Below are 71,472 nucleotides of genomic sequence, written 5' to 3' on the forward strand. Positions count from 1 at the left end.
CGTTGGGTTAACGGCTAGTGCACAGGTTTGACGCTATAAGTACCCCTCCACTCAGTCATTCGAAGGGGTGGCATGCTGCTGGAGTCTAGAGGAAGCTCATACACACTTGAGAAGACATCCAAGCTACCAAAGTTCTTAAAGTGATTATCCAAGGTGATTAAGCACAAGATTAGAGTGTTGAGTGCTTATAGTCCTAGAGAGAATGTTGCTAGGTGATTGCTCCCTAAAGAGTGGATCAATGACTGATTCAACCATGTACCAAGTGGTATATCGGCACCTTGGAGTATTGGTGACTCACCGGCAAACTTGTTGACCATCTGACTTGGTGTGGAGCGGCGACGAGAAGTGTATACGAGGACACGGAGACCCTTTCCTTGGTGGCTCAAGCTCCGAAGTGATCACGGTGTAAGAAACCAGAAGAGAGGCTAGCGGTGAGATCGCGCCTTGGTGGCTTGGTGGCTCATCCGGGTGAAAGACTTCTCTTTGTGACTTGGGGCTCAAGAGCCGTAACCAGGTGCCGACCGGGAGCATATCCTTTGTGGAGCTCCAACGTGAACTAGGGGTGAAATTCATGCCATCGATACCATGGGATAAAAATCTCTTGTACCAAGTTTGCTCTCTCTACCTTATTTACGTTTCCGGATTTACATTCTTGCAATTTCCCTTCTTAGATAAGTTGTAAGTGTTTTGATCGGTAGAATAAACTTAGAGCACATTTAGATAGAAAGTAATATAGGTTTATCTTGTGTAGTTTTTAGAGCTGAATGGATTCTAAGTGTCCTAATTCATCCCCTCTTAGGACGTCAATGATCCCTTCAATTGGTACCAGAGCTAGGGCTCACATCTAGCTCTTCAATTTGTGTTAGAGCTTCACACCTTTCACAAGATTTTATCAATTCAAGTGACATTGAGTCTTAGTCTCATTGTGATCGGTTAGGCTTCATCACCTAGTGAGTTGTGACATTCGGGGTTTAGATGGATTCTCATTGTGCTCTACTTTTCGATGGCACAAACTTTCCTCAGTGGAAAATTCTAATATCTTATTATTTGCAAGTCGAAGGGTTGGATGTTTAGAGAGTCACTAAGGAATGAATAAAATCTCGCATCACCAACAAGGAGAGACAATTAGATGCATTGGTAAATAGTATCCTTTTATCATCTATATGTGTTGATGCATTTAATCGTGTTTATTCTCTCATCAATGCACATGATATTTGGAATAGTCTCATTTAAATACATGAAGGCACAAAAGATCTAGGCAATGGGAAATATCATATGCTTGTTACTAAGCTCAATGGCATCAAGCAATTACCCCAAAAAAAGTGCTAATGATATGTACTCACATTTGAATACTCTTGTTAATGTGATCAATGGGTTAGGTTTGACGCTTATTGAAGATGATCAAGCGGTGAGAAGAATAGTTCAAGTTCTTCTTCCAAAGTACAAGTTGATAGTCTCCATCATCTACGATAACAATGACATCAAAAGATGACTCCAAGTCAAGTGCTCGGTAAGATCACCGACCATGAGATGACAATGAACATAGGGTGGAAGCTTCTTACTCATCTGACACCAAGAATCTTGCTCTCACAAGCAATCAATCTCAATACCAACACATGAAAGCAAAGATGAGGAGATAAGAGCAAGAGTCAAACTCAAGCAAAGATGATGGTGATCAAGATAAAGAAAGCTATGAAGAGGATGATCAAAGCACATCAAGTGATGAAAAAATGATCCTAAGATGGCCAAGCTCTTCACAAAGTTAGAGAAGAACGAAGAACATAAAGAGGATCAATGCCAAGGTTGATCATCCTATCTCCATTAAAGACTTGGTCAACACAATTGATCACATCAAGAAGGAGAAGAAGACCAAGATCAAAAAGAGAGAGATAAGGGGAAGAGTCAAAGCACTTGCTAGCATAGGGAGATGAGTGAGCAACGATGAAGAGTCAAGCTCAAGTGATAAAAGCTTCACCATCCTCCCCTCCAAGAAAAACTCTTCCTCGCGATCGTCATCACACAAGTCATCACATGCAAGTCATCTCACAAGTATTTTATAGCCAAAGGTATGGATAGCGATGTAAGTGATGATAAATCCGATGAGAATTCTCCTTCCTATGATGAACTCCTTCATTTGATCAATGAGCAACAAAGGACCCTTAAGAAACAATCAAAAGAGCTCAATAAATTCAATGCACTTAATGACATTCATGCTAACTTTGATTTTAATTATGAACAATTATTGAGCAAATTCAATTTGCTAAACAATGAGCATGATGAGCTTAAGGCTAAATTTGAGTGTATTGAATCTCAAACTAAGGTTTATTTGAAGCAATATATCTTTCTATTTAATTTTAATCCTAAGGTAAATACTTCTTTCTTGTGATGATTTAATTGCTTTATCCAGCACATCTTTTTGCAATGAGATTTGTGTTGAGAATGTTGTTGTAGAATTATCTAACAACCTCATTACACAAGATAATGATGAGCTTAAGAAAGAAGTGGAGAAGCTCAAGAAGAACTTGGCGAGTTTAAAGGGCAAAGGATATATCCAATCTCCTCAAGATAACCATGTTTTCATAGTGAAGAAGGTTACGGAGGGGTCCACCATGACATGCTTCAAATACCATCAGGAAGGTCATAAATACTTCCAATACAAACAAGTGAAAAATAAGACTAAAGAGAAGAAGATGGCGAACCTCTGCAGCAAGACCTCCAACATCTACACCAAGCCTAAATACACGATTGAGACCAAGAGCAACCACTACAAGCTCAAAAAGAAGGACAATGGTAAGGTGGTTGCACACATAGTTAGGAGAAATGATTGGAGGTGGAACTAACCCATTTGGGTGCCTAAGGAAGTCATCACCAATATGAAGGAGCCCCAATCGGTTTGGATTTAAAAAAAGACTTAAAGCCCAATACGGCTATAGGGATTTAGAGACTTAGCTCACATGATGAAGTGAAGGTTCAAGTAAATAAACCAAGTGTACAAGATGGGTGCATTGATGAAAATCATGATCATCATATACCAAAATCCCCTTCCAAAGGTAAAAAAAAGTAAATGGTAGCTAGACTTATGTTCATGTATTTTTTTTTTCTTCTAGCTTATTTGCCTTGTCTAGGATTGTATATGCTTATTTCAATTTATTACAATGCTTAGTGTAGGTTTTTATATGGTAGGTTGCTTATGTTTATCTCTAACCCATGAGTAACTTACATAGTTTATTAGTTGTAGGTTCATTTTATAGCACTAGTTTTTACAATTGGTATCTTTCATGTGCTATGATCTAATCTATAGGATAAATCGCTATTGTTATAAATAACAAGTGCATATATCTCACAAGTATTCAACACTTGTATGTATACTTTTAGGAGAGTATATTCTATAGGTTGTGATTTTGAGACTAACATGTGTTCTAAGTTGTATCTCTTGTAGTCTCATGGAGTAATTAATATGTCCTCAGAGGTATGCAATGCTTAAATATTTTGATTGGTATCATTCATTTATAGTGATATCCATATAATTGGTATCCTTTTAATTGTATCATAATTTGTGAAGCTCTCTCACATGTGCTCTAATTTTTTTCCCTTTGAGTTCAACATGTGCATATAACCTTTTTAGGAGATTATTGATAAAGGAGGAGAATTTTGATGACTAAAGCAAGATGCAAGTTGCAAGATGAACATTATGGAGGTGAGAAGAAGAAAGCTCTTGCAAGGTCGATCAAGGGAGATAGTGGCGATAGAGAATAGCTATTTTATACCTTAGGTCATAGATGTGTGTGTATATATATATATCAGAAATTAATATATATTTCACTTATAAAGAAATATATACATCTTAAAAAATAGTATATAATTATTTATAAGATATACAACTTTCTGAGATGTATGTATAACTTAACCTCCACTCTCCGCCCTTGACTCGTTATATAAACTAACCGCCAAGAGTATCATCTCCATTCAAACAAATTCAATTCCAATTCTAGCTTCAACCTCCAGCGACGAATTCTAGCTTCAAACAAAGGCACCTCACCTACGATGAATTCTAGCTTCAAGCAGGGGCTACTCACAACTTCATCCAGCTTGTACGACAAGCGGTGAGCGACCAAGATGAAAAAGCAAGTTCAACGGCATCCCTTCCGATTGCTCCTACTCTGAGATAATGCTGTGGAACATTGGCATGCCAAGTTTCACTCCAAAAATTCAACAGGAGACTCAACAGCACGAAAGACGAAGATGATCCGACGACATAAGACTGTTACTAATGGAAGAAGCATGTTGCAATGTAACCATCAAATAGAATTGGCAAACGGCACCTTCACCATGTATTGAAATCAGTTACTACATACAAGGGGCACAATTGAGACTTGATTATTATTAAATAGTGAATAACCTACTCCAAAAAGGCCCAATATTCTTTGTCCAGAATTTTTCACAACACACCAAGATTTCTATCTTCTAATGCCTGAGTCTGGAGGTACAAAATTTATCCTTTCAGTGAGAGCACAATTCTCCAATCAAAAGGCTGACCCAGCTCCTTTTGTTTTCCCCGTCATTACATCCTTTGCCTCATTAATCTTTGAAGCTAGGTAATGACTTCCACCCGCATCCGGATGATTGGCGACCATGACCCTTTTGTGCGCCTCTTTGACCTTCTCTGCATTGGCAGTTTCCCTGGAAGCATCAACGAAAATAGAGGGGTGCTTAATTTAGGCAGAGAACACCACATGTCATAAATTATAATGTAAAAATGAAATGTTGTTCAATTATCATTGTTCGCGCAGACGGTTGTCTAGCGCATCTAGACAACGACTAGACGCTAGTCGAGGGCCGTCTATCTAGCGTCTAGACGACGATTAGTCACGATTAGACGCTAGTCACGGGGTGACCGTCTGTCTAGCGTCTAGCGTCTAGGTGAACATTGTGAATTATATAGGTAAGAATGAAAATTTGTTGAATCACAAAGCAGTGACACTACTAGCAAAGCAAGAATAACTGATCAGACATGTACATATGTAAACTCTGTTTAATTTGGAAGAGCTAACGTGATATCTAATTCAGTATGTTGGCATGCAGTACAGCTGATGGAACATTTAAAACCTTTCGTATATTTGATTAAAAACACAGTATCTTTCTTTTGGTAAAGTGGAAAACAAACAAAACAATTGTTGCGAGGACAGACTGAATTTGCCAGGTAATATTTTAACTGGTACCTACATTTAATTAGCTAGGAATGAGAAATCATGAAAAGACAGATATAGTTACTCGGAAGCTATGTATCCCCAATTCCCTAACACCGCATGCTTGTAGTTGTTTACATTATGACCGACGACAAAGGGAGCAGCTCCACCACTCGATACTCAGACAATTACCTGATAGGTTGCAATTGTGGGTGTTTAAACTTTATATGCAAAAGGCCACTAGTGACAATCTAACCCACGTTTCACTGTGGCGATGGCGGTAAGAGAGAGACGCTATGTATACTGTACTCTGTCCCAGCATGCCACGTGGGGTCCTCATGAGATATCCGTATGCATAATATATTATGTGATTAGATCTCTAGAAATGTGGGGGGCGCACCTTTTTCATACAAATGGGGTAGGATTATGATTTAAGAATAAGACCTAATTAACGTATTACATGGATGAACCCTAAGCAAGAGAGATGGCAGATAGCACGTAGCCAGACGGGATCTGCATAAGATCCTTCTGTTTGTAATGTTTCTTTCACTCAACCCTTGCCATTCATAAACCCAAACGATGAGCAGCAGCCAGCTTAACATAATTTAAAGGGCACTAGAGAAATCACTATTTATATGCAAGAGAAACATAAAAAATGATAACTGTGGCATTGATATTATGTATGTTTTATGTAATGTGCACCTGACACCAAGGATTAAAGCAGCTTCTCTTCGGGTCATCGTAGATTGAAAACCACCTTCATAGAATCTGCGCATCCTTGGAACTATAGGCCTTGCCTTATAAGCTTGCCAAGCTTGGATGCTATATCTACCGGCAAGCGCAGCTGCTGCAACTGCAAGTCCTGCTATAAGTGGCGTAGCCTGCAGAAATTGAATATAAATAAATAGCAATAACTATAACTTTGTCGTCTTGCATACCCAGCTTTTTAGTTTTTTTTTTGGGGGGGGGGGGGTGGGGGTGGAGGGGGGCACTCCCTATATTCATGCATCAAAAATGAAAATAGAACCATCGAATTGTCAAATAACCAGAAGCTATAGGAATAATTAAATAAGCATATATCGATAATATGCATGAAACGACAACAGGAAATAAATTATATATTACACAGTAACCAAGTATCACGGTTATCAGATGAATATTATAGCGTTCTTAAGTAATGTTAAAGATGGCATGCATTATTTTCAATGTGGACTCATTCTAACATTACTCTAGCTACAATTACACAGCCAATGTACTAAAGCATCATTTCATCCTAAAAAGTAAAAACTTGCTTTAGCCTTTATAAGATGATAGAATCGCACAATTGTCCAACAAACATAGTGGGGGTTACCAAACACTTGCGCCCAAAACACTGTGTACAAACTATTTTTTCCATCTCCAGTTCTATTTTAATTGGATCAAGATCAACAAACCTGCATGCAGTACATTACTACATTCGTGATCGAAAGTAAAAAATTGCCAGAGCATCCAAAATCAAGCACAGAACAATGCTAAAATCACAAGAGCTTATCATCGCAGTTCCAGTTTCAGTTCCCCTAGTATACACATAACACGTCAAACACTATTTCATCCCCTTACTTCATATAAGGTGTATTTTGAGTCTAGTACGCCGTGAACGACCAGAGATGTCTTCCTCCTTGCTCCTCTCAAGGACAGAGCTAAACATAAGTCCAACAAAATTTCACCAAATCTTAGCATATGCCATAAACGACCCTATAAATAGAGCTTGAGTATTCGAGTAGAGGAACCGGCTACTTCCAGAAGAGTCTGATCCCGCTGCAAGGCTCTCGACACTAGTTCCAGTTTTTTGGGCGCAAGTATTCGGTAATCCCCACTACGCTGTTTGGTGGACAATTGCGCGATTCTGACTGCTGTAGTAAGAGCGCCATCAGCATGTTCCCTCTGCGCTCCGACGAGCAACGTGAGCCGCGAGTCAAACGAAAGAAGGCATAGATCCGAGAGAAACGAAAATTACCATGTGGAAAGGCCGTGCTCCCCTCCGCGCCGCCGACCCTAGCGCCCCCTGGGCAACGATCCCCGGAACGGCCGGGCGTAAAGAGATTGAACCTACCAGAGGAGGAAACGGCCGCCGCCTCGCTCTCCGTCAAACTTGTAGGGTTTGGAACATGGAAGGGGGCGGGGCCTGAGAGAGGAGTCCAGCAGCCCGGCTTTCTTCCATTTGGCCCAAATTGGCCCAATTTTTCAAGACTCGGTTGAACATTTTGAGGAAACTGGATTCAACATTTTGAGGTAACTGATGGCGGTTGCCTACCCAAATTTCTGTCTACTCCCCGGGCGGTGCCTGCTGCCGGACTTCACAATTAACTAATTTTGTTTTCCAAGTGGTACTATTCTCTAAAATTATAACTCTCCAGTGGCAAACTACTATATTGTTCTTTGTTTCTTTTGTACTAATAATTTATCATATTTGAAGTCAAAAAAAAACATTTTCACAATTAACTAATTTTGTTTTGAGAAATTTGTATATAGTGCACTAAAAGAGTGTTGTTTGATCTCCAACACATCACACTCGTTGATTTTTTTTGCCATACACTACAAAAACGTGGTTTGGTATAAGACACTACAACGAATAAAATATTCATAAGGTGAGTAAAAAATCATTGTTGCACTTCTCCTCATTGTCATCCGAGTCGTCCTGCTCGGCCACGCTGCTCATGCGCGTCGACCCACCCGGCGCCGAGTCAAACCCGCCATGGCGCTAGGCTGCCGCTCGCACGCGCCATTCCCGCGCGCAGCTGCCACCGTACCGCTGCTTCGCCTGCACTGCCGCTCGCGTGCGCGCTGCCACCGAGTGTGCCGCAGGCGTCACGCCGCTGGCCCATGCCACCACGCCCTCCGCCCGCCTGTGCGCACATCGTCCCAGTCGCGCCTGCATGTCCTTCTGCCCGTCGCTCGCGCATCAAGCCATCGCCAGAGATCCCTCCGCCCCGACCGGCTTTCCCCGCCCTCTCTTCGTGCATGCCGGTTGCGAGGTCTTTATGGTGCAAGCTCGCTGGGGCAGGCACACGAGAAGAGGGTGACGGCGTCGACATCAATGGGTCACCGTGGAGCTCGGGAAGGTGGCGAATCTGATGGAGCGGCGTCGAGGCGGCTGGGCGGCGGTGGACCCGAGCGGCTGTTTGCAAAGGGAAATCAGCTGGAGACACCGCGGATCGACCGTACGATGGAGAGGGCCGGCGGCGTTGCATGCGCATTGGCGCTGAACAAGATGCCTGGTGTCCTACTGTAATCGAGTGGGGCAAAAGGCGGGTGAGGTAATGGAGATGCTCATGGCAAAAAGAGAGGAGAAATAACTTCACCGGATGCAAGAACGACCAATTGCCGCGGTGGCGTTTTCCACTGGGGCTGAGAATGACGGTAATGGCGCGGCGAGGACCGGCGGTGACTTGTGATGAACGTGTCGGGCAGTGCAGGGCCACCGCCCGACCCTCTCTCCACCGCGCCGTCTGACTCTGAGCCGCCGCCAAGAGCTTCCCCTCCGGTTTCGCCCATGCTACGATATCAACGAACTGAGGAGAGAGAGGTGAGATGCTAATGAGAGAGACAAGGGCATTTGTGTCATTTTCAAAGTATTCTCTCTCCTCATTAGCTAAAAATGAATATTTTATTCGCTGCAGTGTTCTGTAGACCAAGCCACATTTTTGTAGTGTTTGACATACAAAATCGATGAGTGTGGTGTGTTGGAGACCAAACAACACTCTTTTAGTGCTATGTAGACAAATTTCCCTTTTGTTTTCCATTGGTAGCTTCTGTTGCTTTCCATTGGTAGCTTCTGTTGCTTTCCTGTGATGCAATTATTAATGAAAAAACTACCAAGATTAGGCTAACATCCAACATCCCCGTATCATCATGGAAGGACACATAGGAAATCTCGCCTATCACTTCCAGCTGCATTCGGTGTTAAGAGAGCTTCGGACTTACTCAGAGGGAAGGACACAGCTGAAGGCCTTCGGAGAGCACACACATAGCGCAACGGCATGAAGGATCCTATCTTGCAGCTCCTCGACTTAGTAAGATCGATGAATTTAAATCAGGTTATATATGTAAGCTACGGTTTTGATCATGCCCACCAAGGAAGACCCTTACACTACTGCATTGTATTCTACATACAGACTTTCAACTATGCAGGAAATCTATCTTTTCTCAACATTTTCCCATTTTGTTGTTAGCTGTTCTAAGAGCTTTTTTTTTTTTCTTTTTAGAGATGAGTTGTTCTAAGGAAGTTTAATGAGTTCTCCAAGCGTACAAGATGGAAGAAGCAATATTGCCCATCAACCATCCATGTATGTGTACCAAAGTCGAACCAGTAGAAGTAGGGGAAACTATATATTCGCATGAATCAGTTGTCCGAAATAGCCAATATTACTGGTACAATGTTGCTGGACTTATTATATTCGAACGTTTCGTACCGTACACAATTATACCTAGATTAATATGTCAATGAAATCAACTGCACCCGTATTGACAAGAAATTGCTGTTTGCTTCTGATGCTGCCGCCGAGCGCTACGCTAGCTCGTCACCTCGTATAACTTTAGTCACTCATATTGACAAGATATTCTTTATATTCTGAACAAAAAATTTCATGAGTATCATAGTTTGAAAGATAAGACGGCGTCGCAGTGTACGTAACGAGTCCATACAAGATTTGAATCCCTGGAAGTTTATTTACCTTCAGTGAGTTGCCTGCGGTGCTCAGCAGTTCTAGGCCTTCATCATCTATAAACAAGCAGCCAACCATTGCGAGGTCCTCTAGCTTCTCAAGAGTGGAGAGTGATTTAAGGGATTCATTGCTCACCTGCGAAACAAGGAGAAAGTAAATCTTAGCATTCTTGGATTTTCAGAAGCATCAGAATTCCCGAATCCCATTATGTATATATTGCAAACCAGATAGCAGGAACAAATGGGCAAGTGAACCGTAAGCTAGTTAAGTGATTTAGTCTATGGTGCATCAAATTTCCAGATAGAATCTAAGTCAACCTGAGTAATTACCACTGAATTTTAATTTTTTAACAACTCAAGCCTAAATGCATAATTACCATAGTAAATCCCAAACAGGGAATATGATTCACTGCATCATGTAAGCATTTCTTTCTTGCTCAAATCCAAAAGGATCTTCCGAAGAAGAAAACACTGAGCCAAGCAATGTCAATGTGCTTAGCATTTACAGATTAGAGAAATGTTAACCGCATTGTGTCAAGCTGAAATTTCCATAAAAATTGTGTGTGTTTCCTTAACATACAATTTTTAACGAAACACTGCATCAACAAGGAAATACACAAAGGCTTGGCCTTTCCAGCTCATTCCATTTACAGAGGCAAAATGCATCGAATGCTCGCAAATGAACTAACCCAAACCATAAGAAGATTCATAATTTCTAAAGGAAACAGCATAGTACAAACAATGCAACCTTTCCCAATCATTCTAGTCAAATCACACATGATAGAACAACACAAAATCACGAAAGCTCGTTGCTCTGCCCTTCGATTACTTGAGCCATTTCTTGGGTTTTTTGCTGCTCCTCCGCAACATGTTTGTTTCAATTGAATCAATCCAAGCAGCCTCAATATCATTCCTACACCTCCTGTTGCCAACCAAATAGACCAAACCACAATTGAGATTGTGGTGGTACCTTCAGCTAGGAGATGTGACACTCCGCAGCTCGTGGCACTTCTTGGCAAGCAGCTCAACACCAATGTCGGAGATCTCGCAACACCACTTGATGCTGAGCCTCTCCAGCCCTGGGCACCCCACAGCCACCTTCGCCAGCCCAACATTCATCACGGCCAAGCATTTGTCTAGCACCAGCTCCCTGAGCATCGCCGCCGCAGCCAGGGCGACCATCTCTCTGTCCTTGGTGACCACGTAGGGGGACAGGTTGATTGCCTGTAGCGATGGGCACACTGCCACCAGCGCCTCTAGCCCACGCCACCTGACCTTGCTCGCCCGTGCGAGCCGCACCCGTCTCGGCCAGAGCGGTGGCGAGGGATGCGTCGTCTATGCTGACACACGCGGATAGGTCAAGAGCCTCGAGCACTGAGAACGTGTGCATGACCCGCGGTAGCGCCTCGTGGCGGAGGGTCACGCGGAGTGCCAAGACGTGGCCTCGGCAGCTGGATTGAGCATCATCAAGGGGCTCGGCGGTGGTGGTGGCGTGGAGGGGATCGGCGGTGGCTTGAAGGGGCTCGGTGGTAGTAGCGGTACGGAGGAGCTTGACAGCGGCTTGGAGGGGCTCGGCGGTGGCTTGAAGGGGCTCGGTGGCGGCGAAGGCATGGAGGGGATGGGGACGAAGGAAGTCGAGGCATGCATGACCTGTTGGGTATCGACGTCGGTCTGATTTCTATACAGTTAGGGTTTGGTGGTGTTGGGCCTGTTGGGCCCAAAAGTAAAAGGTGGGCTGCAACACATCAGTGACGAGGTGTAATTACAACCGTCACTAATAATTTTATCATTAGTAACAATCTATAAAGTGCCTGTCACTGTTATCATTAGTGATGGGTCAGAGACGGCATACTACCTTTGGCATTACGACTGCGGGGGGATGTTAGTCCGTTGGCATACTATCTTCGGCTTCTTCTCCAGTCTGACCGTCTGCGATTCTCCCACTATGACTGCGGGGGGATGTTAGAGTATATTTGGTAGTTAGAATTTGTAACCTCGTACTGCCATATGTATCGGGGAGATATCTTGCCCTTCAAGTCTCTGTACTCTATTTATACCGTCCGAGAGGCTCAATGCAATATACATAATTCCACCAATTCTATTCCTCTCACACAGAGGAGTCGAAGATGACATCACAGAGGCGACAGAGCTTGGCAGCCTTGTGGTTGACAGAGCAGGACCAGAAGAGGCCAAGGCGCGCGGCGATCATTGACATGTCTATGGCCGCTGGCAGGCCTCGCTGGCAGTGTGGTCGGCCTCGACATGAGCCACCTCCTTGCTCTTTTTTTTTTTACCTCCAACAACTGCATCTCGTAGGAATATTGCCTCTAGCGCGTGTGCCCCTCGTGTAGCAGCACTGGCCTAGCCGCTCCTACCTCCCGGGAGTAACTTGCCAAATCTTTCTTGCGAAGATAAGACTCTATCTTCAAATCAATGCACCCCACCCCAAGGGTAGGCGCACAATTGGTGTCGCGCTGAGCAAGGACACCGCCTTCAGGTGTTGGCACGAGGAGCACAAGTGGTTGCTGGAGGAAGTCAAAGGTGATAGTGGTCCCCTCCAGGGCCGCGTTGAGGAGATCTACCATAGTAGCGGCCGGTAGATCCAGAGTGCAGCGGCAAGGAGAGCTGATGGGGACAGAGAGAGAGGCAGTTGGAGAAGGACCCTGAAGACAGCCGTGAGGAGGACAATGCCTTTGCTAGCCGCGGCGGCAAAAGCCACGGCCTCTTGGAGCGTGTAGGCGCGCCAAGGGGATGCGGGGGTGCACACGGGGGGCCCAAGGGGATGAAGAGGGTGGCGAAGAGGAGGGCTACAAAGAAGCAGAGGAGGTAGGGGAGCGTGAAGAGGGGAAGCGGGCGGGATTGGGCGACAGCTGTGGAGGAGGTGGTGGTAGGAGAGGAGATTGACGAGGGAGCAGCGCCGGTGGGATGGGGCAGCACTAGCGGGATGGGATGGCGCTGGAGCACTGAGATGTGGTGATTGACGAGGGGCTAAGGTTGGGGATTTGGTTGAGGACGCCGATGCGACGCGTGGGGAGGAAGAACGTAATACCATGCCCAACGAATTCCCTTCGCAACCTAGAATCCCTTCGTAACGGGATTTTCGTTCCCTTCAGCGCTCTAGCGGTTTTCTTTCACAGTTCCCTTCATGAAGAGATTCTCAAAGTCATTCCCTCCAGACGAGATTATCTCTCCTTTCCCTTTACGAATCCCTTCGAAGAGAAGATGTTAGAGATAAAGAAAAATAAAAAAATGGGAACGAAAAAAGGAATCAGGAAAGAAACAAAATGAAGGGGAAATGGTTAGGGATGGTCTAAGGATGCGGCGGCAGATAGGCGAGCGATGCGAACGTTCAAGCGCTAGAACGCGGGACGTGGAACGATATGGACCAGCGGGTTGAGGAAGACACGAGACACGGAACAATGTGGGCAATCGGGCGGACGAAGGAGCAGGCGATGGGCAGAGGAATCGGCAGAGTACTGGCAGACGAACATGCCTTATGGCTTTTTTAAGTAGGAAGAAATATGCAACTGTTTCATTTATACGTCCTACTTATGCTTACTTTGAAAACAATGTGATATGCTAGCTACTATGTAATATATATTACATGATCCCAAACAAGAATCTCGATCGATCGCACACAAGTTGAACCATATCCCGGCGCACACAAGAAAAGACATGTCTATTGCCAGATCGAGGGGCCAACAGATCAAAGAAGGACGCTGGTTGCCTTGCCATGTCGTCTGCTCGTAACTTAAGTATTCTTTACAAGAAGTGCTCCAGATCACAAGAGGGATTGGAGACGAGATGGCAACGTTCCGGCGCCGTTCATCTCTCCTGCCGATACTTCCCTTCCTAGTACTGTTGCTCGCCAGCCCGGCGGTCGCCGGCAAGACAGAGCAGCTCACCGTCTTCTGGGGCCGCAACAAGGACGAGGGCTCACTTAGGGAGGCCTGTGACGCCGACACCTACACCACGGTGCTCATTTCCTTCTTCAATGTCTTTGGACACGGCAGGTACTGGATCGACCTCTCCGGCCACAACGTGTCCGCCGTCGGCGGCGACGTCAAGCACTGCCAACAGGCCAAGAACGTCACCGTGCTCCTCTCCGTCGGCGGCGACGGCGACCGGTACTCCCTCCCGACCGCCAGGTCGGCCAGGGACGTTGCTGACCACCTGTGGCACGCCTACCTCGGCGGAGGACGTCACGGCGTGTTCCGTCCATTCGGCGACGCCGTGCTCGACGGCGTCGATTTCTACATCGACCACGGCGGGTCGGAGCACTACGACGAGCTGGCCCGGCGCCTCGCGGGGTACAGACACCGTGGCAAGAAGGCGGTGCTCCTGACGGCGACGCCGCGGTGCATGGACGGCGGGCAGGGCACGAGCGGCGTCGACGCGGCGCTGGCGACGGGGCTGTTCAGGCGCATCCACGTGCGGTTCTACAACGACACCATGTGCTCCTTCAACGCGGCGGAGAAGCGGCCGTTCTACGGGTCGTGGCTCGGGTGGACGGAGCGGTACCCTCAGGCGAAGGTGTACGTCGGGCTGCCGGCGGCGCGGGACGCGGCGAGCGACGGTTGGGTGGACCCGAGGACGCTCTTCTTCGACGCGCTGCCGCTGGTGCAGGACACGGCCAACTACGGCGGCGTCATGCTGTGGAACCGCTACTACGACAAGAGGGATCGCTATGGCCTGCGCATCAAGCTCATGGTCTGATCGATCCAGTTTGACGACCCACATCCATGATCCATGTGGCTACGGAGTGGTCTGCTGCATACGAGTCACTTGCCACTGTCTGCATGTGTGAATGTCTGTTCAAAGCTGTTTGTGTCATCCCTCAAAAAGAAATTGTTTGTGCCAATCACATACAGCTAGCTAATAAGCTTGGTGTGGTCGAATAATTAAAAAATTGTTGAATTTGCTCTGTGTTGACTCTGATCTTATTTGACTTGACTCGTTCGCTCTTGGATCCCCTGTTTTGTGCTTAAACTACGAGCAATTCTGCTTTTGAAGCACAGTGGAGGGGGTAGCCCTAAGCATAGTGGATCTGGTCATGTTCACACTTGTTTTCGGTCAAGGACACCAACTGGACCGATCCGGTCAACGCCGATGAGTAGACTTTTGTGCGGTCAACGATCTGTATAAATTGCCTTGTTTGCTCTTGGTATCTTGTCTGAACACAAGGGCACATATAACTGCTGGCCAGATTGATCCGTACGTGTTTTAGTGGCTGCAGCAACATATACACAATATCGGTTCCACGGCGAAAGATGAACAAAATTTCACCTACCATGCACCAAAACATCTAAAAAGAATCACGAAGACTACAGGAAATAGATCTCGGCAGCATCCTACAAAATTCGCAAAAAAAAAAAAAAACTGCAGAGAGAGAAATTAAAAAAGCAGGTTGATGCTACGGGAGGAAGATGCTCTCGTTCACTTTTTTCTTGCACTGCAGATTTGCCAAAACATGTTGTACGGGGGCAAGACCTAGCTCTATAGGAGCCCCCACTTAGTTTTATTGATTTAGTAGATTATAGATGTTTTTTATTGTAGCTCTAGTATTACTACTATAGTTAGCAGACCCTCGCTCGATTTTTAGGCTGAGTCTGCCCCTATATGCACCACAATTGGTTTGCAAATACCCCCATCATCTCCATCCTCTAGCTACTCAGCAGTGCCTTTCTTCATCGAAATAATCTTCTTCATGTGTCGGAGCATTTGACGGTGAGAAATGGCTGGAATTTTAATCAAGCAGTCCAATGGAGACCCTGCAGATCAAGGTTTATCCACTTATTCGTCATGATTATCCACAGAGCAAAAGCTGGATACTTCCCCGAAATCAAATAATGGCTAGAGTCTATTTCTTAATTTCGCCAGTTTTTTTGTTCTTTCTTCTGTTGTAGACAATTTACTCAGTGAGGACTTGCCCTATGGTCCAAAAAAAGAGAGAAATTAAAAGTGAAATCAGGCATGCATGTATTCACGAATTTATTTGACTACGAATTAATAAACATGCAACTGGAAATCTCAGTATGGATCTCCTTTTATTGGTACACACATATGATGAAGTAGCATTCTTGCACAAGCACACATACAAGCACACGTAGCTAATACTGAATTACTGATACATATGATAACTACCGGTCCTCAATTGAGCTAGGAAGCTCAAGCGATCATATATGTTAAGCCCAGTATTTGACGGCGGCGCCGTATCTGGTCTGCTTGTCGTAGAACCTGTCCCAGAGCATGATGCCGCCGTAGTTGCCCGCTTTCTGCACGTTGGGCAGCAGGTCATAGTAGAGCGCCTCCAGGGACACCTTGTCGCCGTACTTCCCGGGCACGTTCGCCGCCGCCAAGCCGAGGTACACCTGGCTCCTCGGGTACCTCGCCGTCCACTTGCTCCACTCCTCTATCACCCCGCGCAGGCCGGCGCGGTTGTACGAGCATCTCGCGTCGTCGTAGAACCGAACGTGCAGGCGCTCGAACAGCCCCGTTGCCAGCGCCCTCTCCACGTGCCAATCCGGGAACGCGCATCGTGGCGTCGCCGTGAGGTGCACCTTCTTGCCACGGCCGCTGTACCTGTTGAGGTTCCGGGCCAGCTCGTCGTAGTGGTCCGGCGCTCCGCGGTCGATAAAGAAGTCGATGCCGTCGACCACGGCGTCGCCGAACGGTCGGAACACGCCGTTACGTCTTCCACCGAGGTAGACGTTCCACAGGTGGTCGGCGACGTCCGCTGCGGACCTGGAGGATGGGAGGGAGTAGCCGTCGCCGCCTCCACCAATGGAGAGGAGCACAGTGATGTGCCTGGACTGGCAGTGCTTGATGTCGTTACCGACGCCGGGCACCGGGTGGCCGGAGAGGTCGGTCCAGTACCTGCCGTGGCCGAACACGTTGAAGAAGGACATGATGACGGTGGTGTAGAGGCCGGTGTCGCAGGCCTCACGGAGGGAACCCTCGTACTTGTTCCGGCCCCAGAAGACGGTGAGCTGGCCGGTCTTCCTGGCCGTGGCTGGACCGGCGAGGAAGGAGAGGACGAGGGCCAAGAAGAGAAGAGCGATGGCAGATGAACGGCGTCGGAACGCCATGTCCATCTGACCCTTACTACACTGAATGATCAGTCAGAACTCAGGACTACACTTGCCTGTGTGTGATGCAGATGCAAACCAGTAGTAGTGTTTGCAATTGCAGTGATGGATCGATGATGTTGCGAAGGATGGCAAGGCCAGGGCAACTCTATATATAGACGAGAGGACTTACGTGCATGCAGCGAGAAGTTGTTGATGGATCGAGAGGTAAAGGCATAAACTAATCTAGCTTCTAGACCTAGCAACAGTCTTTTCTTGTGTGCCGCGCGCAGCTGCATGGATGCAGAGAACGAAACGCCATGAAGGATATATCAAGCCTCATGAACAAGCATCAAGAAAATACCGTCCCGTGACACAGTCCACACGTATGGTGGCGTAACCATGCAGCCATGCATACGAAGATCAGATCCAAAACAGGTGAACACTGAAGCCACACGAATTAGCAATGAACCCACCATTGAAGTTTCGCTACGATCCCGTCAATCTTACTTTGTCCTCTCACAGGCACAATGTAGCAGTGCTGCAGATAACATATATATGATAGTAAACTAGTTTAAAATAAAATATTTTCTTGCTCGCAAAAAAAACACATTTGCAACCGTTTCATCTTAAAAAAACAAAACAAAAACAAAACAAAATCAAAGCCGCTTTTCATGCCCACGGTATTTGTGTGGAGATTTTTTTTTTTTAAACACCCGTACGACTCGTAGATGCACGCACATACTCGTACAACACCTACTGAAGACTAGAGATGCATAGCTTGAAGATTGATAAAGTCACCACACGTCGATGGATACGTCGTCTACCACTAAAACAAAATTCCACTTTGATGAGACACACAAAAGGTAAACATAGAGTTTGATCGATCCTTGGTGTGTAGGAGTAAAACCACCTTTACTAACCATCCAAACCAAGGCTTGGTTCTCTTGTGTGGACATGATTGAGTTTTCATAAGAAATACATGGTATAAAATTACAAAGGAAAGGGTAACTGCCACTGATGAAACTCAAGGTGGTGTCGGTGCTTTCCACTACTACGTAATATTGCCGGTTTTAGAACCGATAATGAATTAGTGGTAGTAATAATCCACGATTATCATTGTTGGCTCCAAAACTGGCAATGATGACACAACTATTACTGCCGGTTCATGCATTGAATCGGTAGTGATAATTTATCCACATGTGTAAAAATACTCTACTAGGAACTCTTCAACACGGGGATTTGTTTAAAGTTTGATCTCATGTTAAAATATTCGTGGTAGAGTATTTTATATCTAAATAAATGACAAAATATTCCAGTAGAGTACTTTAAATCTAAAATCGTGGCAAAAACTCAATCAGCATTAGATCAATGTGCTCTATGGTGCAAAATTGCTCAGAGCTCCTAGCTCCTGGTAGAGCAATTTTGCACCATAAGGCACACTGATCCCCATACTAAAGCTTGATCCTAATTTGAAAACACAATCATCTTGAAGTGATTGTATTTTTTTCCACTCGTTTAGATCATATTATTGCCACATTCTTGAACACTCAACTTGCCACTCGTTTAGTTGGGGAGATAGAGATGGGGAGATAGGATGGCGTGGCCATGGTCGGCGATGGCTCGAGAGATGGGGAGACAGGACGACTAGCTCAGGAGATGGGGAGATGGGGCGACGGGCTCGGAAGATGGAGCATTTGGCTGTAGATATGGGGTGACCGGCTCGGGAGATGGGGCGATGGGCTCGGGAGACAGAGAGACAGGGCGGGGTGGCCACAACGTCGACGACGGCTCGGGCAATGGGGAGATAGGGCGGTGCGGCCATAAGGTTGGCAATAGCTTGGGAAATAGGGAGACAAGGCGATGGGCTCAGGAGACGGGGAGACAAGGTGGCATGACCACGAGGTTGGTGATGGCTCGGGAGATGGAGAGACGGGGAAGATGGGCCCGAGAGGTAGTGATGATCGAAGTAGCGACAGTGACTATCACCCCACTTCGACCGTCACTACCCATCGGGATCGATTTTCTAGAGAGTGAAGTGAGATGTGGAGTGGAGTGAGGGGGACAGGCTTGGGATTTATAGAATGATTATCACTGCCAATTTGAAATACAAATCGGCTGTAGGTTCGTATTAGCTCAATTATTGATTTGTCGGTGAGCTTATGAATCCGCAGTGATAACTCTTAGCATTGTAATCTAGAGTGAAAGAGGGACAAAGATGATTCTTTCTGTAATAGTGTCACTTCCTCTCCCATTTGGTATGGTGGGATTCATTTTGTGTGTGTGTGTGTGTGTGAAGTTCATGTGCCAGATCTGATGAGCCTGATAAAATTTGGATATGAAGTTTTATTCAATTTCTATTACATTTTTTCATCAATAAAATGAGAAGGAATTCACGGACTAATTTTCTCTCTCTGTTTTCCACTCTTAAATTATTGATTCTCTACGTTCTTGTTCAGCTCATTATAGCTTTTACAACATAGTGGAAACAGAGAGACAAATTTTGTGCCATAGAGCTGCAGAGGGTGAAAAGGCAAATAAAGAACCTCTTTTTCTGCACAAACCAATCGTAAAGTATCTTTTTCCTTTGTCTAATTTCCCAGCATCTACCTGTGGATGAATCGCAGGAGAGCAGCGGATGGCCTGCTTTGCTGCATGGATAGATGATGGAACGGCATCTGCGTGGATTAATTATATATCTAGGTGCTTCCATGTTTGACAATTCTTAGTCCATCATCTTAATTCCGCAGCGAGTCGCATCGCCCACTGTCGTCATCAGGTCAACTGGATTCACCTCGAGTCCCACGGCCTTCACCTTCGTTTGACACTTGCACGCGCCCGCATAGTTGATATTGTTAACAATGATTAGGGTTAACAAATCAATGGTCGGATGTTTTGCTTTTCCCTTAGAGGGGTTTCCTTTTTTCTTTACATTTTCTTGATTTTAGGATTTTTGTGGTGCCTTTGACACCGGCTGTTGTTCTTATATATAAGATAGGATATAGGATTATTTTTTTAGAAAGACGGCAGGAGATCTGCTGTTTTATTAGACTAGTTGTAAACTTGAGCAAAAAAACTAAAAGAAAGAGAGAGTATAGTCCAGAGAACAAAAAGAGAAAAAAAAAAGGCCATGAACCGGTGCTAACATCTACCAGGAAACGAAAACGGGGTGGCCAAAACAATAACTAAAAACTCCCCCAAATAAAGACATGCGACAACAAAACAACAGGGATGGGGGAAACTCTGGGAAAGACAACAGGAAAAAATTAAGAGATGGAGGAGAATGCTAAGTAAAAATCGTCGATGTGCTCTTTGATGATGTGGGCCACTTTGAGTGCTTCCTCTTTTTATGTTGAAATATTCGTCGATTCCTCTTTTTCCAAATATTCCATCAAAAGATAATCATAATTCCATTGAAATCACACCGAAGTTCTTTGTCAATCACTTTTGTTGCGGCTTTCCACCATCATGTTAGCGTCCGGTAATGATTGAAAAGTGGCAAATTTTGAAAATGTATCCAAGACAAAATGTGCATCCAACCTTCCTTTGTGTAAACACAAACTTTGCACAAATGCACGGCAGTCTCATCCTCTTGATCACATAATTGGAAGATTTGGTTGTGCGGCCAATTTCGATTCACCAAATTGTCAGCGGTGAGGATTTTGTTTTGCAAGATAATCCAAGAAAACATTTTGCTTTTTTGCTCTTTTATATCTCTTCAAATCTTCTGCATGCTATATTTCTTAATGCATCCTACAAAATGGATGTCATATGCACTTTTAGTGGTATATTGCTCATTTGCCATCCATTTCCAGGAGATAGAGTCCCGAGTGTCGGCCTGCAGGGCAATGTCTTGCACTAGACGCGATAAGACAATTAGCTGTTGAAGCTCGTCATCTTTTTCCAAGAATTGAATATGATGCAGCCATCTCTCATGGGTAAGGCCAACTTTGACAGTGAAGTTCTTTCTCAAGGATTTGTCAAAAATGAGGGGTGGAATGTTACGAGGGGCTTTTCCATTCAACCAACTAGAATGTCAGAAAGCGGCCTTCTTTCCATTCCCAATTGACACTATGGTCGATGCGTAGAAGAGTGCCTTGTCTTTTTCATTACAAGGCACCGGCATTCCTTTCCAAGGTCGTTCTTGTTCTTGCCAATCAAGCCAAAGCCATCGGAGTCTCAGTTCCTATGCAAACTTTTCCAACTTTAAAGTACCCAAACCGCCTAGGCTTTTTGGTTTGGCAACTGTCGTTCAAGTTACGAGACAGTGCCCCTTTCACGTTTTCGGGGGTTTCTCCTCTTCATAGAAAACTCCTTCGTATTCTGTAGATCTTCTTTAGAAGCCACTTTTGTAAAGGCAAAATGGTTAGGTGATATATTGGTTGAGATGAAAGAACGGACTTGATGAGTGTGTCTCAGCCTGCAAGAGAGAAGAACCTTCCCAGCCATCCTAGAAGCTTGTTGCTAATCTTGTCAATGAGTGGTTGCACATCGACCTTACACAGTCTTCTTATATGGAGTGGTAAGCCTAAATAATAGCATGGAAAAGCTCCAATCTTACTAGGAAAATTTTGAAGAATTGACTGCAACGGCAGATCTTGACACTTGATAGGGTACACTTTAGTTTTTGAAAGATTGGTAACCAACCCCGTGCACTGCCCAAATGTATGGAGTGTGTGCTAAAGCACTTTCAACTCTTGTCTATCCAGATTTGCAAAAATGGCTACGACGTCTGCATACAAGGAGTATCTTAACTTCGCTGATCTTGACAACAGGGGCTTTAAGATGTTATGGTGTGTGTCATGGGAGATGATATTTTGAAGTGGGTCTATGGCAAGGATGAAAAGCATTGGAGAGAGCGGGTCGCCCTGCCTTAATCCCCTAGCATGATTGAACAGTTTTCCCGGGGTTTCGTTTAACAAAACCTGTGAGGAGGAGGTGGCCAGGAGGAAAGAGATCCAATCTCTCCATTTTTGCCCAAAACTGAGATGTTGGAGCATATCAAGTAAATAAGGCCAACTTAACGAATCGAAGGCTTTAGAAATGTCTAGCTTGATAAACAATGTCGAATGCTTGTGCTTGTGCAGATCTCTGATCACATTTTGCACATAGAGGAAATTATTATGAATAGACCTTTTCTTTATGAAAGCACTTTGTCCCCTCTGCACAAGATCGTCAAGATGAGATGCCAGCCTATTTGCAAGGGTCTTAGTGATGATTTTGACAAGACTGCTAATAAGACTTATTGGACGAAAGTCAGCGACTGTCATGGCATCAAGTTTTTTGGGAATAAGAACTATGTTAGCAGTGTTTATCAAATGTAGTTTATCCAATCCTATCCAATAGAAAGTCTGAATTGCTTGCATTAGGTCTTCCTTTATGATCTCCCAACATTTTCTATAGAACAAGCCAATGGAACCGTTAGGGCCCGGGGCCTTTTCTAGATGCAAGGAGTTGATTGTGTCCCACAATTCTTGCTCATCAAAAGGAGCTTCGAGGCTTGAAAGGTCTCTCTGTTGATACCCTAGATTATTCCGTTTATGGCGAGTTGGCGCGGATCATTTTTGCCTAGATGCTCGACAAAGTACTTATGCACCACAACTTCCTTGTTTTGATGTGAAGAGATAGTACCTTCGGCGGTTTGGAGCGTTTGGATGTATGTTTTGCGTTTCCCACCATTTGCTTTGATGTGAAAAGACTTTGTGCTAGCATCTGTCTTTTTGATGTGAACACATCGTGAGTGATGCCTAGCTCGCATCCGCTCCAGCACCGCAAGCACCTTCACTCTGTTTTTCAAGTGTTTCCTAAGGTCAATTTCCTCAGAGGACAACGGTCTTACTTCTTGAGCCGCATCAAGCAAGAGGATCACCTCACGAGCTATTGCCAAACGGCGCTTGATGTCTCCTATATTTTGCCTTTTCCAGATTTTAATAGCCTTTGCCGTTCTAATTAGCTTGACATAAAATCGCAAAATGGCATCTGAAACTAGTACTGGCTGCGACCATGCATTTTGAATGGTGTCCCTGAAACCGGGCATGGATGTCCAGAAAGACTCGAAACGGAAGGGAGTACTGGTAGGCTTCATAGCTTCTCCAGTTAGGAATAACGGTGCATGATCAGACTCATCCAATGATAAGGCATGCAGGTTAGATGCCGGATTTTATTGATGAACGTGATTTTCTGCGGACCATAGACTGAAGTCAGCAATCAAGGATATAGGATTATTTGAATCACGAATTAACAACCAATTTGAGATCTCATTATGGATCTCATTTTATTCTCAGACACACCTACACAACTTCTTATTTTTAGATCACTTGCGTGTTAGGGCATGCATGCAGACACGACACTATTACAAACACATGTGAATTACGCCCAGTATTTGACGGTGGCGCCGTATCCGGTCTGCTTGTCGTAGAACCTGTCCCAGAGCATGATGCCGCCGTAGTTGCCCGCTTTCTGCACGTTGGGCAGCAGGTCGTAGTAGAGCGCCTTCACGAACACGTTGTCGTCCTTCCCGGGCACGTTCGCCGCCGCCAAGCCGAGGTACACCTGGCTCCTCGGGTACCTCGCCGTCCACTTGCTCCACTCCTTCATCACTCCGCTCAGGCCAGCGTGGTTGTACGAGCACCTGGCGTCGTCGTAGAATCGGACGTGCAGGCGCTCGAACAGCCCCGTCGCCAGCGCCTTCTCCACGTGCTGGTCCGGGTACACGCACCTTGGCGTCGCCGTCAGCCGCACGGCCTTCTTGCCGCCATGGCGGCTGTACCACGCGAGGCGCCAGGCGAGCTCATCGTAGTGGTCCGGCGCGCCGCGGTCGATGAAGAAGTCGATGCCGTCGACCACGGCGTCGCCGAACGGGCGGAACACGCCCCTGCTGAACCCGCCGAGGTGGGCGTTCCACAGGTTGTCGGCGACGTCGTCCGCCGACTGGAAGGACGGGAGCGAGTAGTCGGAGCCGCCGCCGCCTATGGAGAGGAGCACGAGGATTTTCTTGGACTGGCAGTGCTTGATGTCGTCGCCGACGCCGTAGAGCGGGTGGCCGGAGAGGTCGCCCCAGTATCGGCCGTGGCCGAAGACGCTGTAGAAGGAGATGATGACCGTGGTGTAGAGGTCGGTGTCACAGGCCTCACGGAGGGAGCCCTCGTTCTTGTTCCGGCCCCAGAAGACGGTCAGCTGGCCAGTCTTTTTGGCCATGGCCGGGCCAGCGAGGAAGGATAGGACAACGGCGAGGCAGAGAAGAGATAGGGCACATGAACGGCCTCTAAACGCCATGTCTATCACACACTCTTAGTACACCGATTGAAGTGATGGATGATGATCGATGTGTACTGTGAATTTGTGATGTTTTAGGCCGACCGGGGCAAGTCTATATATAGAGGAGATGACGATGTACGTGCGTGCTGTACTAACTAGGTGATGGATCAAACTGATCAAGGTAAATGAAGGCGTAAAGCAAGTCTTTTCTCGTGTGCCGCGCGCATGCAGCAAACCAAGAGCAGGACAACAACAGATTCCTAAAGGAGTATAGAGTCCACACGGTTTTACGTATAACCATGAGGGTAAGGACAATGGAGCCGTCTGGCCGCCTTATGCATTGCCACGCAATCTTTACAAGTCTTAACGAATAATTCCTACAATAGATTGTGTTTTATCAGTTGTCTCGTAGTAATCCACAAGCCCATAATTTATAAAGGGACCAAATGCATGTTATGAGTTACATATAATCTAAGACGACTTATACAATGGTACGGGAGTGATATAGTAGTCCTATAAGACAACATTATTGTATACTTGCCGGGAACCGAGCTGAATTTGAACTCTGGTTACATGCCTAAACTTGACTTTGCCCATCTCCTGCGCAGCAATGTCATATATGGTTGCTGTAGCCTGTAGAACATAATGGTTTGGGCCAACAGGATGTTTTCGCACGTGTTTTGCGAATAGGATCGGCGTTGGTAAAGATGGAGCTAGCTGTGGCCAGTGATTCTCCATTACTTGTAGCTAGCTTTGGCCAATAGAATGTTAAGCATATATTTTGGTTATAGCTAGAGGTAGAGAGTAGGTAGGGTACCAGCGTGCCTTACTCTGGAGATCCAGGACCATGCATGCATGCACAGATGCACTGCACGAACTCACCGATCGAGACCACGTACCCAACGACCCATGAAGATTATTAAATCGCCGCATGCATGCTGCAGCACACCCCTCTCGCACGTTCAGACAAGCGCTAATCAGGAAAGTCCGATGGCTGTCCCTCTCCCTCCTGTATACATCAGGAAAGAAACTTTCGGACACGTACGGCACTTCCCGCACAACGTTGACTGGACATAGGGGCTGATCAATTCCTCCTTCCATCTTCTAATTAGAAAAAACTGAACACAATAATTTCAGATGAAAATATTGTAATCAATGTTTCACAAAAGAAAAACGCAAGTCTGAAGGCTTCTTTTAAACACAAAAAATTCAACTCAAATTTCAGTTAAAATTTTCAGCAAAACTTTTTTTGCAAAAAGAATCAGATGAAGTTTGTTCTTAAAGTTTTCCAGAAAAAAATAACAAATCTGGAATCCTTTAAACAGAAAAGCTCAAACTCAAAATCTTCAACTCACCATGGACCGACCAGTCCGTGGTTTGTTGATGAATAAGACGGGCGTAAAGAGAGACAGAGCCACTGAATCCAACATGGATTATTTGGACCATCCATCCATCGACCTTCCGAGTCAAAAGCGATGAAGGTCGCCTTATTCGATATCAATCAATTATTGTGTGCTACCCCTTTGCTTATCCGCAGCTAGCACACAAGATCGATCAAGTTGGTAAACAAATTATCTCCATGATTTGACTTGGATCGACCTGGTCATGTTGATCAAGTTGGTCAACAAATTATCTCCATGATTTGACTGGGTGCTGCATGTTGCACTCAATACGTACAGTACTAGCTACCCAACATACTCCCTCTATTAAAAACAGATGGCTCGGTCTTCAAAGTTATATTTTAATTATTATTTTCTTATAAAATATATAGTTTATAACTACATTGTGAAAGAGTTTTGAAATATAAATCTAGTTGTATATTTGTATACACTAAATATACATATAATTTAACTAATTATGGTTAAAATATAAAAAATTGATTTTTTAAATAAAATACGTCTTGTATTGTCTTGTATTCTTGAAACGGGGAGTATATACTTGCATGCTCACTCTCTAAGTCTCTATATAAGGTACCTCAGCTCGCCCCACGCCACGGCACATCTCGTACGTCCAGCTAGCGCTTCACTTGGACTTGGCATGCAAACCATGGCGCATCGGTCATCTGCACGTCTCCTTCCAGCTCTTGCTGCAGCCCTCTTCTTCCTGGGCCTCTCCTTCCTCGCCACGGCCAAGCCGACCGGCCAGTTGGCCGTCTTCTGGGGCCGCAACAGGGCTGAGGGCTCCCTCAGGCAGGCATGCGACACGGGCTACTACACCACCGTCATCATCTCCTTCTTCAGCGTCTTCGGTCACGGCAGGTACTGGACCGACCTCTCCGGCCACTCGCTGCCGGAGAGGTCGGAGATAGAGTACTGAAATGTTCAAAATAACATGAAATTGATTTGTTCTTGTGTTGTGTTTTTGAGTTGATTTGTTCTTATGGATAAGATGAGAAAATTTGAGTCTGAGATGAGTCGATTTGATTGTGAGATGTGTTTGTATGGATAAGATGAGTCGATTTGAGCATGCGACGGCAACGGCGGTGGCAAGAGCACAACGACAATGGCAGCGGCAAGAGCAACAGCTGAGCCGACTATTTTGAGCCAGCTTGTTTATTTTTTTAGCTCGAGAACCTTTTCAGTGCCAGTTGGGACCATGAACCGGCACTGATACTAGCCGAGTATCAGTGTTGAGTAAAGAGTACTGGTTGAAAAACGATTTCAATATTAGTTTTTTAACCGATACTCTTATATCTTTTTTAATAGTGATATTTTACACCAGCTCCCAAAAGTCCACCACGTTGACTCTTCCAAAAACAACAAGAAGAAAATAAAAAATCCAGCCATCCATCTGGACCATGATCCATTTTGAAGCCCAGCTCATCAAGAAACTGGATCACAAATATGATGTGCGACATAGCCCAAATCACCTGGAAATTGGCTATGGATATGTTCGTCGTGAGGATATGTTTAGCAAAGCCCATGGGCTTGCGCTCTCTAACAGAAAGAAAAGGGTCTGCAAATGGAAAAAAAGTCGTTTAACACTTTGACCACTAATTTAAAAAAAACTTAAGTTCGTAACATGAAAACGATGTATATAAAAGGTTTTTGTGTACTTACTTTAAATACATTTCTATAAATACTTGAACGGAAAAAAGTAATGGTCATACTAGCGCTCGTGTTACTGTTCAGTAAGTCATATATAAGGAGTAATTAGTTAAGTGCTCATGCGTTATAATAAAAATATAAATATTGGATGCGATAATATTCACAAATTCACTATAAAGATATGAATGTGATATAGGAGCGATGTCGAATGAATACGTTAGGAGCGATGTCGTAGTTTGATTTCAGATGGGATCCGAAAAAGGATGAGAAAATTACCCACTAATTTTTCTTCTAATTTTCTTTATTTTATTTTTACTAGTAAAACATGTCCTGTATCTGTAGCCTGTAAAGAGTCGGGGAGACTGGAGGATGATTGTAGATGGTAAAAGTGGATAAATTATTTGAATTTTAGGAGTTTTTATTATATGAGAGGAGTAGGGAAGAAGGGATATGTAACCGACTCGTATTTTATATAAGTAAAGATAAGTATAGGAAAATAACAAAAAAAATAATTGTACTTCCAGGAAATAAGAAACCTTCTGTGCGACATTGCTACTAGTACCAAAATCCGTCTACGACGATGACCCATTATTTTTGGAACCAGGAAAGCCATGTCTCCTTTATAAGAAAGGATCCACAAAATGTTTGGATCAGTCAGTTTAATTACAAGCATCTAAATATATAACGCAGTTGAGAACATGCCTTGCGCTTTAGCTAGTTCACTCTTTGTTATATTTTTGTTTCTCAAAGATGCCATTTTACTACTCTGGGACGACAATACCGAAGCATCCCATTTGTCAAATCAACTATAACACTATTGAGCTAGAATCATTTAACCAAAAAAATTGATACAAGTTTGATGGCAATACAAGATATATGTACGAAAATACTAGTCAAAGCAGTGTGTCGTGGTTTTGGCCAACCGGCCGAAATGGAAACAGTGTTGTGATAGATAACGTTTTGCTTTTAGTTTCGTCGTCCCAACGAGCCTCTGCTTGTTTGTGGTATTGCAGTTTTTTTTTCTTTTCTTCTTGTTGTTTCAGCACTTTGGTATCTTACTCTTCTTCTGATATAATCATCCACTTGGTGGCTTTAAAAAAAAATTCTAGTCACCTATTAGAAAGTTTGACCAGTCAAAAACATTAATTCCATGTATCGATAGTGGGTGCATTCATTATCATTGACCAACTATATGATTGTGGATATAACCCAAACATTATATGTTTAATATTGCATTATAAAGCCAGAATAGTCATTTTCTTTACCAAAGAAATTAAAGGACAAAAGGTCTGCAAGAAGTAGTTTTACTCCAAACAAATGGCCAAGCATTAGGAAGCATTCATAAGCTGGAAGTTGACCAGCTATTAGTCTGAGCAAGACAGAAGGAGCTAGCTGTAAGAAGAAGCACGGGTCAATTATTAGTAAATAAGACCTTTTTGTTTTCTTCTAAGATACTGTAACTGCGAGCATTTCGTTAAGCAGGATGAGATATTTGTGTAGTACTGGTGACTGATATACATACATGTGCATTTGGAAAAAAAGAAGAAGAAGCAAAAATGGATAATTGAGCGACACCACATTCCGGCGGCCATTGTCGGTTGCTTCATCTTCCTCCGCCACCATGTCGGTTGCGTCGTCAACATTGGGTGACCCAGGCCATGTATACGGTTACCAATTTTCCATTCTCTCTCTCTCTCATGTCTCTTTCATCATAACACACATTCCTTCTCTCTCATGTCTCTTTCATCATGACACATTTAGATTTCCTGGCTGTCCTCCGTGTTATCTTGCTCTGCAGCGGCTCGAGTCAGCTCGATCCGTTGAATTAAAACATGCTTCGCTTGCATCTTCTCGTGTTCACTGCTGCATAAAAAACACAGCATCTCTCACATCGAAGGCTAGCTGAATTTTTTTGCTTATACCAGTCAACTATGGCTGCTGCGATTTGTTCCACATCAGCAACTCTCTGGCCAGTTCTCTCTCTATATATACACATTACTCTAGCACATACAAGGCAGCTTCCCTGCTCACAAGCAGCAAGATCAAAACTCAGCTGCAATGGCGTTCACACGCCGGAAACCGTCGTTGCTCCTGGCCGCGCTTCTCTCCGTGGCGATCAGCTTCCTCGCCAGTCCGGCCTCCGCCCAGGGGAAGACCGGGCAGGTGACCGTGTTCTGGGGCCGGCACAAGGACGAGGGCTCCCTCCGCGAGGCCTGCGACTCCGGCAGGTACACCATGGTCATCATGTCCTTCCTCGACGTCTACGGCAGCGGCAGCTACCACCTAGACCTCTCCGGCCACTCGCTCGCCGGCATGGGCAACGCCATCAAGCGCTGCCAGTTCCTCGGCGTGCCCGTCTCCATCTCCATCGGCGGCTTCGGCAGCGCCTACTCGCTCCCGACCAACCAGTCGGCCCTCGACCTCTTCGACCACCTCTGGAATACCTACTTCGGCGGCAACCTTAACGACACCCATCGCCCCTTCGGCGACGCTTGGCTCGACGGCGTCGACATGTTCCTCGAGCACGGGACACCGGCGGAGCACTACAACACGCTGGCCCTGGAGCTCGCCAAGCACAACATCCGCGCCGGGCCAGGGAAGCTGCTGCACCTGACGGCGACGCCGCACTGCAAATTCCCGGACACCCGCGTCAAGGAGGCGCTCGACACGCGCATCTTCGAGCGCATCCACGTCCGCTTCTACGACGACCCGGACTGCATCGGGTACAGCCAGAAGGAGTGGAACAAGTGGACGGCGGCGTACCCGTTCACCAAGATCTACGTCGGCCTGCCGGCGTCGCCGCAGGCGGCCAAGAGCGGCTACACAGACCCCAACACCCTCCGCAACGTCGTGCTCCCGGTGGCGCAGAAGGCGTCCAACTACGGCGGCGTCATGCTCTGGGACAGGTACTACGACAAGCGCAGCAACTACAGCGGTAACATCAAGAACTGGGCTTGAGACTTGGCGTCACTCTAAATTTGTTGTATGCTCTGCATGCATTTATCTTGAATAAATAAAGGTGCAAGAATAAAATGAGATCTGCGACAGTTTTCTACTCTAGCAATTTCCTTGCTAGTTCAATCCGGCAGTCATGACCCTTCCCCATGGGCCATGTCCAGTCATGTTCTCAGTTTGAGGGGTTCAAGAAACACAGCACAGGACAGAACACCCTCTTTGTTGACCATAAGTAACAAAAACTACAAACAAAAAATGGTGTCAAAGTGTTGCTCAAAGTTCTCATATTTCGATATTTCTCTGAAAAATAAAGATATCCAAAGTGCTAGCTGATGACTTGATCAGGGAACTTGTCCATGGTTGGTCCCCGGCTGGAACATTTTATATTTCATTTCATCACATTGTAAGAACAACAGATCAGGTGCAACTTTATATGTAATGCTTCAGGCACGTCACCGGGGTAGAGTTTCTCCGATCTGTTCTGCCTCAAGCACGCCAATGGATTCGGTTTCAGCAACCGCTGAACCGCACCTCATGGAGCATGACGAGGTCTCCAGTTGCAAGTTCTCCCTCAGTCCCTCCACAACCTCTGTCATTGTGGGGCGGTCCCGTCCTGAATTCTCTGTGCAATGCAGTGCCAATTCTGCCACCTTCCATAGAGAGTTCACATCGCAATCTCTTCCTACCCTCGGGTCAGTAACACTCTCAATATCACCTTCAGAGAGCCTCTCGCGCACCCAACGGGAGATGTTGGTTCTCTCGGTGTTGTTGACAGCGATGATAGCTGGACGGCCAGTGATGAGCACCAAGAGAACGACTCCAAAGCTGTAGACATCGCTCTTCTCACTTAGCCGAGAGGTGTTGTAGTATCTACGCATGGTAAACAATTACATTAGAATCTTCAACATAATTGATGCGCACAATCATTTCCGCAATGGAATACAATAATACTAGGGTCAAGAGCATGCATACTCAGGGTCTAGGTATCCAAGAGTGCCAGCAGGTCTGGTGGTGGTGTGTGTTTTTGTTTCACTGCTAAAAGCCCTTGTCAGCCCGAAATCAGCTATCTTTGCCTCGAGGTTTGAGGTTAGAAGAATGTTTTGGCCCTTCACATCTCTATGGATCAAGGGTGGGCTACAGGACTTGTGTAGGTACTCCAGTCCTACAAGCATGTATAATTTAAACATGAATGAAAACCATACAAAGCTAGATGATCAGAATGCTGAATACTCTGAACCCATATGGGCACCTGCCCACATTTGCAAATATCAAAACTTGCTATGTACCATAGGCAGAGTCCAATGCAATCTTAAGGCGTTGCAGCCAAGTAAGGGGGGGTTCAGCACAAGAAGCTTCCTCGCCTGCGAACGAAAACAAGGGAATCCAGTAAGATGGCTGGGCTGCTAGCCTGGTTCAGCTCAAGTTCAAGACATGTTTTCAGTATAAATAGAGGGTCGGTGTCATGTTTTTGGCAAGAATAGAAGAATTAGTCTATTCCCTCCCTAATATTCTTTATGTTCTAACTCTCCCAACACTCAACACTCTTATCCTTCAAGCCATGCCGTCTAGCCTTCTTATTCACAGCAGTTATGTCATTGTGAACTACTAACATTTACTGGAGATGAATTTAGTTTTGCACTCATGTAGCATGGGGTTGTGGGCAAAAATTTACAAACCTTTCAGCCGGTCCTCTAGGTTTCCTCCATCCATGTATTCATAAACAAGGCCTAAATGTTTCCGATCCTTGCAATAGCCAATTAATGACACCAGATTTTTGTGATGAACCCTGGCTAAATGACGAGCCTGCAATACATATATAATATTTCAGAGAAACTTTATGAAGACTGAGATATATATCCTGCTAATTGAACTCAGTGTACACAACTGTAATAATGATACATAACAATAAGCAGTCTACTGAATCAGCAGGTTAATGCATATGTGCACCTCAGCCAAAAACTCTGTATTCCCTTGTGAGGATGTTTGTGATCTCATCTTGACAGCGACAAGAGTTCCATTCTCCAGCTTGCCAACAAAGACAAGACCGAATCCACCCTTCCCAATTATGTTTTTAAAGTTATCGGTGATGACTTTGAGTTCCTTGTACCTAAATCTCCGGCTCTCAAATGGATTAGTAGCATGAGCCAAACCTGACCACATAATCACTTATCATTGTTTAGCTTATGCAAGATGAGATCGAAGGTTAACCATCCAATGATCCAAAACAAAAGGTTGAATCCAAAAGCAACCATATACCAAATTCCCCCAGTGCAGCTAAAAATTTCCCTCATTAATTACAGCTAGCTTATTTACCTTGTCTCTTCCTTATTATGTGCCAAATGGCGAGTAGAACAATAAGAATAGCTCCAGCAACTGGAGCAACAATCTCAGCTATAAGTATAGCCTTGCGCTTCTTAAGATTTGGAATTGGGTCACAAGTACGATTCATACAAAGGTTTGGATTGTTGTCGACCCTAGCAAACAGAATATTCATTTGTGAAATATTGTATGATACATGGAAATAGACTGGAATGAAGTGATAAAAATGTGTTTAACAAATGATGCAAAGATCCCGTTACAGAGTTCAGACATCAGTATATGGTGGCCTGGCTTATGAAAAAGAGCATATATAATCTACAAATATTCAGCTACTGACCAACATTTGAATAAATGAACACAAACCCCCTCTTCCATAATAGAATTATATATGCAACTGAGGCGAGGGCTAACATGGTTCCGAGAGACTTGAGCAATTACATTATAGAGGGACCTCACATTACTAAATGCTCTCTTCCGATAAAATAGCCTTTCCCCTCTTATTTTGTCCACATAACGTGGCATGGCACTAAACATTATTCAGGACAGTACGATGATAATAATAAGTTAATATTCACAGATACCACTTCAAGGATCACCTCAAATATATTAAACTTTATCAGGGGCTAATGGAATAGTCTAAGAAATATATGAATCAAAATGATATACATCATGGAATTTGGAAACCAACGTATGAACCCTTTTTTTAAGCTAGTACTGAATTAACTGCTATTAATTGACTCAATAAAGTAATGCACTGCAAAAGATATACTGCAAACAGGTGCAACCGTGTGAACCTTAGTGTCAGCAATCCGTCCTGAGATTTTTGTAGCAGACTAGTAGGAATTGATCCACTGAGATTGTTGCTCGACAAATCCCTACGAAAGATGAGAAAATAAACATAAAAGGACTTCTGAGCTTTATAGTTTGTAGTATGCAGGTCTATCAGCAGGAAGGCTTACAGAAATGTAAGTGATGGCACTTGTCCCAGAAAATCAGGTATTGGTCCAGACAGATTGTTGTGAGACAAATCCCTGGAAATGGCAAGCAAAAGGAAGCACTCACAAACAAGTGCTGAAGTATAAGTGGAACTAAATGTTTTCAACAGCTTAAACTTTTGGAGGTGAGATGGTTAATACTTGAAACTCAAGTGCAGTACAAGAAGCACTAAACACAAGACATACATTACCAATTTGGACAGGTAAAAGCTTATATTATATATAGTATCTGGCATTCATAAAACAGATAGATGGCTTAAAACACGACAGAAAGTAGGACACACTGAGGCAGCGCTTTCCTGTGAGCTTAGCCTCCTCGGCTTTGAACTGTGATTCGTTACTAAAGTTACCAGGAAAAGACATGAGTAGCATGTGGGCATATATGTTGAAGTCGACTGTCAACAAGCACTATTTATAATTCAATATATCTTGATATAGAGCGACAAATTTTGAAACTATAATATGCAGGACGTACAAGTGCTGGAGCAATATTAGTTGACCGAAAGAAGGATCAATTTCACCAATTAATCCGCTGGATGACAAATATCTGCAGGGAACGTTAAACCATTAACCATCATCACACAAATTGAACTCTAGGCTTATTTTCTTCATCTATTTAGTTTTTAGTGCAACACTACATAATGTATTAAAGCCTATGAATGGAGTTAACTTGTTTGTTTAGAACTTACAAGGCGGTTATTCTTGGTGGAGCACTGGGAGTGTAACTACAGTTCAAGCCATCCCATGCAAAAGCTATGGGGGAACATGGATCTCCTTCCCAGTTTCTCTTAACAGAAAACTTTGTCTGGATGGTCATCATTGCAGTGGCTGAGAAAAGCAAATACAAATTTGAAAAGATCAATAAAAGCAAAAGTTTGGTCAAACAACTTATAAATGAAGGAAAAAAAATTCCATGCATGCTGAAACCAGTTCTGTTGAACATTTATGCCAACTACTAAATGGTAATATTCATAAGATATTGGTTTATTGGACTTAAGATCCATTTGATTGACTTGTATAAGCTTATGCACTAGAAAACCAATATACATAATGTTTACATATAAATCAGACAACAAGAGTATTGCCAGTTAACTGCATACCAAAAATAAGAAAGTTTGCTTTCATTTTGATATGGTCCTTGTCAGAACTATCATCAGATATATAATTGATCTTAGTAATCTATCTGACAAACAAATGGCAATCTGGTGGCGAATGCCTAAAATATTACTCCCATCAAAATTACATTTAAACGTAAATTCAATTGTACAAAGTGGAGAAAAGAATGGAAGTTAACAAATCATAATCGATGGATCAAGAAGTTCATGAAAGAATTGAATCTAGAATTAGAGATCAGGACGAGGTCCAACTTTCTGCAAAAGGATCCGCTGCCACGTCGAGGTGGGGGAGGTGGAGGGGGGGGGGGGCGGTTTAGGTGACAGGAGTTAAGTTACTTGTAGGTGCTTTTCTGAAATATCTTATATATCCAATTGTTGTTCTGATAGGATATAAACAAACAACAACAAAGCCTTTTAACAAGGGGCTCAAATTTAAGAGTTAAGCTCCAAATACTAAGTATTTACTCCTAGAGTAAGTTCTTGGCATCTTGATAACTAATTACGATAACATGCGGACAGAAGGAAAAAAAAAATCCGAAAGTTCTAGTATATACCATCTCCAAAGTAAGTTGTTGATTCGTTCAGGGGTCGCACCAAGTATATCTCCATCGCGCTAATCAAAGGCGGTTTGGAGTTTGATGCTGCCACAAGGGAGATGCCATGACTGCCTGAGCCTTGCACAATGCCGGTAAGTACAGTAGTCAACATTTGCTCTGGCCTGAATCCATTCACTAACGTGATATTATCCAGAAGGACATCGAATTGCCGAAATTCGTTCTGTTGTAGGGTCTCCACCTCAGCAAAATAGAGCAAAACGAGGTACTTGGTATTGACATCAACGTTCATGGACGAATCCAAACTCCACCATAGATCCATCTTTGAAGCATTAATCGGAGTGGATACACTACGCATCACTGCAGATGGTGCATCGTAGGTGTCATTGGGAGAGTTCTTGACTATCCCATTGATAGTGTCGGGTACTATTGTCCAGGTAGAAACATATTGGTACTTCTGCCATGTCCGGTCGTAGCGATCATCTGGGTACCTTACAAACAGGAAAAGAACATTGAGCTGTTAAAACTTTTGTACATAGCATAGGTCAAAGAAAAGTTGGAATATGGATAAAGATTCGCCTGGAGCGATCTCAAGTCAAGCCCTGAGATGAAAGGAGTTCCTAATCCTATGTTCACCAAGCAAACTTGCAAGTAGTTGGCAGGGGACACAGCGATCATCTCAAATATGTACGCTGTACTGGCATTGATAATGCTCACCGTCGTCCAGTAGTTGACCCCAAGATATAGATCAAATGTAGGGAGCCTGTTCAGTGTATCATAGTTGCCATAGCCAAAGGCGGCCCTCACATAGTACTTGCCACCAGGTGTTAGGGACCGCAAAGTGTAGCAATTGCGTGTTCCATTGGGGAAGGAGCGGAGGGTTGAGTACCTCTGTGCAAGGTCCGGCTGCATGTTCTTCTGTAGGTCGACATTGTGGATCAACCCTGCGTCTGTGAAACCCTCATCAGACACATATCTTATACCTGTTTTCTGATCTTGGTAATTTGGTTGTGCGATATATCCACAGTCAATGCTTATGAAACCTGCCGAAAGAACAGGAAGAAAGTTAAGATAAAGGACAGGAATGTAGCTGTTCTGGGTATCAGTCTGTTACAGTAATTCGTCGATTCTTTTGCTATTAAAAGGTACCACGATCTCAATTCATGCTGTGCCTTTGAAGAAACAAATATGAATATTTACATATGTGGTTGTAGAAAAAACTGTTAGAACTGTAATGCAAGATTTCATTTTTCCTTTTGTTCCTCGAAAAGCCGTGTCCATTAACAGAACGGAAAGCAAAAGTAGTAGTAGAATTCATTTTCCTAAGCCTTCCTATCTAAAATGTATAGTAGTTAGCAAACGAACGTGTTGAAGAAATGCTCACAGACTTCAATGCGGGAGGCTGCTGTTCAGCGGCAAATACAATTACATGATCCCCTAATCCCGAATTAGCTAGTCAGTAGCAATCAAAGGGATTCTACACGGGCCCCAAATCAAATCCGGGCAAGAACTGATACCGATAGATTGATCGAAACTTGTTGCAGCTACCCTACCGGTTCATCAACGCAGAGTGCCGAGGGGAGTCGCTGCAGGAAGAAGATGTGGGAAGTGGACACGGAACGTGACGAGGAAGGACTCCTTCTTGCGCAGCGGCGGCGGCGGTGCGCTCTCCGGCGGCCGCGCCATGATCGATCACGTCGCGCTTCCTTCATTATTTTATTTTGTTTCCTTTTTTTGGCAGAGAGGACCCTCTATTATGCAGCCCAGCCCATTTGGAAACTACGAAAATTGGATCCCGATTTGTTGGGCCAAGCCCAAATATCTTTTCGATATTATTTGAATTACTACGGCGATTTAAGCACACGAAAAATATGTTTACATAATATTCTTCAAATGAAGTTAAGTATTTTCACCGAGCAACGAAACACATCTTGCCAAAGAAGCGCGGGCTTTAAGCTTATGATAATATTACCGTACCAGAGTAGAGAGCTTACCAAGATTATCTAGCTGACCATGAATAATGCTAAGGAAGCTCAAACTTGACGCAACCAGCAGCAGCAAGAAAACCTTGATCGTCCACATTTCTCATCACTGTCTACGGTACTCAAGTGAGCGCATAACACGCGATCACAGCTTCCATAAGTAGGAATTTCTGACATGGTACTCCTCGCCATCACACAAATAAATCCAAATCCAGCGGTTATACACCGCGGTTCTTCGATACAAAACACGCGAGAGCCTGCATCATCGACGGCAACAAATTGCGACGTACACACCGAGGTTACAAGCTTGTTCTTTGCATGCCAATGAAACAGAGCTATATCAAACTGGCAGCTGGATCACCAGTTGTCTTTGTGCTCGCATGAAGCTCAGAAAACATTTCATGTCAGGGTCAGCTCCCAACTAAGCTGGCATTTGGTAGGTGATGGCTGACTCTTGAGCCTGGAATAGACTCCTCCACTGTTCACCAACTAAGCTGGCATTTGGTACCTGCAAAACCGAGCAGAACTCAGCATCTCAAACAAATTCAGCACACATATAGTTTACTATTCCCCGGCATCGACATGTCTAAATCATGGCCACAAGCTGATCATCTTCTCGCTAATGGCCCAGCACGTCAACGATAGGATGACCTCCACTAAGCCCTATGGCAGGACAAGTGTTATGATCTCATCGTGTGCAAACCTCACAGGCTAAAGCATCCTTAATTTTCTGTCCATCGCCCAGTGGATGTCGCTTTTTGCTCACCTTCGGCTGGCTCCCCATACTCCACCTTGCATGTGGTGAGACCAAATCATGCGAAACGGGTGGTGGCTTTGGTTTTGTCTGTGTTGCTGTTGTCACCGGGATAACCTGCAAAATTCGATGTTTCTTATCACCTTAAGCTTTCGGGGTAATCGGCTGGCTCGTCAGCCTGCAGGCATCTGCATCATGGCCAAGATTACAGCACTACAGAGAGTCTGAGATTCACGTTATCGGTAAGAAGCACTAATTTCTCTACCATCTAATAAAAAAATGAATTAGGATGTAAAATCTCTGAAGACCTACATTACTCGTCAATTTAATTTCCTGGAACAAACTGGCTGGTCCATCAACTTGTGGTGGTCTCTGTCATTATATGATGAGAATTATCTTCAGACTGTTGATGGTCAAAATGATTTTTTTTCTCGAACGCGAAGGAGAGCTGCGTGTCATTATATTAAGAAAAAAGAAGGGTCTCAAATAAGTTTAAAGCCGTACCGACGACCGGGTTAGAGTTAGATTATAGAGTACATACGCGCCTGAGAACTAAGAGATGACCGAGAAACCTAAAAGACTCAACCCAATAAGGAGCGCAACGGAAACATTCCTCCGAGGCACCAAAGACGCGCCTTCTCGTTGATCTCACGAAACAGGCCCATGACCGAGGGGCGCTCTCCATCGAACACACACCGATTGCGATGCTTCCAAATGGACCAAGCCACTAGGACAACCCAAGAATTCAGCCCCTTACGGATCTCCTTGGAGACTCTACGCCGCGTTCCGCGCCACCACTCTTGGAAGATTGAGTCAGAGGGTCCCGGAGTTAGGGCGTGCAGCCCAACACGAAGGAGTGCCTTAAACCACACCCCCCTCGCAAAGACACAGTCCATAAGGATATGTTGAATCGACTCCTCCGCCTAATCGCATAGCGGGCATGTCTCTGGATCCTGCAAGCCCTGGCGCGCAAGACGGTCCGTTGTCCAACATCTATTCAACGTGGCCAGCCAAATGAAGAACTTAGCCCGCATCGGAGCCTTTGTCTTCTATATCCCCTTGTAGGGCTCAAAGCCGATAGAACCCGTGAAGAATCGGCGGTAAGCGGAGCTAGAAGAAAACATGCCCGAGGCCGAAGGAGTCCACACATGCTTATCAGAGCGCCCAAGGTCCAGAACCATACCCTCCATCGCGTCCACAACCAGGAGGAACTCCTCCAACGCGAGCATAGTCAGGTTGCCGCCAATGTCCTGGATCCAGGCCATGTTCTGCATCGCTTCAAAAATTGTCCGATGGTTTACAACCCTCCTCTTGATGAATGGGAGCAAGGCCGACGCCATATCCGTCAGAGAATGACCGAGCAGCCATCTATCTGTCCAAAACAAAGTGGACCGACCGTCATCGACCTCAGTCGTCACAGATATGGCAAACGTCGCTTGGACGGTGGCTTGTACAAGAGGAGTGGATGTTGCCCAAGGTCGGTTCGGATACGTTTTCGACAGCCAAAGCCAGCGCATCCTTAGTGACCAACCGAGGAGCTCCAAGTTGTGGATGCCAAGACCTCCAAGATCAGTGGGCCGACAGACCCGCCTCCACGCAACAGCGCAGTGCCCTCCCTTGACCGCATATCTTCCTTTCTTTCCAAAGAAACGCGCGCCGTCTCCGATTAATGGCTTTGATCAGCCACTTTGGCGCATCTACGGCCAGAAGGGTGTAGATAGGCAGGGCTGTGAGTGTTACCTGCACCAAGATGGTTCTCCCAGCGGTAGTCAGTAGCCCCGCTTTCCATCCCGGTAGTTTGTCATCAAACTTATCCACGAGCAGCTGCAAATCACTTATGCAGAGTTTGTGAATGGATAGCGGCAAGCCTAGGTATTTGCACGGAAATCTAACCCTTGTGCACGATAGCATCGAGTGCACCAACTCCAGGTCAGAATCGCGGCATTGGATGGGAACAAATGAGCTCTTCTGCATGTTGGTATGCAATCCAGTCGCGTTTCCAAAACAACAAAGAATGGCCTTGGTCAAAGAAAGATCTCTTGCCGTGGGCTGGATAAACAAGATGACGTTGTCCACATACATAGAGAGTCGGTGACCATTGTTCCTATTAGCCAGAGAGCCTAACAATCCTTCCTCGGCCACCTTGAGAAACAACGAATTCAACACATCCATCACGAGGATAAGAGCATCGGGGAGAGAGGATCCCCTTGCCGGAGGCCGCGATGATGCTCAATAACCTCTCCAGGGCAGCCATTGAGAAGCACAAGAGTTGAAGAAGAAGCCAACAACCAACAGATCATGGATCTCCACCTCGGTCCGAACCCCAAATGGACAAGCACCTCCAACAGAAATGACCAAGAAACCGTATCAAATGCCTTCGTGATGTCCAGCTTAAGGAGCACTCGCGGCAACTTTTGATTGTGTAGGAGCTTTGCCATATGCTGAACAAGAAGGAAATTATCATGGATGCATCGCCCCTTGATGAATGCGCTTTGATTCACCGACACCATAGATGAGAGTCTCGGCGCAAGTCTATTAGCCAGGACCTTGGTGACTAGCTTGGCAAAGCTATGGACAAGACTAATAGGCTTGAAGTCTCGGACCTGTTCAGCATCCGGCACCTTGGGAATCAATACCAGGAAGGCAGAGTTCACAAGATGGAGCTTTCTGCCATCACCGCCATGCAATGCATGCATTGCATCTAAGATATCCCCCTTGATCAAAGGCCAGCACTCTCTATAGAAACGACCCGTAAATCCATTCGGGCCCAGAGCCTTATTCGGTGGCAGGTGCTTGATGATCTGCCAGACCTCATCTTCGGTGAATACCAGGTCTAAGGCATCAAGCTCAAAGGAAGAAGCGTGGAAGGCCTGGAGGTTTACTGTGGTCTGCCGAGGGAGAGGGGCTCCAAACAGGTTGTTGAAGAAGTCCCAAACCGCCTGAGCCTTGTCTTGATGGGAAGTTAGGAGGCGGTCATCGACCTTGAGAGAAGCCATGAAATTCTTCCGCTTCCGGTATCTAGCGTGCAGATGGAAGAAAGAAGTGTTGGCATCCTAGTCTTGCAACAAAGAGATACGCGACCTGGAACGAGCAATCGTGCGCTGCAAGGAGGCCAGTGCGAGGCAATGCTTCTTAAGCCGCTGGCGCAGCCATTCTTCGGGAGGGGACAGAGGCCGATTGTCCTACGTGATTTCCAGGTGGTGTAGAAGCTCCCGCGACAGGTCGAGTTGAGAATTCACATGGCCAATCCTTTTCTGACTCCACGCTTGTAGACCTCGGCAAGGGCAGCAATCTTCAGAGCTAGGTGGTGGACGAGGTAGACGGCATTTATAGGTTGCAACCAAGCCAAAGCGACAGCATCATGGAACCCCTCAATAGACTGCCAAAAACTTTCAAAACGAAAGTGAGCTTTGCCCTTGAAATTATCCCTCAGGCCCAGGAACAAAGGGCAATGATTTGAAACCCCGGCGGCGGAGCTCTGTAAAAGACACTCCAGAAAAAGGTCCTCCCAATCAACCATGCAAAACACACGATCAAGTCAGACGAGGGTTGGCGAGGAGCGCTCATTCGACCAAGTGAACCGCATACCAAGAAGCTCGATCTCATGGAGCTCATGGTCGTCCAACATGCGTCTGAATCGACCCATCATGGCGTGATCCATATTGGAATTATTCTTATCAGCCGCTCTATATATCAAATTGAAATCACCGACCACTGCCCACGGCCCTGAACAACCAAGGCGGATGTCGCGAAGTTCCTAGAGGAAAAGGAGCTTGTCGGCATCTTGCTGCGGGCCATATACACAAGTGAGCCACCAAGAACGGACATCAAGACAAGCAAATTGCACTGACACAGAGTGATTATCCACCCGGGAGCTCAGTGTCGTACACACGTTCGCCTTCCAAGCAACCAGGATCCCTCCGCGCGATCCACATGCCGGCAACACCACATGACGGCAGAAATCAGAGCCTAGGGTGGAAAGAAGAATCCCAGTCGACATATTCGCGACCTTAGTATCTTGTAAATAGACAATGTCAGGCCTAGCGGTGACCACCGCTTCACGGACCGAGTCACGGCATGAAAGCTTATTCGAACCCCTCACATTCTAGATGAGAATATTAGCAGCTTCCATTAAAAAACCAAGCATACAAAGGTGACCAAAGTACAAACAAGCTGCTCAGGCCACTAACAAGCGGCTACCAAGAAGTCGGCAGAACAAACTTCCTCGATGTCCAGAATGGACCACCCAAACAGCGCGGCCAAAGCTACAAGATGGGTGCGAGATAATGGTCTCTCAAAAAGCCTCGCGTAAACATCCTGAGACTCTTGGTCAATTCGTTCTTCTTCCGTGATAAGTCCTAATTTCCTCATGAGAACCACTTGAGCTCTATGAACTGCATGCAACTGGGCAGCACGACCCGAGGAGGACAATCGCGTACTCCTCCTGGTAGGGACCGAAGCGACTAACGGAGTTTTTGCTCGGCGCTTAGGCATAGGGGGTGCCAGAAGCAATGATGATGTAGTCGATGATACACGTGCGATGAAGTCCTGCTCCTCCAAATTGGCAGGCGACAGCTGCATGGTCGAGACTGGCGATGGCCGTTGAGTGTTTGCTGAGGCCTGGGCACACGTCTGGGGTGCACGCAAACGACGACGTCTGTAAATAAGCAGGCACGTTTTGGGAGAGGAGCGTCTGCAGTGCAACCTAAATCCTCGGTAGAAAGCACGACCTCAGGAGGCAAAGTAAACAGCAAAGGAATGTTCGGCTCGAAGGCAGTCGGCCCGAGCCGGCCCAACGCAAGGAACGGCCCCGAGTGAAAGTCATATTCAAGCCCGCCTGAGTCGACTGACACCATGAAGTCCGAAGGGAGCGGAGACGTGGGGGGAATGCATGAGTCCTCTGGAAGGTTTGAAGCAGGGGCGGGAAAATGATTGACAGCTGGAAATTATACACATATGCACAAAATGAATCCTCTGAACAGAAAGTAGAGTACTTTGGAGATTAATTTTCAGCAGAATTGCAAATTTTCAGACATGTGAATAAACTGACATAGTGCCATACTCACATATGAAACTATGAAGACAAACATCAATATCACATAGGTTAATTGGATTTTTACTGCTCCGCAGCAACTACTACCTATTACATGATGAGGATTCCATATGCACATATCTGAGAAAAGGACCTGATTTAGGTCATGCATTTGATGGACATGGAAACAGAACATAAAGTTTTTATCACATCCATGATGTCTCATCAGTCCTAAAGTAAGTACATCCTGCCACAGCCAGAGAAGCGAGGAAGATGAGCTCTTGTGCCGGTCAGCGACTACAGTAAGTGACAGAGACAGATAAAAGAGGCACAAAAAAACAAGCAAAGAAACAGAGCAATGCCAGGAGGATGTGAAAAAATTGGAAAAAACGATTGGCTTCTCCTTTTAGAGGGATAGAGCAGTGTTCAGTGTATAGGGAGCCTTCAAAAGGCAGATAGATGCCAAGATAAAAAGTTGGTGAGAGGCCACCCCCACCACGATGTGAATTGCAACACTGATTGCAGTTTGGTGGCCTCCACATTAGAGATCTTCCATGCCTTTTTACCCCCCTTGATCCGGGTCAGCCTCAGGAGCCTCACACAAGAAATGGTATTTAACTTTGTGCTAAGGGAACCTTCAAAATCAAAACAACTAAATCTATAGCAATGGAGAAGTTAGGTCTTGAGGATAAAAAAAACTCCTGAGGGCCCTATGGTCTAGAAACCTGTCATTTCACTACTTTCTTCTCCATGCAAGCAGAAATGGTATACAAAAGACAGTAATGAGTGATAATCAGGAGCTATATAAAGATCTGTCGTTTATTAACATCTCACTTACTTATCAATCAACCAGGATGTCAGAAATATACAAACATGGCGTATGTCATATGATAAACCACTTATTTCCGACGATGATGCATACACTGAACTAAGAGAATAAAGCAAAATTTAAAAACAAACATTCAAAACTCCAAGATAGCCAGACCCTATTTTCTACAGAGCGTAATAGAAGACAGTAGGTGGAGGCCACTATATGGCGGCTGCTGTAGCGGTCTGGTTCCTAAGCATACAGTGTATGGTGGTACTCAGTAAAAATGAATTTTACATCTCGAAATGCTACATTTGTGACGTGTTCTAGATGCGTTCCATTCGAAATCCTTAGTCCAAGACCTAAAAACGCACAAAAAACCAGTAACCATAAGAAAGATAAGTTATTTCAGGGTAAACTGATTGATTAAATTGATATATCTATTTTGGAAAATATTGCTGAGCATTTTCTGCCCGCTATGTCGCTGCTTTCTGCTACCTTCTAAAAAAACTTCACCACTACATTTTTCATATGTTCTATTTAAAATAGTGCAGACATCTTATCAGCGGTATCATCCATAAAACAAATATGCACCGCATAACGGCATAAGTCATCCTAGTAGTCAATACAGAAAAGATTTCCTTCTGTATAAATGCTAACTTAAAGATTTCAAATGAAGCAAAAATGAAATATAATGCACTCACCTTTGCGACAGAAGCCTGTTAGATATGCACATGCAAACGAAGTAAAAAATAGAAACATATTTAGTGTTCTCTATTGTTTTATGTCAAAAATGGTTGTGCTATTACACACAAGCAGTGGAATCAACTCACAAAGTTAACATATAAGACATAAGAGTTAGATGTATTCTAAATCCATTATATACAAAGTTGACCTGACCATTCCCTTTCATAATCTGTAACTCAAAGCAAGTACCAAGGGAAGCCAATCTTTTTAGCTAAGTCTGAGCACAACCCCAATGATGGTAGGATTCTCTAAATCACACCCACTACGTCATGTGACCATACAAGAGCTACCTCTTTTATTTTATTTTATTTTTTTGGTAGAGAAGAGCTTCCCCTGTTGCCTATAAATGAGTGGCAAAAGCCAGCAATGCAGTACACAGCTTAAGACAAAGTGGCTTCCTCTCCCTAGTAGCTACCTTGTTCCTATCAGGCTGGAGTTCATCAAGGATCTAAAGCTGAAACTGGAGCCCACAAGCACGCAGAAGAAGAAGAGCAACAAGATTGGTACCCAGACTATGCAAGGTAGAAGCGAGCAACGTTAGCCTTGCAGTAATTTATCACCCAGTATGGTAACGGTGAGAGAGGTGATGCGCAAGGGGGCATGGACAGAGCAGGAGGACTTGCAACTGGTATGCACTGTCCGCCTGTTCGGGGACCGTCGTTGGGATTTCATTGCCCAAGTCTCAGGTTTGAGGGGTTGGGGAACTGCAAATTAGGTAGCTATTTTGCTATCCTTCGCGCAAAGTCGCAAACAGCAATGCCATCCTGTCTAACCAACCCTCTTCATACTTCACGCTATCTATATTCATGCAGGCCTCAACAGGACAGGCAAGAGCTGCCGTCTACGGTGGGTGAACTACCTCCACCCTGGCCTCAAGCATGGATGCATGTCACCGCATGAGGAACGCCTTATTATCGAGCTCCATGCTCAGTGGGGTAACAGGTTTGATCCCAAGAAGCTTTTCTACACAGTAGCTCGTGAAGGTGAAACTATCTAAAATTTCTCAATATGTAGGTGGTCTAGGATAGCACGGAGGCTGCCAGGGCGCACAGACAATGAGATTAAGAACTACTGGAGGACACACATGAGAAAGAAAGCACAGGAGAGGAAGATGAGCATGTCACCTTCGTACTCATCCTCATCCCTGACATACCAATCATGCCTCCTTGACACTGCTCCAATCATTGGGATGGGCAGTGGTGACACTCACAATGGCAGTAGCTGCATCACGAGCGCCCTCGAGAGCACCCAGAATGTCATGGATGGATACCCCATGGATCAGATATGGAGGGAGATCGAGGCACCTGCCTTGCTGGCCATTGATGAAGCAAAAGAGAAAGCATGCAGCAGTCTCCCCTGCCCTCTGCCGACAACTGCCATGTGGGATTGCAAATGTCCTGAAGAATTCTGGAAGATGGAAGATGAAGAAATCAGGATGTTGGCTCCAAAAATTGGCTATGGTAAATAAGGCCCGGCCTTGTTATTGAAGGGTGAAGCTATAAATCTAGATATAGGTCAGGTCACTAAGTTACATATCTACCTACCAGATTTGCAGTACTTCCAAGCTATGTTTGCATTAGTATGGATTTCGAGACTTGATAATCTACTGTAACATTGCAGGTGTGCTCATGATATATGTATCTATGTAGTGTGTCAAATAGCTTGTGTCAGTTCCTTTCATAGTGTGCAATACAAGGGTGTTTTATATGCATGATATATTAATATAGTTGTTCATCTCTTGTGGTACTATTCTATTTGATCAAGGATAATATGGCTAAAAACTACTGTTCAAATACAAAATATGGTGTGAAATCCACATCATAAACTAATATACATTCTAAGGTAAGATGATGGCAGATTGTAGTCGTGATGAAATTTTGCTCGCTCACTTGGAGACACAGAAAGGTATACTACATTATTTGATGCAGGAAAAGTGATGAAGAGTAATTGGTGCACATGAGAAGAGTAGTTGCAGAAGTCTTAACCAATGTAGATATGTTAGTAAAATTAGTGGTTTCATAGAAGTGTGCATCTTTACATTATAGGAATTATAATCTCTTCCCCTAGTGTGTCACTGGAATAGGAAACTACATATCACTCAAAAGGGCACCAAATTCTGAAGCTAAAAACAGGGCAGAAAGACTACACGACCCCAATATATGAAAGAGCCAAAAACGAAAACAGGGATGTATGTTGATTTCTCCAAAATCGAGCTTGGCTTCATAAATGAAAAGATCAAATGATTCCTTTAAATTGTTCGTGGCAATATCTGAATTGTCATTTCTGACCCCAATTTTTCTAGTTTGCAAGTCCTATCACGTAATAAAACTATGTATGGAGACATGGAAAGGAAACAGGGAATAAATAGGTAATCCTCCAATAAAATACAGGCCAAGGCAAGCAATAATTTGATTTCCAATATGATTACTTAATGCAGAAGCAGTTCAAGTAGAGCAGATACAGGACCATGTGTTATACGAAAGCTAGAGAGTAGGAGTTTCAGTCTGTTAATTCCTAAGTTCATATCTAAATTAGATAAGTTCTAAAAGAATGTCAGAAACAACAGCACCAAGGAAACCCTCTAATGGGATACACTATAATTAGCAGTTTTCTGGCCAAATAGCCTATCAGAATGCAGTAGAGGTATCAGTACATATGGTTGACCTGAGTGGGACCAAAAGGTTTAGTGCAAGAGAGAATGGTCTATCATTTTGTCTTTCATTTCTTACAAAACTGATTAGTATTAGACTTAATAAAAGGAAGCTAAATCATATTGACAACTAGCAAGAAGTTGCAGGTCATGCATGCAAGCAATAAGAAATTTAACGAGAGTGATAAGGTAAATAAAAGGTTGTGATAAGTGGTCTGTAATTCGGAGCTTCCTTGAAACTGACCCTGCAAATAATAAAGCATAGATTTATTCTAATTGAATAATAAGGTAGTGCTTGGACCACCTAGACCCCACCATTGCTACTCTGTTACTCCACAGCGTTCAAATTGGCAAAAAGCTTCGATAGGATAAGTGTTAAAAGTTTCTTTCCTTTTCCTTCTGCTATGTTAAATAAAGCACGGTACAAAAAGAAGAAGATATGTCGGAGCTACCTACATCCATATAATGCTTAGCGTGGAGAGAATATTAAAAAAAAATGGAGAACAACTCAACAAAAAAACAAAAAACAAAACATGTTTAAAATAGTTGGAAGTGAAGTGAACAGCGAATAGCAGAGTAGCAAATAATGGAGATGGTGTTCGTGGTTATTCACTTATTCTAACTACGTCCATCATAAACAAAGAAACAAACTTCCACTATGTGATGCACTTATGATTTGTAATAATTAATTCAGAGAGAGGATATCCAAAGTATCAGAACGTCACAAGAACTAATTTTGTGATGACATGTTGATAAATAGATCTAAAATGTTTCTTGGTCATTAAAGGAGATGGCATATAAATAACACGATGCATATAGAGAATAAAATGCAAGGGAGAACTCACCCAGCTTAGCAGGATCCTGTTACGTGCTGGAATTACTGTTCGCCGCCGGTACTGTAGCGCGAGTTTAGTAGATGTTATGGTATGAGATCAAGGCTTGCCATTTAATTAGGAGATAAGTTTGGTAGCAGTTAGATTTGATTTGGTTAGAAGATAAGTTTGATTTAGCTTCCAATTCAATAGGAGATAAGTTTCATAAGTTAGGATTTGAAGTTGATTTAGGATTGTAATCTCCCCTCTCTATATAAAGGGGCATCCGCGCATCATTATAGTCAAGCAAGAGAAATCAAATCTAGTTCTCAGTCCCCTTCTTCTAAGTCTCCCTCAATATTCTATCTCCCCAATCTATGGTCTAATCCCTCCCCTAACAGCAGACGCCGCTCAGCTATCCTCCCGGCGGATGTTTACCCTAATAGATCCGTTAGTCATTTGGAAAGCCTGCAACAGCAGGTGGCCAACATATCGATCTTTTATTTAGATAAAAAGGACTTCGCAATATATATGTAAAGAAAAGAAAGACTTCACTCTCAATGCGCTTACACATTATAGCTTCCTAGGCAGATGCTACACATAATCAACTGTATCAATTCCACGAGAAAACTCAATCAGACAAGCTCTTAACACACCTCACCGTTATATGAAATCATAAACATGAAAAGCAAAAAGGGAACTTCCAACGTAACTTTTACATAAAAATACAAGTGACACCGTTTCTTCAGTTAAAAAAGCTCCAAGCAGAAACCACTTTAAGTTTTAACAATAGTACGAACAAGTAAATGAGATTAGTTAGAGAAAACACAAATAACCCTATTTGTCCAAACGTTTCACAGTTCAATGATAAAGCCAGAATTTGGACTACAAGATACCCTAACTGTAGATTGTCTTACTCTAGATGGAGCTTATAGAGTAACTGGAATATTGGAAATATGTACTGGATTTGGACGTTTCAAAAAACTAAGAATCTATGTGGAATGTGCTGCATTTTTTTAAAAAGCACTCTTAATATGCTATTTTCGACTGTATTAACTAACTCGACAACTAACAAAATAAACTAGATCTGGCAAATATTATCCATAAGTGATCCAAAATCAAACATATCATGCATGCGTTGTGAGACATGGCTAGGAGCCCTGAGGAAGAAATTAAATACAGGAAGCAGCCCTGAATAACTACAACAACCGAAAGCTACATCCTTTGATTATTTACCCAAGGAAAGATCAGTTCTGGCACAACATAGGATTCGATATGCCAAACCAATGCAAGAGAGTAGACTAATAGATACAGTAGATACATCAGCAGCACATTTTCAGCAGAAATTACTCAAAACGAAAATGAAATAGGTGTACCAGAACTTCAGTCAATGAACCTTCTAATCAATCATTCAGCAGTTAAGTGGTAAAGCAAAGTTCTTATCTTGTTCCCAAATACCTAACAGAATTTGGTAAGCATTTGCAGATACTAATATCCTAGCGACCCAAAGAAAGTTTGTGACTTCAAGATACAAAGAAAGAATTTGGTAGGGAATGGGGAGTGCAAAAATTATTATCAGAGTAGGCTCTCCCTATATATCATCGTTTATTATAAGGACGACTTGTATGTCCTTTACAATACTTCCACCGGATTTATTAAATTTAACCAATATGCAGTGATCATGGTTCTTCTTTTTTCAGAAGTGGTCAAAGTTAATACAGAAAAGAGCCAAATAGTCAATATAAAATTCACGATGGCATCACATGTCAGCCATTGTATACTTAATCACATCTCCACTTGTCAGCACCATGGGTGTGCACGCTACATATATTTGTAAAAAAAGCGTGAGCAAACAGCCTAACATCCAACGATGGATTGGTTACCATTAGAAGACCACGCAGCCGTCATCTGTAAAACAAAATATGAATATTGCCGCTACTTTCATAGCAGAACCTAACAGAAACACTAAGTTGCTCATCCAAGTCCCAACTGTGCAAATATCCTCCCTAGTCCCTAAACTTCACATCACACCCTCCCAATTGCCGCAGAAATGCGTTCCTACAATCCGCAGCATTGGGTTTTGGATACGCAAGCTCTCCACTTCCCTGGCGATATCGATTGCAACTCTACAATCGAAACAGCACCGAAAATGGCAACCAAGCACTAATGTCCAACAGCACAAGAAACGCATCCCGGAAGGAAGGGAAGGGAGATCTTATCTTCTCACCTCGTCGTTGACGGCGCCGCCGGAGGAGACATCTCGCAGCCTCGCCGGCGGCGGTGGCGGCGAGGAGCAGACCGGGCTGGGCTGAGGTTAGAGGATTTGACGCGGACAGCGGGCCGCAAGTAATAGGCTTCTTTGGTCCATTGTCATATGGGTTTGATTGCTCCACTAACTACATGTATGCGTTGCTTAGTTTGATCCAAGTAAAGTCCAGCAACTGTATGCGTTTGTCTAATGGGCTTGTTATCTGGTGCCGTTTTATCCTAGGCTCGTATCGTATTCATGTTTGCGACGATTTTTTTCTTTTTTTTTTTCGATTACAAGGACGATTACGCACACACTATCACAAACACATATATTCACACACCGGTAAGTGTGTATCCTATCACACGCCTATAAATAAACCGTTGAAAACATTGTGCAAATCCTAGACACCAAGATTCAAACCTTGTTAGTGGAGTCGTATCCTGTACCAAGATATGATTCTGTGAGGTCGTGATGATATGAAAAATCAGGCAAAGCGAGAGAAACGTGCTCTCGACAGCATTTCACTTAGAATAGTATATAGCGCCAACGTACCAGTATACTCGTAGTATAGAAAGTAAAGAGACAATAATGTAAAGGAAGATTTGATTCTTTATTCTTTCATCTGAATTCATAAAGTACAAGTTTCCGATTACATCACGAGATGGTGAATCAGATGCGTACTTATGACGAGGATATCAATGATCAAAAGATATTTGAGAAAATTTTGATTAGTCTGCCTGAGAAATATGAGTACACTGTTGCTGCTATTGAGGAATCGAAAGATTTGTTGACCCTCATTGTTCAGCAACTAATGAGCTCATTAGAGTCCCATGAAGAAAGGAAGCTGCAGCGTCAAGAAAACTCCATAGAGAGCGCATTTTAGTCAAAGCTGAGCTTTAGAACAAAAAATCTAAAGTTTCATGGGAATTTTCAGAAGAAGGAAAATCCAAGGCGAGACATGCAAGAGGAGCCGGCTGTAGCGAAAATTGTCCTATTAGGTTATGATTGTGATTTTGGTGATTAATGATAATATAGTCAATAAGACTAACATATTTGTTAAAAATATATGTTAATAGGTTTCATAGGTGCAATACATAAAGAAGTCACCGAAGCCGGGACAAAGTTGGATTGAATTGGAAAAGTTCCAGGGTGTTTTGCCTCATTGGAAGGTCCGGTGAAGAGGAGTTCAACACACCAGAGCAATGTAACCCGAGGCAGTTTTGCCTCACCGTATGGTCGATGTCAAATGGGCAGAAGCACCGGAGTATTGTTAGCAAATGGGAGAAGGCAAAAGACCTCACCAGATAGTCCGGTGATTAGCAAATATGTTCACCGGAGCATTTCCTGCAGAGAAGAATTTAAGTGCTGAAAAATGAAGAAGAACCCACCGGATAGTCTAGTGTTGGGTACTGTTCATTGTCCAGTGAGCTTTACAGCAGAGCAGAAGAAGTTGAACCCATCAGATGGTCTGGTGACCAGAGGAGATACACACCAGAGTAATTTCAGCAGAGAAGGTTTGAAGTGCTGAAGAAAGAAGATTAACCCACCGGATAGTCCGGTGATGATGAGCACCGAATGCTTACACTGGAGCAATTTACACAGAGAAGAAGGAAAGGCTCCGATGGCTCAAGATAACTCACTGAATAGTCCGGTGATAAAGAAGATATATACACCGGAGTGTCCGGTGTTCACAGAGGCTTAAGTGGGGGTTTCAACGGCTAGTTTGTGAGAGTGTACTCACCGGATGATTCGGTGTTAGTACTACTGTTCTCACCGGATGATCCGGTGTTAACAGCTTTTCAGAGCTGTTGGGTTAACGAGTAGTACGCGAGTTTGAAGCTATAAATACCCCTCTACTCAGTCATTTGAGTGTGCTGGAGTCTAGAGAAGTTCATATACACCTGAGAAGATATTCAAACCACCAAAGTGCTTAAAGTGATCATCCAAGGTGATTAAACATAAGATTAGTGAGTGATTAGTGCTTATAGGCCTAGAGAGTGAGTTGTTAGGTGATTGCTACCTAGAGAGTGGATCAAGGAGTGATCCAACAGTGTACCTCTTGGTACGTCGGCACCTTAGAGTCTTGGTGACTCACCGGCAAGATTGTTGACCCTCCAACTTGGCGTGGAGCGATAGCAAGGTGATTGTGCGGGGACGCGGAGACCCTTGCTTTTGTGGCTCAAGCTCCGAAGTGATCACGACGGCGAGGAACTGGAAGAGAGACTAGTGGAGAGACCTTACCTTAGTGGCTTGGTGGCTCATCTGGGTGGGGACCTTGTCTTTGTGACTCGGTGGCTCAAAGGCCGTGACCGGGTGCCGACTGTGAGCATATCAGTTGTGGAGCTCCAACGTGGTATAGGGGTGGTATTCATGCCATCGATACCACAGGAAAAAATCCTTGTGCCGAGTTTGATATCTCTACCTTATTTACGTTTCCGCATTTACTTACTTGCAATTTACCTTCTTAGATAGGTTGCAATCACTTTGATCGGTAGAGTAGACACACTTGATAAATATATAGCACATTTAGATAGAAATTGATATAATTTTTCTTGTATTGATTTTGGAGCCGAAATAGTTCTAAGTGTCCTGATTCACCCCCCTCTTAGGACGTCACCAATCCCTACAATTGATATTAGAGCCTTGTTCTCTTGATAAGCTTAAAATCCTAGCGTTGTGATGTCCGGGGTTGAGATGGACTCTCATAGTGCTCCACTTTTCGATGGCACAAATTTTCCGCGTTGAAAAATTCTAATGTCTTGTTATTTGCAAGCTAGAGGTTTTGATGTTTGGAGAGTCACCGAGGAAAGGATGAAACCTCGCATCACCACAAGGAGAGGCAATACATGCATTGGCAAAGAGTATCCTTTTATCATCTATATATGTTGATGTATTCAATCGTGTTTATTTTCTCACCAATACACATGATATTTGGAATAGTCTCATTGAAATACATGAAGACACAAAGAATGTGCGCAATAAGAAATATCATATGCTTGTTACTAAGCTTAATGGCATCAAGCAACTATCCCCATGAAAGTGCTAATGACATGTACTCACATTTGAATATTCTTGTCAATAAGATCAATGGTTATGTTTGACGCAAATTGAATGATCAAGTGGTGAGAAGAATATTTCAAGCTCTTCTTCCAAAGTACAAGTTGATCGTCTCCATCATCTACGACAACAATGACAACAAAAAGATAAAGATGATGAAGATGAAGATAAAGAGAGCTATGAAGAAGATGAGCAAAGCACTTCAAACGATGAAGAGATGTATCCCGAAGTCACCAAGCCCATCTCACAAGTGGAAAAGAACATCAAGAAGATCAATGCCAAGATTGATCACCCAATCTTCATGAAGAACTTGGTCAAAATAATTGATCATATTAAGAAGGAGAAGAAAAAGACCAAAAATAAGAGGGAGACAAGGGGAAGAGTCAAAACATTCGAAGCATAGGAAGATGGGTGAGTGATGATGAAGATTCAAGCTCAAGTGATGAAAGCATCACCATCCACTCCTACAAGAAAAGCTCTTCTCAAAGTCGTCATCACACAAGTCATCATAGCGCAAGTCATCTCACAAGTCATCTCGCAAGCTCTTCTCAAGGTATGGATAGCGATGTAAGTGATGATGAATTTGATGAGGATTCTCCTCCCTATGATGAACTCCTTCATTTGATCAATGAGCAACAAAGAGCCCTTAAGAAACAATCTAAAGAGCTTAAGAAATTTAATGCACTAAATGACATTCATGCTACTTTTGTTTCTAATTATGAACAATTATTGAGCAAATTCAATTTACTAAATAAGGAGCATGAAGATCTTAAAGTTAAATTTGAGTGCATTGAATCTCAAACTAAGGTCCCTTTGAAGCAATCTATCTCTCTATTTAATTTTAATCCTAAGGTAAATACTTCTACTTCTTGTGATGATTTATATGCTTTATCTAGCTCACCTCTTTGCAATGAGATTTGTGTTGAGAATATTGTTGTAGAATAATCTAATGAACACATTGCACAAGAGAATTATGAGCTTAAGCAAGAAGTGAAGAAGCTCAAGGAGGACTTGGCAAGATTGAAGGGCAAATGACATGTCCAACATCCTCAAGATAATCGTGCTTTCATGGTGAAGAAGCTTGCGGATGGGTCAACCGTGACATGCTTCAAATGCCATCAAGAAGGCCACAAGTCATTCCAATGCAAGCAAGTAAAGAATGAGACCAAGTAGAAGAAGAAGATAGCAAACCTCTCCAACAAGACCTCCAACCTCTACATCAAGCCTAACTACAAGAACAAGATAAAGTGCAACCACTACAAGCTCAAGAAGAAGGAAAATGGCAAAGTGGTTGCACGCATAGTTGGGAAGAAGGATCGAAAGTGGAACCAACCCATTTGAGTACCAAGGAAGTCATCACCAACATGAAGGGTCTCAATCGGCTTGGGTTCCAAAGAAGACTTGAAGCCCGAGGCTGCTATGGGGATTTAGAGGCTTGGCTTACAAGATGAAGTGAAGATTCAAGTAAAGAAGCCAAGTGTACAAGATGGATACATTGATGAAGATTATGATTATCACATACCCAAATCCTCATCCAAAAGTAAAAGAGGTAAGTATAGCTAGATTCTTGTTCATGCATTTTGTTTTGCTTCTAGCTCATTTGCCTTATCTATGATTGTATGTGCTTATTTCAATTTATTGCAATACCTAGTGTAGGTTTTCATATATTAGGTTGCTTGTATTTCTCTCTTATCCAAGAGCAACCTACATGGTTTATTAGTGGTAGGTTTCTTCTACAGCACTAGTTTTACATTTGATATCTTTTATGTGCCATGATCGAATCTATAGGATAAGTCCCCATTGTTATCAATAACAAGTACATATATCTCACAAGTATTCAACACTTGTATGCATATATTTAGGGGGAGTATATCCTATAGGTTGTGATTTTGAGACTAACATATGTTGCAAGTTATATCTCTTGTAGTCTCATGGAGCAATCAACATGTCTCTGGAGGTATGCAATACTTAAACGCTTCAATTAGTATCATTGTCAAATCTTTGTTCATTTAAGCTACCTCCATGCAAAATATAGTTTAAACTTCTTATCTTGACATATTGTCTAGTTGTGCATATGTTTCTTTCTCATCATATGTATGCACATATATAGGAGGAGTTTAGACTATATTATGTGAGTTTCATGAATTATGATCCATGTGCTTTCATAGCTTTCAATTGGTATCGTTATTTTATAGTGAGATTCCTACAATTAGTTTTATTTTTAATTGGATCATGATTTGTGAAGCTCTCTCCCAAATACTCTAATATTTTTCCCTTTAAGTTCAACATGTGCATATAGTCATTTTTGGAAGATTGTTGATAAAGGAGGAGAAATTTGACGACCAAAGCAAGGAATTCAAGATAAATAATATGGGGAGATCGTTGCAAGTGCAAAATACATGAAAGTTAACAAAGGGGGAGAAGCTCTTGCTTAGGTCAATCAAGAGAGATAGTGGCAATAGGAGAAAGGGGGAGCCACAACATAAGGGGGATAAGGTGGTAAGAATATGCATTCAAGCAAAGAGGTATGGTTTTGAAAACTTCTTAAATTCATGTACATCTCAATTGGTATCATTTGCCTCTTGCTTTGGTTGTGTTGTCATCAATCACCAAAAAAGAGGAGATTGTAGCGAAAATAGCCCTATTAGGCCATGATTGTGATTTTGGTGATTAATGATAATGTAGTTAATGAGACTAACATGTTTGTCAAGAATATATGTTAATAGATCTCATGGATGCAATACATGAAGAAGCTACCGAAGCAGGGACAAAGTTGGACTGAATTGGAAAAGTCCCATGGTGTTTTGCCTCACCGGAAGGTGCGGTGAAGAGGAGTTCAACACACCGGAGCAATGTGACCCGAGGCAGTTTTGCCTCACCGTATGGTTCGGTGTCAAATGGGTAAAAGCACCGGAGTATTGTTGGCAAATGGGACAAGGCAAAAGACCTCATCGGATAGTTCGATGATTAGCAAATATGTTCACCAGAGCATTTCCTGCAGAGAAGAATTCAAGTGCTGAAAAATGAAGAAGAACCCACCGGATAGTCTGGTGTTGGGCACTGTTCATTGTCCGGTAAGCTTTACAGTAGAGTAGAAGAAGTTGAACCCATCGGATGGTCCGGTGACCAGAGGAGATACACACCAGAGTAATTTCAGCAGAGAAGGTTTGAAGTGCTGAAGAAAGAAGATTAACCCATCGGATAATCCGGTGATGAAGTAATGAGCACCGGATGCTTACACCGGAGCAATTTATACAGAGAAGAAGGAAAGGCTCCGATGGCTCAAGATAACTCACTGAATAGTCCGGTGATGAAGAAGATGTATACACCAGAGTGTCCGGTGTTCATAGAGGCTTAAGTGGGGGTTTCAACAGCTAGTTTGTGAGAGTGTACTCACCGGATGATCCAGTGTTAGTACTACTGTTCTCACCAGATGATCCGGTGTTAACAGCTTTTCAGAGCTGTTGGGTTAACGGGTAGTGCGCGAGTTTGAAGCTATAAATACCCCTCTACTCAGTCATTTGAGTGTGCTGGAGTCTAGAGAAGTTCATATACACCTGAGAAGACATCTAAGCCACCAAAGTGCTTAAAGTGATCATCCAAGGTGATTAAACACAAGATTAGTGAGTGATTAGTGCTTATATGCCTAGAGAGTGAGTTGTTAGGTGATTGCTACCTAGAGAGTGGATGAAGGAGTGATCCAACAGTGTACCTCTTGGTACGTCGGTACCTTGGAGTCTTGGTGACTCACCGGCAAGATTGTTGACCCTCCGACTTAGTGTGGAGCGGCGACAAGACGATTGTGCGGGGACGCGGAGACCCTTACCTTTGTGGATCAAGCTCTAAAGTGATCACGACAGCGAGGAACCGAAAGAGAGGCTAGTGGTGAGACCTTACTTTGGTGGCTTGGTGGCTCATTCGGGTGGAGACCTTGTCTTTGTGACTCGGTGGCTCAAAGGCCGTGACCGGGTGCCGACCGGGAGCATATCATTTGTGGAGCTCCAATGTGGTGTAGGGTTGGTATTAATGCTATCGATACCACGGGAAAAAAATCCTTGTGCCGAGTTTGATCTCTCTACCTTATTTACATTTCTGCATTTACTTACTTGCAATTTACCTTCTTAGATAAGTTACAAACACTTTGATCGGTAGAATAGACACACTTGATAAATCTAGAGCACATTTAGATAGAAATTGATATAGGTTTTTCTTATATTGATTTTAGAGCCGAAATAGTTCTAAGTGTCCTAACTCACCCCCGTTAGGACGTCACCGATCCCTACACCGGCTCAAGAAAAAAGAGAAAAAGTATGTCCAATTCAAATATGTGGTGTGAAATTTGTGAAAAATCAAATCATACTACATATAGATGTTGGAAGAAGAATACATGCAACAAATGCAAGAGGAAAGGTCATATTGCTAAATTTTGCAGAACTAGAGATGATAATTGTGCAAATTTTTCTGAAGAAAATGATAAATCAGAAGAGTTAGTTTATCTTGTCATACCGCACATGGAGAAAATGATGAGGTTTGGGTCATTGACAGTGGTTGCACTAACCACATGGCTGCTGATCCAAAAATATTTTGAGATGTGGATTCATCTCATCAAGCGAAGATTCGCATGGGAAATAGTTCTATAGCACAAGGACAAGGTAAGGGAACGATTGCTGTTCAAACTAAAGATGGTCCAAAATTTATTAAAGACATACTGTTGGTATCTGATTTGAAGCAAAATTTGCGAAGTGTTGGGAAACTACTAGAACATGGGTACGCAGTCTATTTTGAAGATTTTTCTTGCAAGATTTTGGACCGTAAAAACGGAAACCGTCTTATTGCCAAAGTGAATATGGAGAAAAATAGTAATTTTTTGTTAAAAATAAATTATCCAACTCAGTTGGCTTTCAAAATTGAGGTCAGTTACAACTCTGATTTATGGCATAAGAGATTTGGCCATCTCAATTACAGAGCCTTGAAGTTGCTTAGAACAAAAGGTATGGTTCATAGCTTACCCTTTATTAATTTGAAGTCTGATACTTGTGAAGGCTGTATTTTTGGAAAACAAATCCGGGCATCTTTTCCACGTAGTGGAGCATGGCGAGCAAGTGCACCTTTGGAGTTAGTGCACAATGATATAGTTGGTAAAGTACCAAAAATGTTTGAAGAAAATCACTGGTATTTCATCACTTTTATTGATGATTATACAAGAATGACTTGGGTATATTTTCTAAAAGAGAGATTTGAAGCACTTGATATCTTTAAGAAATATAAAGCTATGGTGGAAAATCAAAGCAATAAGAAAATCAAGGTGCTTCGTAGTGATCGAGGAGGAGAATATATTTCCCATGAATTTGAAAGCTACTGTGCAAATGTTGGAATTCAAAGAAAATTAACAATAGCCTATAATTCTCAGCAAAATGGTGTTGTTGAAAGAAAAAATCATACGATTGATGACATGGCTAAATCTATGCTCCTGGAAAAAGGTATGCCCAAATCTTTTTTGGCTGAAGCTGTTAATACTGCAGTTTATATTATAAATAGAAGTCCAACCAAGGCCGTTCCATATCGTAGCCTTTTTGAAGCTTGGTATGGACAAAAGCCTGTCATCAGCCATATAAAGATATTTGGTTGTATTTGTTATGCCCAAGTGCCGATTCAGAAGAGATCAAAATTTGATACTAAAAGCGAGCGATGCATATTTCTTGGTTATGTTGATGGTACTAAAGGCTATCGACTTTATAATTTGGAGAAAAAGAAAATTATTATTAGTAGAGATGTTATCTTTGATGAGAAGGTTTCATGGAACTGGGAAGGTGCCAAAGTGCAAAGTGACCATTTAATGCCTACAAGTACCATCACAGTAGGCCAGCCACATATTCAGGATGAGCATCAGGAGCAAAGTGATGCCCCAAGTCAAGATGGATCAAACTTAAGTTGTGGTTCTAGCCCGGCTAAAACCTTTAGCTGAGATTTATGAGTCATGCAATTTTTCTGTTATCGAACCACAAAGCTTTGAAGAAGCTATGAAACATGAAAATGGGTAAAATCCATGCAAGATGAACTTCACATGATTGAGAAAAATAATAGTTGGGAATTGGTTGATCGTCCCAAGGATCATGAAGTAATTGGAGTTAAATGGGTCTTTAAGACCAAACTAAATTCAGATGGCTCAATTCTGAAATATAAAGCAAGGCTTGTTTCTAAAGGTTTCAAACAAAAGCTAGGTATTGACTATTATGAGACTTATGCTCCAGTTGCAAGACTTGAGACAATTCGCACAATAATTGCTCTAGCAGCTCAAAAGAAATGGAGGTTATTTGAACTTGATGTTAAATCATCATTTCTTAATGGCTATCTTGAAGAAGAAATATATGTTGAGCAGCCTGAAGGTTTTTCAGTTGAAGGGGGAGACAATAAGGTCTTCAAGCTTAAGAAAGCGTTATATGGTCTCAACTAGGCGCCAAGAGTGTGGTACAGTCAAATTGACAAATACTGGATGAAGAATGGATTCGAAAAGAGCAAGAGCGAGCCAACTTTATACATCAAGAAAAAAGATACGGATATTCTATTTGTCTCTTTATATGTTGATGACTTAATATATACAGGTAATAGTGAAAAGATGATGCAAGACTTCAAAAAGGATATGATGGAGACATATGAGATGAGTGATCTTGGCCTGCTACATTATTTTCTTGGCATGGAGATATATCAAAGTGATAAAGGTATTTTCATATCTCAAAAGAAATGTGCAAAAATATACATTGAAGAAATTTAAAATGCATGATTGCAAATCAGTTGCAACCCCTTGATACCTAATGAGAAACAAAAGATATATGACGGAGCAAGTAAGTCTGATCCAACAATTTATAGAAGTCTAGTTGGAAGCTTATTATATTTGACCGCTACATGACCACATATTATGTTTGCAGCTAGTTTGTTGTCAAGATACATGAGTAGTCCAAGTCAGCTGAATTATTCCATTGCAAAAAGAGTTCTACGTTATATTAAAGGGACTACGAACTATGGGATTTATTATAAGCTAGTTCAAGACTCAAGATTGATTGGCTTCACAGACAGTGATTGAGCTGGATGTCTTGATGATATGAAAAGCACATCAGGCTATGCTTTCTCGCTTGGATCAAGTATGTGCTCTTGGTCTACAAAGAAACAAAATATTGTTGCTCTATCTTCAGCAGAAGCAGAATATATAGCAGCAGCACGAGCCGTTTCACAAGCAGTATGGCTGAGAAGAATAATTGAAGACATAGGCGAGAAGCAAGATGAGCCAACTACAATTTATTGTGATAGCAAGTCTGCTATTGCAATAAGTGAGAATCCAGTCAATCATGAAAGGACCAAACATATTGTGATCAAGTATCATTATATCAGAGAAGGAATGGAGCACCGTGCAGTTAAAGTGGAATTTTGCCGAACAGATCAACAATTGGCAGACATATTTACAAAGGCACTGGCAAGAGAGAAATTCATGCATAACAGGGAGATGATCGGTGTCACAAGGAAATGAATTAAGGGGGAGTTTGTTGGAGCCTGTAATTCATTTCCTTAGCCAAAGAAGTAGTTCTAGAGTTGTCTAGTACATGTAGCATGAGCTCAAAAGTTAAAAAAGGCTAGTTCGGCTCTTGTAGTAGCTAGTAGTATTTTTTTCTGAGCTCATGCATGTTCTAGTGATAACCAAAGTCAAAAAGTAAGCGAAAGCTCCGAAGCTCTCGAGCTCCATGCATGTGAGGAAAATCTGGATCGGTCGGTTAGGAGTTCTATAAATATGAAGTACCTCATGTATGTATAGAACTGAATGGTTGTTGAATGAAAGAAGTAGAAAGCCTGTTAGCTAGCTTGTCCTCTGCTTTGCTCATGAGCTCCTCTGTCAGTGAGATACTTCATTTCTGCTCTCCAATCTCCAACATCGTCCAACATCCTATTGCCAATTAATAACGCTATCTTTGGATTCTTCAGGTTGACATTCTTGCTTCTTGCACTCACATATATTCCTGATAGGTTTCCTAATACATGGCTCTTGTGGTGTCATGTGCATAGGTACTTCATTGTTATTGATGACATATGGGATACATCGGCATGGGCAATGATTATGAATGTTATGGTGGATAGTAATTGTGGAAGTAGAATAATCACAACCATTCGTATTTCTCAAATAGCCGCAGAAGTTGGTGATGTTTATAGACTAAAACAACTCTCGCATGATAACTCCAAAAAAATATTCTATACAAGAATATTTGGTGATGAAAAGCAATTATCCTTGTAGTGATCAACTGGGTGAGGCATCTGATCAGATTCTAAAGAAATGCGGTGGTGTGCCACTAGTTATCATCACAGTATCAAGCTTGCTAGCTACTCAACCAATAGAGGACTGGTCTAACGTGTACAACTCTATTGGTTTTGGGGATGAAGATAACAAACAAGTCAAAAATACAAGAGAGATATTGTTTTTTAGCTATTATGATCTGCCTTCTCATCTAAGGACTTGCTTATTATACCTAATCGTATTTCCAGAAGGCTATTTTATCGTTAAAGATCCTTTAATATGGAAGTGGATAGCTGAAGGTTTTGTCCACAAGAAACATGGAGTTGGATTATTTGAGCTCGGGGAGGGATACTTCAACGAGCTCGTAAATAGAAGCATGATCCAGGCAGTGGAGCTTTGCTGGAGTGCCTACGCAAGCTGCGATCCGTGAAGATCCTGGGCAAGGGGAGAGTGTGGAGCAGCGCAGTCGCGCGGGAGGAAGCAGGAGCAGGCTACTTCCACAAGTTGAGATCCTGCTGTACCTGAAACGCATCGTGGCGGGCCTGCTTCAATGCTCCGCCGCGAAGGTGGACCAAGCGGAGGCTGCGCTGAATATATATCAGGCGTGCAATTAATCGATGCAGGCCCTCTCATAGTTGATGCACATGCAGGCATACAAAGTGCTTCGATCGCGAGACCAGCCAATGTGTCTGTTGTCTCAAGCTCTGCTTTGAGGAACAGAGCCCATCTAAATTCTAACACAAACTGGAATATGTATGTATTGGATGCAGTAAAAAAACAACTCATACTTTCATCAAAATAAGGAAAACATGAGCCGAACAACACATATGCCTCCTTTAGGCTTTAGGACAACATTACATATGTTCCAAACTTACATGCACGTACATGCTACAACAAAGCCAAGAAACTAACAAGCCAGCAGTTGAGCATGATCAACAGTAAAGGTCCAAGGAAGCAGTGAAGTGAAACTTTGATCAAGCGAAATTAAAGTGCGTGCAGACGGATTCAGAGAGGTAGGGTGAACGTAGTAGACACCAGACAAGAAGATGACCCTGATCGAAGCTCGTCCCCTCAACGTAGTTAAAGAAATGAATTATAGGTCATCATGAAATATCTGCAATCTGCAGTAGACATTGAGCAATATGAGATTAACCCTGTGCCACACATTATCTAATATCTATTGCAACGATTTATGTTGTTGCAAATGGTCTATTCCCTAGTGCAGAATCAATGGATACATCGCAGGTGACAAACTATAGCAAATGATGTATACAAATCAAAGGTAGGAACTATCGAGTGAAAACAACAGATATCCAGAGAACAGAAACAGAGCTGACTGTTGCCCAGAAACAGAGCTGATCATATCAAGATTGCGTTTATGCATGAGCTAACACACTAAAAAATATGATGCGGCCCGAGTGGTTAATTGTGGGGGATTTTAACCTCATCTGCAGCACAGCTGATAAGAACAACTCCAATCTAAATCTACCAATGATGCGACGTTTTAGAAAGTTGATTGATGACCTTCAGCTAAGAGATTTAGACCTGCACGGACGCAGTTTCACCTAGAGTAGTGAGCAAGAACGCCCAACCCAAACGAGGATAGATAGAATATGGCCAGTCCAGATTGGGAGCTCCGCTTCCCAGCGTCGTACTTGCAAGCACTCTCCTCTAGTGAATCGGACCATGCAACGCTGTTCTTGACTGGTGAGACCATACGTGCAACGGAAACTTCCTTTCGCTTTGAGTCCTTTTGGGACAACATACCCGGCTTCTTTGAGACAGTGCAGAAGGCCTTGGCTCAGCCAGTGCTGGTTTCTGATGCAATTATGAGATTCCATGTCAAGTTAAATAGGACAACCAAGGCACAAGGAGATGGAAGTGAGAAAATATAGAGGACCTTAAGCTAAGGATGGCAATTGCACGAGAGGTAATTATGAGACTGGACTCAGCTCAGGAATCTCGTTTGCTCACTGAGGATGAGATGGATCTTAAGAAGAACCTAAAGAAGAAGCTTGCTGGCCTCGCGACACTAGAGAAGAGTAGGACCAGACAACACTCCAGATGAGTACATATCAAAAAATCGGATGCAAACACGATTTTTTCCCACATTAAGGCAAAGGCCTGTAGACGAAAGAAGTACATCCAAGTTCTACACACAGATGATAGAGTGGCTATAACACACAAGGACAAGGAGGCCGTATTGCACAATCCCTTCGTAAATTATTTGGGCACCAACAAGCCGAGGCAATAAACCACAGACTGGTCAGCTCTAGGATACCAACAGAGAGACCTGTCCGGCCTGGAGGCACTGTTTGGCGAGCAGGAACTTTTCGACACAATCAACTCTATACACCCAGAAAAAGCCTCGGACTAGACAGATATATCGACCTTTTTTTTTATAAGAAATGCTGGAATATAATTAAAAATGACCTTGTGGATGCTGCCAATGTATTTTTGAGACTGGGTTTCGACAAAATTCCCCTGGTGAACTCTGCTAATGTGATTCTCCTCCCCAAAAAACTAGATCCCAAATCGGTAACAGACTACCACCCCATCAGTCTCATTAGTAGTCTGGCAAAGATCATGACTAAGTTGCTCACTAATAGATTGGCACCGTGCCTTGATGACCTAGTGACGAGAGCCCAAAGTGCATTCATAAAGAAACGCTCGATCCACGACAACTACCTTCATGTGCAGAATATGATTAAGGAACTCCACAGAAGAAAACACCCGACCCTTTTTATAAAGTTGGATATATCGAAGACTTTTGATTCAGTAAGTTGGCCCTACTTGATCAAGGACTAGTGACAAACTTAAGCAAACCAGAGATTTACCCTATCCAAAGCCATTATCTTCCGCTGGACACTGTCTTACAAGGCTTCCCTGACAAAGTTGAGACTTTCCCATGCAAGTATCTTGGGCTACCGATTCACACAAGAAAGCTAAGACGGGTCAATGTCCAGCCTCTTCTTGACAAAATGGGAGATAAACTGACGGGGTGGCAGGGAAAGCTTTTCTCCCTAGTAGGCTGCGAAACTCTGGTAAAATTCATTATGTCTGTGCAACCGACTTATCACCTAATGATCTTGCCCTTACAAAAATAGCTATTAAAAAAGATTGACCGGTTGAGACGCAGCTTCCTTTGGCGAGGAGAAGCTCCAGAACAAGTTTCAGGGTGCCACTGCCTAGTTAATTGGGCTACTGTCAGCAAACCGAAGGAATTAGGAGGTTTAGGCATTCAGGACTTGCAAAACTTTTCAATGGCCCTTAGGCTGTGGTGGCTATGGTACGAATGGCAAGACTAAGATAGACCAGGGAAAGGCCTACCGGTGCCTTGTGACCAAGGCGACAAAGATCTTTTTCATGCGTCAACCACGGTAACAATTGGTGTTGGCGAAAAGGTAAGCGTCTGGCATTCAAGTTGGCTCCAGGGACAAGCCTCAAGAAACATCGCGCCGCTCATTTACGCAAAATCTAGAAGAAAGAATATTACGGTCAAGGAAGGACTTCCAGATCACCGACGGCTTGGTCATATTGGACAAATCGAGACGAACAACCAAATTGCAAACTTGTGGTCACAGTTACGAGGAGTGGTGCTACGGCCGGATATAAAGGACGCCATAACTTGGAGATGGACGACAGATGGCAACTAGTTTGCACGAAGTGCTTACAAGCTACAATTTGTGGGACTAACAAGAAAACACAATATACAGCCTGTGTGGAAAGCCATGACTGAACAAAAATACAAACTCTTCTCATGGATACTTCTGCAGAATAAAATTCTTACCGTGAATAATTTGGTGAAAAGAGGTTGGCCTATGAGTCAAGCATGCCCCCTATGTGATCAAGAAGATAAGACCTCGGTACACCTGTGCAAGGATTGCATTTTCATAAAGGAAGTATGGATGCATATCTCACAAAGGCTAAGAATCACCGGCATGCCACCGTTCTCTCAGTTCCATACACTGAGTGGTTGGTGGAAGGCGACCAAGCAACTAAAACGTGATTTTAATGGCGTGATCATAACCTTTTAGTGAAACATTTGAAAGGAGAGAAATCGAAGAACGTTCCAAAACACCACAACAGATGCGCTCCAAGTAGCTGAGAGAGCAACGGACCAAATTGAAAAATATCACAGGGCAATGTTGAAGTTTTGAACTCGACAAAGTAGGGCGCGTTTCTACACCTCAGCGGGGCACGCCAGTAGTTGCTAAGTAGATTCTGTCTTTCTCGGTGTGACCTCGGTGTGAGCTGAGTTGGCCTGTGTGGGAGAGCTCTTTTGCTGTCCTTTTTCTTTTGTTTTTGCTTTGGAACTTTTTTTTAAATTTCTGCTCTAATAAAAGGCAGATCTGCTACCACCGTTTCAAAAGAAAAAAGAAAAGAAACAGAGTCCATCCAGATTCCTATTTAGCAGTGTTACATTCCTAGACCGGCCACAAACGGAGTTTAATGCTTCATGCATGCAAACTGGGCAACATGCGAAAAGATTATTGGCCAGCTGGTTGGGTTTATTTGAATTGAATCGATTCAATAGCTAGGTAGCAGTAGCACCGGGGCGGGGTTGGCTCCTCCTCCTCCTCCTCCTCATCTGATCTGGTGACATCATCTATTGCCCATCGATGAGACCTGGTCTGGAGTTGGGACTTCGGTTAGATACATGAAGTTTAACTGCGGAAAGAACCTTTTTCTACACATCATACTGCACAGGATTTGATAGGATTCGAAGCATATTGCACATACCATACATTGTCTATAAATACCATTGCTATGATGCAGCAGTGTTGAAACATAAGCGTATTGGTTATGAAAGAATGAACGAAAAACACAATTCTAAAAGAACATGAACATTAAAGTGTTCAAGCATCACAGCCCACACAAGTCTATGGTTTGTCCCTCCTCCTTTCTCCGGGCTTGGAACTGACTATGCAACAATAAGTGTTACTTTACACTAGCATAGACGGATTCCCCACCCACCCACCCAACCAAAAAGACAAAAATTAAGATTTTCTGTAGTTTAATTTTTTCTTTTTTTTCCTTGAGACAATAATCAGAAGACATATTCAATGCTAAAAAGAAAAGATTATTTATGCATTTTTTCTTTTTTGCTAAAAACTACCTAACAACACATGCTTATATATTTTTTGGTTTTTATATTTAACCAGGAATTGATCACTCACAATTGTAAATGCTTAAAAGGACCCAGCCATGATTTTCTTTAGTATGAGGATTTTTCTTTTGCTCTTTTTGTCATAAACTATAAAGTAGCAGGAACAAACCACTAGTGCTACGAAATGACTAAATATTTTTTTTTTGTATTTTTACTTGTTTTCCCATCCTAATCTAGCCAAGAATTGAGCAGACGAAAGAAGAATTGGTCCTGCAGCTGGCAATATGATTGCAGAAGGATACCACCCTATAAAGAACACATGAAAAAATGTATATATGAGTATGGTTAATTATATATGAATGAGCACACACATATCAAAGCATATACGCGTGCATACATCTACAATGGCAAAACAAGTAAACCAATGCTAGTGGCAGCAGACCAAATATATGTTGCGTACACCTGGTATATATATGAACTGTGGAATCTTAATTTTAAGGTTTAAGTGTTTAATTAAGGAACCTGTGATTTTGATGGGTGGCAATGCTATGAACAGAATTAGCAATTGTTCTTAACTAAATTAGAATAATAAAATTTGAATAAAAAATTGTAACCTCTGTTCTCTAGTACACTAAAAAGGAAAGTATAAAACTTAGAATTATTTGCAAGTTGCAACAATGTGATGAAGGACACGTAGCTACAATGCAGAGACCAGAAAAGGGAATCGAGTGGTGCCCAGAAATAGAGTTTATGCAGCTAGCAGGATGCAACTCAAAGTAGGCGGGGAATTTGAAGAGCTAGTTCAGTACTGTTTAACTTTGCTACCTGACCAGCTAGGATCGGAAAGGAATCGCATACACATAGAACTAGAATAAGCTACGAGCATACGTGATATGCCATGGTAAGATGCGAATGAGTTTACTGCCACTAGTTTTGTTTGTCAAGGCAGATATATAGCTAGGTATGTAAATATGTGTAGTGGCAAAGCAAGACTAATAAATATATATATATAGAAAAACTAGTTTTTACTCTCGGAATCTCAATTTATATTTGATTCTATTATAATTGAAGTATATACTACTTTCTGATATGTGTGTGTCTATATATATATATATAAAGAGAGTGTGTGTGAGAGACTTAATATAACATGAGCAAAAGCAAGCGTGCATGTATTTGCTTAATGGCAAGCATACGGTGTTCAAGAAAGTGTGCTTACACCCTTGTATATAACGGTCAATGTTTATTTTGGTGTAGATATATTACGTCAGTTGAGAATTCTCTAAAATTTCCAAAACTCATCAGAATTACGTTGACTGAGGTGCACGATCTGCAACACCCAGCAGAAACTTGTGGCACAAGGGCACGTGGAAAATGGTGCCCGGAAGCAGAGTAGTTCATCCAGCTAACAACGCTACTGAACATGATTGGCTGCGTACTGAAGAAGAAGCAGAAAAATGCGATGGAAACGGAAGAGGGTGCAGAGAGAGTACGTACGTACATATGCAGCATGCAGGCAAAGTTTGGATTAAAATTTGAATCGATTCAGGAGTTCGCTATGCTTAATTGGGAGACACCAGCAGGAGGCCTCATCCTGCTCCTCCTCACCTTCTTTTTCGGTGGGTACATCACCGTCCCTCAGCTGAATATTAATATAAGTCATAAAAATAATAGTCAAAGGTACTTAAAGAAAGAAAATAAAAAAATCTTTAATCTTTGGTTATCATATTTCACAATATCATAATATTTGAACAAAAGACTGAATAAAACCGTTGTAATTGTATAGGAAATAAAACTATATTTAAAATCATATGTATTAAAATTGTACTGAATAGAGCTATGTTTTCAAGTCTAGCCGCGAAATTGTGCGGGCTCTTTGGCTTATTGTACTAAGAGAGAAGTAGAGAAAGAAAAATATTAATCACATGGGAACCACGAAATAATCACTGTACCTGTTCGTCGCCGTATATACTCTACTTGGTCCAGACGAAGATCAAGCACGGGACAGTTGCGATGGGCCTCGATTTCGTTCTGCAGCGCAGCCTGCGCTTCATTCACCTTCGCATCAGACGCACCCCTGCAATAGATACACACTTTGACTCTCTTAAGCGAATGCAGGTATTCCAAGCCAATGTTGCCACAGTCAAAGTTGCCATCCAAGCACTCGAGCAAGACAGCAATCTGAAGCACTTGAAGGTTTGGCATCACGGCAACGGGCAGGCTGCTGCGGTCGTTTTTTCTGGAGCCAAAGGGCACAACACCGTTTCCATTCCATATATGAAATGAAACGCTCGAGTCCTCGTTACCCTGAAACTGGACCATTGCAAATGGCATCCGGAACCACCTTAGCTTCTGGAAGAATCTATCACCGGCATTAATATTGCTTATTGTTACCACGGAGTCGGTATGCAGACTGAGATAACGGAGTTCCGGCAACCTACCAAGTTTTTCCAGAACCTGCTCATCCATAGTTTTCACTTCCAAACGCAAGAAAGAGAGGTTGGGAAGACACGAGAGATTAATGCATGACGGCAGCCTAGGGAACTTAATGTTGAACAAATTCAAATGACGGAGATCTTTCGGGAGCACAAAGCCTGGTGCTTCCCACGTGGCTTCAACTGCATCGATAAATTCTTCGAAAAACAGACTTAGATGCTGTATCTTGTGGAGATTGCATAGAGACTCCACCAAATCTTTCTGCAGGCTGTCATCCATCACATCAAACCGAGTCTGGAGCACCCTCAGTTGTTTCAGGCTGCCCAGATCCTTCACAAACCTCTCCATCTTAGACTTGTCGTCTGTGCCAGGTAGTATTATCCTCAGCTCCTCCAGGGATGTCAGCTGTCCAAATCCATCCGGCACTCTCATTCCTTTTGAAGCAGAACATAGGCACATCAACTGTGTTAGCTTGAAGAAACTTGCTGGCAGTTCTCTTATCCCAGTATCCGTCACATCAAGTGTTTGCAGAAACTTCAGATTCTCTATTTGTTTCGGGATCTCACTAATATTTGTACGTCTTAGCCCAAGATATCTCAAATGAAGTAAATTCCCAAGATTCTCAAGACGGACACCTTTGCAATCTTCTATGGCCAGCACACGTAGAAGTTTAAAGCTCGAAAGTGGGACATGTTGATTAATATCACACCTAAACACAATATATGACCTCACTTGTGGCATGTCCATATCGTTAGCCTGAGGAGTAATGTGCTCTGCGATACTATTTTGGTGGGCTAACCTACGTACATTGCCCTTTGATATTGTGCCTTCAACATTATCTAATATAGCAACAAAGTTTTCTTCATATGACAAGTCACGGATGAGATCAAGAACCATATCATGAACACAGCAACCATATACTATGCCATTCCGTTCACTCTCCATTGCCTGGATCATGCTTCTATTTATCAGATCGTTGAAGTATCCTTCTCCGACCTCAAATAACCGTTTCCCCTGTTTCTCATGGACAAAACCTTCAGCTATCCACTTCGATATCAAAGGATCTTTCTCAATAACATAGTCTTCTGGATATGCACTTAGATACAATAAGCATGTCCTTAGATGTGAAGGTAAATCGTAGTAGCTAAAAGATAATATCTGTATAGTATTTTCTACATGCCTGCTATCTTTATGTCCAAAGCCAATAGCACTATAGAGATTGGACCATTCTTCCTTTGGGTTTCCCACCAACAAACTAGCCATTGTGATGATAGCTAACGGTATACCATCACATTTCTTTAGAATTTTATCGCATACCTCATCCGGTTGGTTATCATGACTTTTTTCTTCACCAAATATCCTTGTATAGAATAACTTTTTGGAGTTATCATATGAAAGTGGTTGTAGCTTGTAAACCTCACCAGCTTCTTTGGCAACTTCAAATTTACGAGTAGTTGTGATTATTCTACTTCCACAGTTATTCTCAACAAGAGCCAATTTGATTTTTTCCCAAGACTGTGGCTCCCATATGTCATCAATAACAATGAAATACCTATCCACACGAAAGTGCAAGAGCCACCAGTTACTAAAGCTATCTGCTGCGTCTATAAAAGTAAAGTGTACAAGCATAAAAAAGAACAATCAAAGACATGCTCACACTAACATAAATAAGCTATTTATTGGCGGTTCATAATCTTTCTGACTGGTCAACAATCAACCACCAGTAATTGTAATATCAGTTACGAGTTCATAATGCCTCCAGGAAAAATATGTAATTAATCATCTAAGTTTAGTTGTTAATTAATAATATTTAAGTAGTAGACTTAGTCTTAAGTGTGTTGTAAACTAATGCTAAAAACTGTTAAGTGCATTGTTCTTCTGTATAGTTAACAGTAAAATAAAAAAAATACTTTCTTCTGAAAGTTGAACTAAAAAATGTTATGTAGGAAACTACTTGACTACATGCTGTTATATATGTTGCTAAACTGAAAACTAAAATATGTATGCTTGCAAAGGGAAAAAAATTTATCACACAAAGTAGTGTGGCATAGGTTACACAAGGAAAATGTTCATAGTATAATCTGCACCATAGTGCAATCTTTATATTTACTGATTTGGGGCTCCTCCAGGAGCTCCACGGTGATCATATCTTAGGATGAGATGTGCTAAGAAAAAGAGAATATTAAAAGATCCCACAAAAAAAGCAAAACATTTGGCCCTTGATTTGTCTGCCTAATAAACCTTGACTGATGGATCTTACTAAACTTTGTAATATGCAATTGTGTGCAAAGCCATCAAATTGTATTGTTAAGATTTGTTGGCGCAAGACCCTCGCCTGCCCGTCTCCTGTTTGTTTTTTTC

General features: G+C 43.1%; 7 protein-coding genes and 1 pseudogene across 18 annotated transcripts in view; 3 read left to right on the forward strand and 5 right to left on the reverse strand.

The window, feature by feature from the left end:
• Positions 1-4,303: 4,303 nt before the first annotated feature.
• Positions 4,304-7,340, reverse strand: LOC133900833 (mitochondrial import inner membrane translocase subunit TIM14-3-like). Its single transcript, XM_062342085.1, has 3 exons — positions 7,183-7,340; positions 5,889-6,067; positions 4,304-4,680 (listed from the first exon to the last, which is right to left on the reverse strand). Exons 1-3 carry the CDS (start codon positions 7,183-7,185, stop codon positions 4,524-4,526), a joined length of 339 nt encoding a protein of 112 aa, XP_062198069.1. The 5' UTR covers positions 7,186-7,340; the 3' UTR covers positions 4,304-4,523.
• A 6,352-nt stretch (positions 7,341-13,692) lies between these two features.
• On the forward strand, positions 13,693-14,620 carry LOC133900889 (xylanase inhibitor protein 1-like). Its single transcript, XM_062342161.1, has one exon. The coding sequence runs from the start codon at positions 13,693-13,695 to the stop codon at positions 14,602-14,604; it is 912 nt and encodes a 303-aa protein (XP_062198145.1). The 3' UTR covers positions 14,605-14,620.
• Positions 14,621-16,073: 1,453 nt separating this feature from the next.
• LOC133900822 (xylanase inhibitor protein 1-like) lies at positions 16,074-16,982 on the reverse strand. The gene has a single exon (XM_062342074.1). The coding sequence runs from the start codon at positions 16,980-16,982 to the stop codon at positions 16,074-16,076; it is 909 nt and encodes a 302-aa protein (XP_062198058.1).
• A 6,272-nt stretch (positions 16,983-23,254) lies between these two features.
• Positions 23,255-24,275, reverse strand: LOC133900774 (xylanase inhibitor protein 1-like). Its single transcript, XM_062342008.1, has one exon. The coding sequence runs from the start codon at positions 24,228-24,230 to the stop codon at positions 23,325-23,327; it is 906 nt and encodes a 301-aa protein (XP_062197992.1). The 5' UTR covers positions 24,231-24,275; the 3' UTR covers positions 23,255-23,324.
• Positions 24,276-29,258: 4,983 nt separating this feature from the next.
• LOC133901099 (xylanase inhibitor protein 1-like) lies at positions 29,259-30,314 on the forward strand. Its single transcript, XM_062342392.1, has one exon. It carries the CDS (start codon positions 29,318-29,320, stop codon positions 30,215-30,217), a length of 900 nt encoding a protein of 299 aa, XP_062198376.1. The 5' UTR covers positions 29,259-29,317; the 3' UTR covers positions 30,218-30,314.
• A 352-nt stretch (positions 30,315-30,666) lies between these two features.
• LOC133900986 (probable LRR receptor-like serine/threonine-protein kinase At1g05700) lies at positions 30,667-38,794 on the reverse strand (annotated as a pseudogene).
• Positions 38,795-44,851: 6,057 nt separating this feature from the next.
• Positions 44,852-46,271, forward strand: LOC133900961 (myb-related protein MYBAS1-like). Of its 3 annotated transcripts, none has more exons than XM_062342257.1 (3): positions 44,852-45,041; positions 45,333-45,462; positions 45,535-46,271. In XM_062342257.1, the coding sequence occupies exons 1-3, from the start codon at positions 44,867-44,869 to the stop codon at positions 45,986-45,988; spliced, it is 759 nt and encodes a 252-aa protein (XP_062198241.1). In that variant the 5' UTR covers positions 44,852-44,866; the 3' UTR covers positions 45,989-46,271. The 3 variants fall into 3 exon arrangements, with proteins under 3 accessions (XP_062198241.1, XP_062198243.1, XP_062198242.1); XM_062342259.1 differs by having other exon boundaries at positions 44,906-45,235; XM_062342258.1 differs by having other exon boundaries at positions 44,906-45,206.
• Positions 46,272-62,394: 16,123 nt separating this feature from the next.
• Positions 62,395-71,472, reverse strand: part of LOC133900440 (disease resistance protein Pik-2-like) — an 11,701-nt gene continuing 2,623 nt past the window's right edge. The window contains exons 2-4 of one of the 10 annotated variants that reach the window (XR_009906539.1): positions 68,628-70,663; positions 68,177-68,317; positions 62,395-62,689 (exon numbers count right to left, since the gene is read on the reverse strand). Coding sequence is in view for 3 of the 10 variants with exons in the window: in XM_062341587.1 (XP_062197571.1) it covers positions 66,174-66,202; positions 68,628-70,663 (2,065 nt within the window). In the remaining 7 variants the exon portion in view is untranslated. The other 9 variants (XR_009906537.1, XR_009906534.1, XR_009906535.1 and 6 more) reach the window with 9 other exon arrangements.

This window comes from Phragmites australis, chromosome 19 (genome assembly GCF_958298935.1).
Source record: "Phragmites australis chromosome 19, lpPhrAust1.1, whole genome shotgun sequence".
NCBI classification, from domain to species: domain Eukaryota; kingdom Viridiplantae; phylum Streptophyta; class Magnoliopsida; order Poales; family Poaceae; genus Phragmites; species Phragmites australis.

Excerpts from the sequence above, each read along its gene's own strand:
- LOC133900833 (XM_062342085.1), bottom strand. Across the intron at positions 4,681-5,888 it reads GCTTTAATCCTTGGTGTCAG|GGAAACTGCCAATGCAGAGA; the intron begins GTGCACATTACA and ends TGATGCTTCCAG.
- LOC133900889 (XM_062342161.1), top strand. The coding sequence starts at position 13,693 with ATGGCAACGTTCCGGCGCCGTTCATCTCTCCTGCCGATACTTCCCTTC.
- LOC133900822 (XM_062342074.1), bottom strand. The coding sequence starts at position 16,982 with ATGGACATGGCGTTCCGACGCCGTTCATCTGCCATCGCTCTTCTCTTC.
- LOC133900774 (XM_062342008.1), bottom strand. The coding sequence starts at position 24,230 with ATGGCGTTTAGAGGCCGTTCATGTGCCCTATCTCTTCTCTGCCTCGCC.
- LOC133901099 (XM_062342392.1), top strand. The coding sequence starts at position 29,318 with ATGGCGTTCACACGCCGGAAACCGTCGTTGCTCCTGGCCGCGCTTCTC.
- LOC133900961 (XM_062342257.1), top strand. The coding sequence starts at position 44,867 with ATGAGTGGCAAAAGCCAGCAATGCAGTACACAGCTTAAGACAAAGTGG. Across the intron at positions 45,042-45,332 it reads TGGTACCCAGACTATGCAAG|GCCTCAACAGGACAGGCAAG; the intron begins GTAGAAGCGAGC and ends ATATTCATGCAG. Across the intron at positions 45,463-45,534 it reads CATGCTCAGTGGGGTAACAG|GTGGTCTAGGATAGCACGGA; the intron begins GTTTGATCCCAA and ends CTCAATATGTAG.